At 43.8% G+C, this 60,948-nt stretch overlaps 1 protein-coding gene across 3 annotated transcripts; it reads left to right on the top strand.

Moving 5' to 3' along the window:
- The first annotated feature begins 304 nt into the window (after positions 1-304).
- Positions 305-58,568, top strand: LOC148022586 (zinc finger CCCH domain-containing protein 6-like). 3 transcript variants are annotated; one of them, XM_087695543.1, is made up of 6 exons: positions 307-1,920; positions 2,034-2,222; positions 34,402-34,620; positions 55,490-55,614; positions 55,706-55,812; positions 56,150-58,563. In XM_087695543.1, exons 2-6 carry the CDS (start codon positions 2,091-2,093, stop codon positions 57,139-57,141), a joined length of 1,575 nt encoding a protein of 524 aa, XP_087551669.1. In that variant the 5' UTR covers positions 307-1,920; positions 2,034-2,090; the 3' UTR covers positions 57,142-58,563. The 3 variants fall into 3 exon arrangements, with proteins under 3 accessions (XP_087551670.1, XP_087551669.1, XP_087551668.1); XM_087695542.1 differs by having other exon boundaries at positions 307-2,222; positions 56,150-58,562; XM_087695544.1 differs by lacking the exon at positions 34,402-34,620 and having other exon boundaries at positions 305-2,222; positions 56,150-58,568.
- The last annotated feature ends 2,380 nt before the right edge of the window (positions 58,569-60,948 follow it).

Below are 60,948 nucleotides of genomic sequence, written 5' to 3'. Positions count from 1 at the left end.
GGTCAGGCTTATTTCGAGCTTAGACATAATTGGAGGGAGGGTGTGTGAATGAATAATGCCAGGTGGAATTGGGGGGAAAAAGAAAGAACAAGGGAAATCTTAAAGGATGATGATAGATTCAAATCAAGGCTTGAAACCTTCAACTTGAAAGCAATGAGGTGAGAAAAATAGGCCATATTTTTCAAAAGCATTGATTGAAGGTCTTTTGGTATGGTTCCACAAGAAATGTAATAAAAGGTGCATTGCATTTATTCTTTGTTTGGATCTCTCTCCCCTACACAGTTTAGTCTTGAAAAGTTAGCAAACTCCCATGGAAAGGTGTGCCTCTTTATTACCATGGCCACAAGTATCTGTGTCATGGAAAATAGGCTTTTGAACAGAAAGAACACTATTGTGGCAGACGATCCACCCCGTCTTCTGATGATGCGAGTCATTTATGCACAGTTGCAAGCACCCGTTTTCTCTCTCTTCACCCTGTCATCCATCACTCATGAGCCCAATGTGTTTCTGCCCATCTGATTGTTTTCTTGTCTAAGGGCTGGAGCTCTCTTCTCTCTGCTCCTTTTCTGATTGGGGCATGTGCTGTAGTTTCTCTGTCCTACTAAAAGGCCTTAGACTCCCATGTTAACTGTCAATGTCTTACTTTGTTTCCACACAAACTGATGAATGGAGAGCGGGCTTTCAGGTCTCTGTGTCTCTGCATTTTGATAGTTCCCCTTTAGTACTGCAAGTGGCTGCTAGCAGGCCACTGTACTGCAAGGGCTACTGTTAGGTCACTGTGGTTGAAACTTTCAGATTCTGTCATGTGAGAATATGCATGTTCGAGTCTGTCAATTAGATAGGGTTTTCCTGTGTGTTTCATTCATTCATGGTGTTCTCCTATGTTCAGATCCACATTAGGTGCAGAAACCTTCCAAGCAGCAAGTGGGAGCTTGTGCTTTTGCCCTTTGAATGGTGTAGGCATTAGGCTGTGATAGAAATCTCTCTCTCTCTCTCTCTCTCTCTCTCTCTCTCTCTCTCTATCTCTGTCTGTCTGTTTCTGTCTTTACCTCACTGCCTTTTCCTGTCAAAACTTCCTTCTCAACTTGACCCCTCATGGGCAGCGGTCTCATTTTTCACGCCTTCTTTTCTTACTTGTTCCAATTCTATTAGGCAATCACTAGCTACACACACACACACACACACACACACACACACACACACACACAAAGACATGTCTCAGCCTTGTTTTCTTATTTATTTCTTGGCTTTTTCTCATTTTCTTGGCATTTAAAATTCCCTTTTTCCTCCCCCATTGGCGGCACCTCATCTACCATTCCGGCATGAGATGCTCTCGGCAGCCCTGCCAAAATTTTGAACATAGTGTCCTAGCTCGAACATTGTTAAACATGAAGGCGATCTACCATTGATTACCCTATTATGCGATTCCCAAAGTGTATCTATGCAAAAAGGCTTCTCAAGAGCAGAAGAAAAGCTCCATGACATGGAAAGTCTTCCAGTTAACGTAAAGTCCTTGCTCAGAAATGGATTCTGTGTCAGAAATCAAATGGCAGCTAACCCTAAGCTGACGATAACTGCCGTATCCAAGTCTTGACTCATAAGGATCAATACTGAAAGTCCTCGCTCAGAAATGTATTCTGTATCAGAAATCAAATGGCAGCTAAGGTTAATTGCCATATCCAAGTCTTGACTCATAAGGAATGGAAGGATCATTAGTACAATCACTTTGAATTGTTCATTAAAAAATAGTAAGATCACCAGTTACAACCAATCAGGAACGCTGGTTTGAATGAACGGATGATAATTATGCTCGATAGAAAGCTCCCTTATGTCATTCACAATCAACTAGCATTGAAGAATATGCCATCAACCTTGAAGCTAGCACCACAGTAACTGCCCTGCAGATTGCATCATTTCTAGGTAGGTGCTAATCATGCTTAAACGCTGAGAAAAGACACGATAGGTTCGATACATCCCACTAGCAGGATTCACTTGATACTGATACAGGAGTGGCACTACATAATCTGGTGTAGATCACATTGGCCTAGCTCTCAGATTAAAAGAGGATCTATTAGCAGTGAACTCAGAAGATGTCCGGCAGAGTTGCATCACCGTTTGCTGGTTCTGGCAATGTTGAGGTCATACATCAAAAATTGGTTGACAGTCGGAAGCGTCGTAGATCGAAAAAAGTTTCGTGGCCTACAGAGGACAAGCTCTGCCAGGTTGGTTTGTCTGAGTCTTTAAATCGTACAACCCCTGGTGTACTTGTTATTGTGTGCGGTGACATTTTCAGATTGGGCTTCGTTTCTCTTGGTTTTCTTTAGATGGCCTAACATGATAATGAACTTATTTTTGAGAGGCTAGGACAGTGTTGCAAATTACCCGCACATGAGTTCATGAACGCACTGCTTTCAATCCTTGAATGCATTATATGGATGTCTCTTTGGATTAAGTAAGCATGGACCTTTGCCCTGAGTTTGGTGATTTGAGTAAATTGTTTGTTGTCACGTGAATATTGCATTTGATACCTTGATGTCATAACCAGCTTGAACAGCATGGTATGAGCTCAGAGAAAGCACACTATTGGGAATTACACAGGTTTGCATATCTAGGTTTTAGCCATGCGAGGATGTCTTAAGGATGCTTGTCTTCTACTATGTTTGGGAAGATTTTTCCATGCCCTTCCAAGAGTTCCATTCATTCTTACTGTGTTTGAAAAGATTTTTCTCTGCCCTTCAAAGAATTCCATGGGCTTGGAAATTATGGTTGCATTAGGTGCTCTTTTGTGTATATTGTATTTTGTTGATAAGTTTTGTTGATAAGGTTTTGAATTCTATTTTGTTGATAAGTTTTGTTGTCATTCCTGAAGGCTAAGTAGAGTAATGCCTCTCTTCTAGGTGCTCTTTTGTGTATATTGTGCTGTTTGAGTACATGTTGTATATTTATATAGTATCTTCTTAAACAATTTTGGCATGTGAATCTTTTGAAGTCTTAATTCAATTTAGGACATATCTGACATGGTAGTTGTGCTTGATCAAAGATAATCAAATATACATTGAGAAAAGTTTTGTCCAATCATGAGTCTGTGTAAATAGGAAATTCTTGTTTTTAAAATATTTTCTTTCCAATGAAGAGAGAAAATCTATAAAAATAATACCCCTTGGAACAAAATTTCCCAAGGCAAAAGCAAGGTACAAAGTAGCCCTGTAAGGGACTTCCATATCAAAAACTGTATGACAAGGCGGGAAGTCTATTGCAAGGCTTGAATAAATAACCAATTATAGTGCCAAACCATGTGGGTCTGACAATGGAAAGAAGTGCTAAATTCCCATGTCCTGGGAAAAGCATCTCTGCTCCTCCTCATAATCTCTGAACTGACTCGTTTCCTCTCCCATCTCCCATGGAGATCAAACATAAGGGTAATTATCTCTATGTGCTTTGTTGCAAGCATAAAACCTTGGGTTCCTAGCAATGGCTAGGCAACTCCTGATTATCAGTCGAAGAATGGTCAGTTGTCTATGTAGAAGATTGTTCTCAACTAATATCCACCTCAACCAGACAATAATTAAGGCTGTTAAACAGGATATGGATATGATGAAGCATGAAAGACTGGTAATGGCTTCGTGCAGATGTTTGCTGCATTGCCCACTGTAGGACAGTAGAGCACATTGAATTCAGACTTCAAAATCTGCTCTTGAACATGGTGGTGTTTGACCACAATGTGCTTTGTGTGAGCATGAAACATCAGGTTCTTTGCGAGACGAAGAACTCTAGTTGTTGACCCAAAGTAAGGTGGGTCCCACCGAAGGGAAACCAATACCTACAAGCATGCAGGGGAGCCATTCACCTCATGACCAATAGAACACAATATCCGATACTTTGCCTTTTTCAATGAAAGAGGAACTGCAATGGATCCAATAGAGAAGATAAATCCGGTAATCAAACATCGAGAGTCCCAATCTAAGTCACTCCTTCCTATGAGAGTGGCCCCCTCTTGATACAAGGTCCCACAGGATTGGGTCACTTAAAGATACTACAAGATGTGGAGAGCGGCTCACTAGTGAGTCTAAAGTAGAGTCTTCATAAAGGAAGACAACAAGGCTATCATAAGAAATGTTAGAGCCAGTGTGGATGAGCCATATGAGAGACCCAATGAGGCATGGATAGCAGGTAACATCTAAAAGGGGAATCGCTTGTTAAACTAAGTTGGGACTTCGCGTCCATGGGGCAAGAAATAGGCTCACAAGAGGCCATGCCAAACTTTGTCGAAAGCTTGGAGATGTACTTGTGCTAAGAAATGAAGATGCCTTGAGGTACTTGATAGACACCAAGACCAAGAAAGAAGAAGAGTCTGGGGTTGGGTCATGTCAAACTCTTGAGGTACTTGATAGACATCAAGACCAAGAAAGAAGAAGAGTCTGAGGTTGCGGGTCATGTTAAACTCCTGATTCAATATCTCTCGTGTACACTCCACTTCCTCTGTATGGCTACATATAAAGATGAGGTCATTCACACAAAGGATCATGAGAACACAATCCTAACCCTCCAATTGAAAGTTGAAGTTGGGGTCATGATCCGAGTGCTGAAAGACATGCTCGAGAAAGAAGCGGTCTATTTGTTGATACCAAGCTTTAGGGGTACTTTAGGCCATAGAGAGCCTTATGCAAGTGATACAAATAATCCTTCTTGCCATGCACACTGAAAGCTGGAGGCTGTTTCACATAAATCTCCTTGATACATGGACCAATGATGATGATGGCTGCAAGTGCTAAGATGGTGCAAATGGTAGACATTTGGACAGTTTGATCAAAAGCTTCCAAGTAATCCAAGCCGGCCTTCTAAGAAAAACCCTTGGCAAACAAACCTTGCCTTATGCTTGCCCAAGGTGCCATTAGACATGTATTTGGCCTTGTAGACCCACTTCATACCAATAATCTTCCACCTAGGTGGAGGCAAAACTAACTCCCATGTCTCATTCCTCTTGATGGAATTGAGCTCATCTTGCATAGCATGATGCCATGTCTATTGTGCAAGAGCCCGCTTAGAGTGGTAGGCTCCTAGTTGAAAGTCATCAAGATCCTTGTCATAAGGGCATAGTTCACACATAGTGAATGCCCAGCTCTTTGTTGTAGTTGGGCTGATCGTCGACGAGGGCACTCAGGTGTTTTTGGGAAACAAGTAAATCCAAGTCTTGTATGAAGTGTTGAAACCACCATAGGATAACATGTGGCTGCTCATCCGGTGAGGGAGATTGAGAGGGCCTTGGTACTTGTGGTGCACTTGAATCAGAAAGTGGCTCTCCCCCATCATGGAGAGGAAGCTCCCCCTTTGGTTGTCAAGAAAAGTGACGGGATGGCATGCACTCATACCATATCAAAGAGAGTAGGCTTTGCGGGGAGATTGTATGACAAACATTGATAGAAAACTCGGAAGAAGAGTGAAGAATGATGGACACCGAATCATGCTGAATAAATCATATTGATACAAGGGAGCAAGACTCTAAGATGATTGCACTGTCCTGGTTGATCATACAGCAGCACTTGAAGGGAATCTACACAATGAAGGGAGCGAGACACAGTCTTCTGGGTGGTAGAGTATTGAGGTAAATGCTGAATGGTGAAGGATAGCTGTAGGGAAAGTGGAACTTAGTTTGCAAGGGCTGTTGGAGTGGAGGAAGAAGAAAATCAGCAATTACTATACTCCAGAGGGTGAAGAATAGTAGGGAATTCTACTTAAATGTTGTCCAATAATGAGAAAAGAGTAGCTCCTAAACATCCTCATAGCTACATGCTGGGTCTCTACTTGGGACCCATGCTACAGCCCCCCAAGTAGCCACCATGGTCTTTGTTGTGCCGTGAAATACTATCTTGAGGGCTCTCCTCCAAACTTCATGGGCTCTAGGGCAGTCCCATAGGCAATGTCTCTTTGTTTTCGCTGGATCACTGCATCTCGTGCATGCTACTAGGTCCCTGCCATATCTTGGCCATGTGCCAACTGCTAGGTTCCTGTGAGCTATAAGCCATGTGAAGAGAGATCCTCCTAGGTCTGAAGCTATCATGTAACCTCCTCAAAAAGTCACATAAGAACTCCTTTGTGATTCCCTCTTTATGCCAGTGGGGGATGCTATTGGCTGTGCTTTGATCTTGCTCATCTGTATTCTCCTTCCCAACCTTGTAGTATAGTCAAAGAAGAGCACATTGCAAGGTCTATCAAGGAATGGATCCCTCCACACCTACTCTCCTGGATCCCACTGTAATCTTCGTAGAGGTCTCCTTTGGTAAGCCCAATTTCTCGATCCATCAACCAAACATGTGGTTGGGTCTGGGTCAATGTGCCACTTCCGTGAGCTACTACTTTGATCTTCTGTTTGGAGCATCCAATGAATGATGCCTGGTCAAGTTCCTCTCGCTGGAGATGGCCATCCTCCTCAACCATAAAAGTAAATGTCTTGTCTCTGCTAGTTGCAAAGGCTGCTAGAAGAATGTCCCCTTTGGAGAAGAGGCTGATCCAAGTGTGAGAGGTGCCTATATCTGTCCGCCAATCTAGTGGAACTCCCTCCATCATAGTCTCAATCATAACTCTTAACTCCCCTGAATGCCATACAAATTTTGGCTTGTTACCCTCATGTATTCATCTTATATACTCTAATGCCATTGCTATTTTGGATCAAACACGTATTCTATCATTTGTAGTCCAAAATAATTAAGTTTAAGAAAAAAATCTGTACTAGTATCATACCATATTGTATCTTTCATACCTGACAACAATGGTTGTACCATAATGCAGTCACCTAGTGCCACACTTTGTGTATCATTGAACCATTCTCTATGCGCTTTCTTATTGCTTAAACTTTTGAATTGTTGTGAGTCTGAAGTCTTGGCATGTACATATCCCTCTAGATCCCTTGCCTCATTTCATCTTCTTTGTATCTACCTCATTATGGTTCCTTTGGGTTCTACTTTTGATGAAACTCATGCAGCCATTAATTACTTATCTTCAAGCGTTCTATTGGAGACTTGCTATGTTCAGATTCAAGTTTTGGTGAGGATGCTATCTCTAGGTGCTCTAGATGTTCAAGCTTTAGAGAGGGGTAACCTATGGAAGAAACAAAAGGTTAAGTGCTATCATTATGGCAATAAGAGACATCTCTAGAAGGGTTGCAAGACCTTAGTAGCATTGCAGAAGGAGTGGATAAAGCAAAAGGGTAACGACTCCATTGTTGAGTCATCATCCTCTACAAGTCTAGGTTTAGGCTCCAATCATGCAGCCTCGGCATTGGTTGCATGGGCCTCCTTTCCAGCTTGCTAGTACAGATGATGCAGGTCATCCCTCACGACTTTGCAATGCTAGAGAGGGAGTGAGAAGGTGGTGAGGTGGGATAGTTAGATCTCATCTATACATACATACAGGTGCAAAGAACCTAGAGAGGGACTTCCCTTATGTATATTTTAGCATTTTTTTTGGCATTTTTATGATCATTATTTTGATCATTTTCCTCATTTTCGACTAGCCAATGAGTAGACCTAATGCCATTTTGGACATTCTTTTTTGCTATATATATTGGCTCCCTCCTCCATAGCGAGTCAGTTATCACTTGGAGATTCTAGTGTAGGGCCTCTTGGAGAGAGGGAGCCGATGCCATTGCCCACTCAACTAGTGACTCATTGTTGTACATGATTGTCACATCTCTAAGTTCTCCTTTGTAGTATTCTTGTGTTTTCTCTTTCCTTTCTCTTCTGTCTCGTGTTCAACAATTTATTTTGACATTCTTTTATGCTTCCATCGCTACATCCACTAGGTGACTGCATTATGATGCTAGCTGACCTGTTTATTTGATCCCATTGTTTTATGCCTATATAATTTGTTTTTCGTAATAGGTAATTGTATTAATTACGAAAAAAGTACAAGATCACATGAGTACAAGATGTAGGATGGCTCTAGGCCATTGTGCATAACCTTACTTTGCAAGATATCAAATAACTAAAAGAGTACAAAAGTCATGGCAAAGAAGCAACAGAGATTGCTGCATGCCAAGGGACCAAGTCCTCCTTGGAAAGGTGATCAATATGCCAAATAAGGTCAAGCTGCCAATGTAGAAGACCTTTCAACTTAGCAAGGTGAGTTTGTACCCTAGATGCAGAATAAAAAACAAAGCATTTCGAGTTGTCCATTGTGCTAGCAACCCGAGAGACAAAGGAATAGGAGCAGAATCTTCATATGTGGTTGGGCTAGAGAGGGGTATTGGGTTGAGCAAAGATCCAATCAAAGGGGCATAATGATGTGCCAATCATATCTTGCCAAATAGTAAATAATAGAAACAACATTTTCTATGCCAAAGGATATAAAAGAAAACGGTGGCGAGAAGTTTCTATAGTGGTGAGGTAGAAAAAACAAGCACTATTTGGAATGTGGTGTTTTGCAAGTGCCGTGGTGAGAGGCAGCTCACCAACCATGACATTGTCAAAAGATGACGTACTAACGAGACAGTAGGGTTTGCGGGGAGGAAGAGAGAGTGAACTCGGCAAACATGGAGAAGAGAAGAAAAGAGAGAAGAAACTCTAATGAATGGAATGATGAAGTTTTGAATCATGTAGTGGATGTGATACAAGGGAGTGCCGTAGCCAAGGAAGATGATGAAGACAACCACACGAACAACGAACCACAATGTCCTCCCGAAGGGATGTGAGGGCAGTGGAGAGGTTGGAGAGAAGAGGTGACAGATTGAATGAATTAGCCATGAGGAATGAATGAGAGAGTGGCCTATAAATAGGCACAGTCAGTCTCGGATTGCACCCCTTTTCGGGGCTGCAAACCCTAAACGCAAAACGCAAATTGCTGAAGAATGAGGTGGAGATGCAATTCTACATGCTGAAGAATGCTCATGCAACAGGTGCCACTTGGAGAGTGTCCCTCATGGGAAAATTGTTCACTTGCCCAAGCGCCCTAGTATAAAGATGATGAAAACATGCAATGCATAGGAATGTCGGACTTTGTGTGGTATTGAGAACCATAAGGATATTCCCGTACTCGATCCCGGGAGGTGGCTCCATGCTGACCAAGTGACCAAGGCAAGAAGAGAAGAGGAGGAAGAAGATGTAGAGGATCCCTAAGGTCCAAGGTTTCCACCAGAAAGGGAACCGACAGTAAAGAACAGTAGGCAGAGTGAACTGAAGAACTCGAAAATCAACCTCATGTGAGAAGCCACTAGCTCTGTGCATCCATGCTGGAAGGAATACGAAGGCCTCGTCACCAAGTCGCGGCTCAACCTCCGAGGTCCTAATCTAGGTGGTATCTGAAGATCCTGGGTATCAGTAGAAGAGATGACTGGTTGAAGACAGCCACCCCAAGAAAGTAGAGGATGGGTGAAGAACTTCATGTGGAGTAGGTTTCCCCTCTTAGGTGGGAGGTGGAGGGCCCCCTGTTGAAGTTGAAGAAGTGGAAGCCCCCTTTGAGGGCAAAGTATGAAAATCCCCCTCTAAATCCCAGTCTTAGAGAGAAAGGGAATCCAACCACTCATGGCTCACGGATTGCAAAACATCTGATGACGAAGGAAGCGTCGCCGGTCGTGCCGAAGAAGGTATCTGGGGCGGCTCGGAAGAAGATGCCGGAAAGCACCCAGAAGTGGCCTCTCGAACTTGAGTGAAAGAGAGTGGGGAAGAAGGAGGCACAGGATGAGCCAAGGGTGGGGAACAGTTGCGGGCTCTCAAGAGAGTGGACTGTGGAGGAGATGTGGGTCGTGGAAGCCACTGTACCCGGAAGTGGGTTGGGGAAACCTCTGTGCAGTGGGGTGGTCTCCAGGAGGGCTTATCGCCTCGTAAGGTCTTAGAGCCTCCATGTGCTCGAAAGGACTTAATGTGCGTCGATTGTGGCTTATTGCTTGGAGCATAATACTCTGATAGCCAATGCAGAACGATCTCTGTGACCCAAAAAGGAGAGGTGGCACAAGGAGTGCCTGGTGGAAGACGCATATACTACGAAGGGGCTCGGAGCAAAGGTCGATGTTGATAGTCTTCGATGGGATGACTGTTCGTGCTGCAGTAGAAGCACTCAATAGTCTGGTCATCTGTTGGTAAAGAAGCCATGGGTATCAGTGTGCCTTGTTGAAGAAGGAAGAGGTCAGCCACGAACCACGAACTGCAATATTTGCCTCAAGGGGTGTGAGGACAGTGTGAAGCACGAAACCGCAATGTCCACTGCAAGGGGTGGAAGGGCAGTGGAAGGGCTGGTAGTGAGCTGCCAATGGGAGGAGGATGCATCCAGCAGTAAGAGGTTGCAACCAGTAGAAAAACGCAGGTGAGGAGAGAGAGAGATTGAAAACGCAGGAAAAATCACCAGTAGTAGTCAGTATCTTGAAATCGGCTCCAAACAGTGTGTGATAGGTTGGAAATAGGCACTAGACTATTGTAGACAGCAATGGCTAGCTTGGACCGTGATGTCCTCCGCATCCAGGGTGTGGGCAATAAGCTAAAATACCTGAAATCTGCAAAAACGAGATTGTTTTCTAAATGGAGAGTGGTCAGCAACAGTCGCTTTGTTGTAAAAGCTGCAAACTGCGGGTGGAAGATTGGAAATGGGCGCCACTTTGTAGATGACAGCAAGGGACAGCTGAGATTGCGATGTCCTTCGCGAAAGGGGTGTGGGCAGCAAGCTGAAAACACCTGAAACCTGCAGAAACGAGATTTTGATGCAGCGGAAGAAGAATAGAAGTGGATGCCGAACTTGCCACCGGTTTTTATCGTCACTGGAGTGGAGCATCTTTGCCACTGCTTGAGCAGATCCGGCTTTGATACCATGTCAAAAGATGATGTACTAGCGAGACAATAGGGTTTGCAGGGAGGAACACAGAGTAAACTTGGCAAACATGGAGAAGAGAGAAGAAACTCTGATGAATGGAATAATGAAGCTCTTAATCATGGAGTGAATGTGATATAAGGGAACAAAGGTGCCATAGCCAAGGAAGATGATGAAGATAGCCACGAACCACGAACCACAAACCACAATGTCCTCCTGAAGGGGTGTGAGGGTAGTGGAGAGGCTAGAGAGAAGAGGTGACGGACTGAATGAATCAGCCATGAGGAATGAATGAGAGAGTGGCCTATAATAAGCATAGTCAGGTCTAGGACGGTGCCCCTTTTTGGGGCTGCAAACCCTAAATGCAAAACATAGAAACATGAAAACGCAAATTGCGGGGAAGGGTTTCTCAACAGACATGCCAAAGGAATACTTTACTTTTGTACGGTGTCATATTGAACCAACCCTCCATGATAGTCATTTTTCACCAATTTGAGATTTGTGTACCCCCTCGACAATATTGGCCTTAATGACCAGCCAATGGTGGTCGTTAATCATAAAAAGCCTCTTGGCCGTGCGGAAAGACATCAACCCCCGGCGAGTCACTGGAGTGGCATTTGAAATTGAAGATAAGCCTAGTCATGCCATGCGATTAAATTTAGGGCGAGCCTCTTGCTTCCCATCCCATAGAATCAGCTTTGACATTGCCAGCAATTCCATCTGAAAAGAGTTAGCAGCCAAATGATCCTCCGCAGAGGGTGCCACTCAGCCTTTTGAAGAACCAACTTCCTTGAGCAGACGAGCTAGGTGAGTAGAAAGGAAGAGGATAAGGAACATGGGGCATCAACATTAAGAACTGACACCAAGAACCGCAAATGGTCATATTACCACAAACCATGGCTTGCTGTTTCAAAAATAACTATGCAACAAAGACCTAGGGGTGTTGATTGATGCATATGGCATGAAAGAGAACCACTAAAGAGCAACCATGTGAGTGTGTGCATCCAAAATAGCCCCACCACCCATACTTTTTGGAGTGCAAGCATGGCTCCGAGAGATCCACAAGATACTTGTATGTAAAGTGTATTTTTTCCGTAGCATAAGCGAGTGTGCCCAGTAAGAACCCTTAAGGTGGATGTAGTCCAAAGCAAAAGCGGCAAAAAATATGTGAGCATAGGGAGCATAATGGACTGTGCCACTTTAAGGCAAAAATGGAAAGGCCAAGTTTGGGATTTCCAGTACGGAAACTTCACCTCCAATTTTAGTGAAATCCATCGCAACAACTGCTTGTGCTGAACATCAACGTCCAATGGGTAATCCAAATGCTGCACGACATTCCCACCGGGGATCACCATTCCTTGCACCGGGGATCACCATTCCTTGCCATTGCAAAGACTATAGATCTGGTTCAATATAGTTGATGTGGGGGGTATGGCTGCATTAGTACGTAGACCAGCGGCTTGGCCAAAAAGTTTCCATACATCCAATGCCATATAGAGGTTCTCTCATTCCACTTTTGTTGGGTATCTCACACGCCTTACTTACGCCTACGCTCATATGGGAGTGTGCGGGTGATCACTAGGACACTGGGGCACTTTTTACTCTCGGTAGGAGAGGTTTTTTCCCCCAGATTATGTGTACTATTTTGTATGTGCTTGTGGTGCACACTTACGGGCACTTACTGTGTTCGGGTGTGAACAGCCCCTTATAACTCTAAGGTATAAGGGTTATCATTTGTACTTTCATTAGACACTCTATTCAGTACTATAGCATTGGGTGTCGTGCTCAACTCTGTCTCTCACTCTCACACTGTCTACTGCACTTCAGCTGCACCTCGATCCTCTCCCATCTGACAACTTTGAGAATTATGAATGTGTCATCTCCTAGCTATCTTTATGCGTATATACTCCTCAATCATCATCATCCACTTGTAGATGCCCAGTGCAGGTCTTGTTGGAGAGAGGGAGCTGGCACCCACGCCCACACAACTAGTGACTCACTATTGTATGCAACTATCTTGTGTTTGCTATATGGATTTCATTTGCCTAGCATATCTCTGAGTTCTTCCTTCTTAGTGCTCTTTTGTTTTCTTCTATTTTCTCTTTTCTCTTGTGTTGTGCAGCCTATTACAGTAGTCTTGTACGCTTCCATCGCTGCACCTACTTCTAACATGGTATTAGACGTCCATGTGTGGGGTCTAGGTACTGTTTTCTGCTGTGGATAGTTTGCCCTCACCCCTCCCGCTGATCAGCCTCCTATTGTCTGCTACAGCCTAGGCGACATGTCTCTACTCCAAACCAGCCTAATTTTCAGCACCAGTTGGCTGCATTTAGTCTCTGCTGCCTGCATTTTGATGTTTTGCATTATTTTCATGCTGACAACGGCATTTAATGCTTTGCTTGTGTGTGTTTTGACATCCAATTGCTGCGTTTTCAGCATTTAATGCTTGTGCAGGCCAGGCAACAATGTTTTCCGGCTTTTAATAGTGGTTGCTGACTGTACTCACCTTGATTTTCTCTAATTTTGCAGTCGTTTTTTGATCAGCTCCTCTTTCAACTATGTGTGAACCAAGATAACCATGAGAAAACTTTGCTTACATGGGACTTCGATGATGCCTGTATGTATTTTGCTCTTCATTGATGTATCTCTAAAGAGGTGATATACGGGCAGTCAACTCCTGCAAGATGGCCTCAACAGTATGGGAGCAACTTCAATTATTGTATAAGGCTCCCTCAACTATATGTGCAGTGACCCTCTGGTATCCAACAAATGAAGTTTAAGCCAAAGGATACTATCTAGTCATTTTAACTTCTTGTTACATAGGTATAGGATCAGTTTCGGCACATGCAATCCACACTTCCAGAGGCTCATCTAGTTGCGTTTGCACTCTATAAGCTCCCTCTAGAGTTTGATGAAGTAGCCAATGTTTTGTGGACCTAGACATCATCAATGTCAGTGACCTTTTCACATATGTCCTCAATGCTAATTGAGCATGACATGTCATTGAGATTATAGTGGAGGCTTCCAATCTCTATGGTGGCCAAGTAAGGCATTTGCAGCTTTAGAGAGGGGTGACAAGAAGAAGAAGTTAGAGGCCCAGTTTATCATTGTAGCAAGGAGGGACATTTGCGCAAGGATTATAAGGAGTTAGTGGCTTCGAGGAAGAAGAAGGAGAAAAAAAAGTAGGATATAGACTCTTTTGATGAGTCATCGTCCTCCTTTGACTTCAACTCAAATCTGTGGCTAAGGCCAAGGCTAAGGTGCGGAAGGGGTCATCTTCTTTGGAGAAGGGGAAGGGGCTGTTTACTACTCTTGCGTTCTAGTGCAGGTGATGCGATCATCCCTCATGACTCTCTAGTGCTAGAGAGGAAGAGAGAGGGTAGTGAGGTGGGGTAGGTGAGTCTTATCTATATAGGTTTATAGGTGCAAAGGATTCGGAGAGGGACTTCCCTTCTGCATTGACTAAATTCTGGTAGGTTTTAAATCTTGGAGCTGGGATTGACATCTAGACTCATGTAGAGAGCAGGATTGGTTCCTAGTTCGAGATCACGAGGGTCACTGGCAGTTTGGCCAACGGTGGGGAATCCATTGTCACGTATGCTCAAAGGTATTATTGATACATTGGTCATGTATGCGCTTGCGAGGCATTGTTGACAGACACCGAGAGCTAGTATAATTCTTTTCTATTTTTAGGTTTTGGTAATGATTGGCATCAACATCAGATTCTTCGAAGCACCTTGGTGGTGGCTTGATCACCCACCACTGCTCGGGTATCCATGATTCTATTATGGTATTCTTTGTTGTATGAACTACGATGAGTCATTATCATTGTATCTTTGTATTGTATCAAAGCACCCATGATTTGAGAAATAATGTTTGTAGATTAGTTAGCTCACGAGTGAGTTTGGGCATGTCTATTTGTGGGTTGGGCATTGTAGGATATTTTAGGTGTTTTTTGTGGTCATCATTATGATGATTTAGGGCATTTATTGATGGTTGACCTATTTATTTGATGGCATTTATTTATATCTATATATTTTGGTGCTCTCCTCAGTCATCATCATCCACTTGTAGATTGCCAATGCAGGTCCTATTGGAGAGAGGGAGCCAGTGCTAGTATCCACACAACTGGTGACTCACTGTTGTATATGCAATGTTGTTGGGTTTTACTCATGTCTACGCTTACACAAGAGTGTCTGTGATCTGCATGTAGGACACTGGGACACTTTTTACTCTTATAAGAGAGGCTTATTTCCCCCAGCCACATTATTTTTTATTTGTGTACTTATATTACACAGTTAGGTCACTTACTACACATTATAGACATCTATGTGTGAATGCACTTTAAGCCACTTACACAACCCTAAAGTCTAAGGGTCGTACTTTGTGTTAAACGCTTTTCAATCAATCAAGTGTCAAACAGTGACCACACACACACTCTCTCTCTACTATCTACACACTCTCCCAAGTTGACGTGCTGTCCATCTCCACCAACAAGTGGTATCAGAGCCTCGGCCACTCGACAATTGCCTCAACTCCTCTAGCACTTTGTTCGCCGGCTCCTCCAGCTGCATTGCCTATAGCCAGATTGCGCCGCCCGCCAGTTGCTAGCTCCACAGGTAGTTGTACCGCCTTGTGCTTGGTGACGCTAGCCAGCAGTGCTGCGTGCAGCCACCATAGGTCACCACCCTACCGATTGCCCTCTAGTTTGCCACTCGCCAGTTTGCCAGTCTCGCCTATAGTACCGCTTGCAGTTCGTCGCCTCCAACAGCTTCGTTTGCTTGCAGTAGCTACCCTCACCAATAGCAACTCCGCTTGCATGTGGGCAGCTCCGCCAGCCACGCAATAGCTCTGCCAATTATTCTAACAACTTTGATTGCCATGTTAATGTTCTTCTGGCTCGTTCTCAGTTGCCACAGACATTGGTATATGTATTGAAGTTTCAGTCAAATTGATTGAAATCTTACACATTGGACAATCAAATTTTGGGGCTTTTGTGCCTTTAGTGCTGCTGAGCACTCTTATTGCATCGGCTAGTGTGTTGCTTGTTGAAATTTGAAAAATTTAAGCTGTGACACGATTTAGTTGATTATAGCTTGGCATTTGCTGTAATCTCTAGAAATTTGCAAATTTCTAGGTTAGGCCAACTTTTGTTATCATTCTTGTGCATTTGGAAGAGTGACATTTATCATAGCAAATCAAGGACAAAGTGATGTCTTCACTTATGTATCAAAAGAGGATAGATTGGATGGTAACAACTATTCTTTGTAGTCCTTCATGATGAAGAATGTGCTTGTTGCAAAAAATCTTTGGGATTATGTCAGTGGGGAAGAAGTCTTGATGATATGGCTCTTGTAACTTCTCCACAAAGAGGTTGTGGTCAAAGGCAAGCTCTCGTTCTTCAGGTACTACCCCAAAGAATAGCTACATAGAAGTCTTGGAACACTAGGGATGCCCAAGCATTGTCATTTATTGCATTGGCAGTTTAGTGATCTATAATCCCTTATATTCGGTCTGCTACTACTTCACGAGTAGCATGGCTTGCACTTGAGCATACGTTTGTCGGAAAAAATGATACTCGCATTTCTTTTTTGAAGAACGAGCTTGAAAATGCGAAGATGGAAGAAGGTGATGCTATGCAAGATCACCTCAATAAAATTCAGGACGTGTGCGAGCAGTTTGTTGAATGTAGATGAATATTATTCTGATGCTCAGATGATCTCTACAACTTTGAACTCTTTGCGACCTTCTTATTTGGCCTTTCATACGGCATTGAATCTCACAATGTAGATTTCTACGCAACTACTTACTGTTACGAGGACGTGAAAATTTGATGCTTTGCTTATGTTTAATTGACATTTGATTAAAGGATTAATCAAATGTGCAATTAAAAGATGCACATGTGTTGCACATGTGAGGTGCAAGCTACTTTTTCGTAGTTGAAGGCCGAAGGACTCTGTGAAAAAGATGGGTGTCAAAGGCAAAAGTTGAAACAAGTTACACTTGTTAGATTCTAGGTGAATTTTGGTGTTAGTTTGCCCCTAGGACCATTAATTGGCCATTAAGTGTTAGTGGTGACACTAGGGACTAGGCATTAATTAATGGATTAATGCTTGTCCAAGGGTCAATTAATGCATGGGACCACTTTGGGTTGCAAATGGCCTAGCCAATTAATTTTTGGATGGGCAAGGTCAATTTTTTGGGCATGGATTAAGGGCTGAATTAATTTTCAGAATTAATTAATTTTGAAAATTAATTAAATGACTGGAAATTGCTGAAAATGGATTAAGAAAGTTGCCACTTGGCAAAACTTTCCCATGCAAGTGGAGGAAAGGCTAAATGGGGTTGAAGGGAGAGGGAAATCTCGTTTTTTCATTTTGGAGCTGTTGGAAAGAGGTGTTGGACTGTTGTTGCCAGCTTTTGGAGCCATTTCCCAGCCATTGGAGACCATTTTGGTGATGGAGATTGCATATTCTTGACCTTGGGAAGCTGGCAATTGCTGCTGATGCACTTTCTCCTGAAGATCATAGTCTCTGATGCTCCTATTGTTGTTGATGCATCCGTTTGGGGCTGGTACAGCAGGGCAGCTGCTGTTTTTGATCAATTCTTTGCGACAAATCTCAGAATTTTCTCTCTCTACAGCATTCTCTCATCTCTTTCAGCCTATGCTCAGCCATTCTTAGCAATTCTCAGCCATTTGGAGGAGATTTCACCCATTTTTGGTGGGCTGATCTGTAATTTCTGCAGTAAACCCTAATTTACAGCAGAAATTACGGTTTAGCAGCCACCTTGGGATCCGTGCCAGAGATTGAAGGCTCAAGAGAATGAAATAAGCAGCTGATAATTGGAGATTATCAAGGGAATTCAGGAGCCAGCCCATCCCAAATTGATTTGGGGCAGCATTTGGCCAACCAAGGGTCAAATTGGAAAAGAAGTCCTAGGTGAATCAAGGGGCAAATGACCCAAAAGGCTTGCTGGTCATTTATGACAGCAAGAGCAATTGGTTAGCAGGAGGAGATTGAAGAATCTCAAGTTGTACTCCTTCCAATTGAATGAAGCTAAAGAAATACCGCAAGGGGCGCTAGTTTTGGGGCCAACAGGGAGTTGACTGTCCAAAAATGTTATGGTAAAGTGTGTATTTCATTTTATGTGCATTTATTTATTGCTTAATTAAATCTTAAATTAGGTTATCACCACCCACTCCAAGAAGGGGAGCTGGTTTCACTTACTTTCTTTAGATGGTTAGCTAATTGTTGGAAGAAGAGCAAACAAGGAAGAATAGTGGGGTGGATGTTGTACCTTGTGAATAGGCTTTTATGGCAAGACAGAAGGGCAAGGCCAATTAGTCCAAGAATGCTCGGCAAAGTTTTGGAAGTTCAAGAACTTTACAAAACAACAAGAAGCAAGGGGCACATAAGCCAAGAAGAGCAAGTGCCATTACTGTAAAAAGCCAGGTCATTATATCACAGAATGCAAGAAATGCGTTGCCAAGGAGAAAAGGGATTTTGGGATGACAGTTACAGGTGCACCTTCTACTGCTATTGCTATAGAGTTAGCGTCGTTCGTCATTGACCGTGACTACTATTTTTATACTTGCAGTTATGATTCTTCTTGGGTAGATAGAGTATTCAGCTCTACAGAGGATGCTAGCACTTAGTTCTTTGATTGTGGTGCCTCTAAGCACATTATATCCTGGAGGGATTTGTTTCTCTGTGTTGTTGCAACTCTTGTTGGCACATTAGTGCAATGTGCCAATAGTGCATCTTATTCTGTTAGAGGTGTTGGAGAGATTGTCTTGAAAGCCATTGATGGCTCTACTCTCAGTTTGTAGGATGCATTATATGTGCCAGAGATAAAGAAGAATTTGCTGTTCATTTCTTCTTTAGCAAAATGTGGAATGCAAGTCAATTTTGATGATGATAAATGCATGGTCAAGGATAAGAAATTCTTGACTTTGATACTCACTGGCACATTATGTCATGGACTTTATGAGTTAGATGCTCATTCGGTTGATTAGTTAGCTTATTTGGCATCTACTATTACTCTTGCTATGTCACGAGCAGAGTTATGGTATGCTTATATGGGGCATGTGAACTATGGTAGTTTGATGCGTATGCAACGTACTTTGATGTTGGAAGGCTTATCTCTCTTGGAGAGACCTTATGGGCACATTTGTGAGGGATGCATTTTGGGAAAAATGCATCGGTTTTCTTTTCCTTGTGTTGTTGCTTTTAAAGCTATGGCCAGGTTGCAGATTGTGTAGATGAGAACTCACATGTATGCTCAGGAAATGAAATCGATATATCCAACACGAGACAGTCGCATACAACAATGAGTCACTGGCTGCGTGGGCACTGGCACTGGCTCCTCTCCAGCAAAAGATCCATAAGTAATGATGAGTGACTGAGTTAGAAGGCGCCTGAATATATAGGACAAAAATATGTCCTCAACATGATCAAGTTGGCCAGCATTTAATGCTGGTCGACAAGCAATAAATGCTCAATATGACCATAAAATGACACAATTAAAAATGCCTAAATATCCTAAATAATGTCCCCAACCTCTGCATGCACACACTTACACATGAGCTGACATATTTGCTAACACAAGGATGGAAGCATGAGAATCTGCCATGATAGACTGCACAAACAAAAGAGAGAAGAGAAACACTACAAAGAAAGAAAAATACTGCAAAACACTCGCTCCAGCTCCCTCTCTGCACCAGAATTTGCAAGTATGCTGAGTAAAACCCAACAAACCCCCCTAGAGTGTTAAGTAATTAGCATACAAGGATCTACCAAAGGAGATCAAATTTAAAGCATTATGAAATGCTTCAAATTTGTTGCAAGGGAGAGCTTTGGTAAAGATGTCTACCACATTGTTGTTGGTAGGATAGTAAACAAGGCCGATATCCCCTACATGTAGTCTCTCTGTGACAAAGTGGTAATGTATCTCAATGCGTTTCGTGCGTGCATGAAGCACTGGGTTCCATGCCACTACAATGGCACTTTGACTGTTTGTAAATAAAGTAGGCTCCATCACAGATACATCAAGATCAGCCAATAGATGTCTTGGCTATACACATTCAAATGTAGTAGTCAAAGCTACCTTGTATTTAGCTTCACAAGATGATGTGGCAACACTAGATTGTTTCTTGTTAAGCCAAGAAATGCTAGAAGAGCCAAGAAAGAAACAATTTCCACTTGTAGAGTGACAAGAATCAAAATCTCCATCCCAATTGGAATCACTATAAGCATGTAACTCCAATGGCCCCCCCCTGGCATAAAGCAATCCAAGAGTCCTAGTGCCCTGCAAGTAACGAAAAACACGCTTCACAGCTTGCTAATGTAACATGTGTGGGCTGTGCATATATCTGCTCAAGGCTGAAACTGCAAATTGAATATTTAACCTTGTGTTGTATAAATAAATGAGGCATCCAACTGTTGGACCATATGTATAAATATCAAACATATCACTGTCATCATGCAAAGACAACTCAAGTCCAATCTCCATCAGTGTGCTTACTGGCTTGCAGTCCTAGAAGCCAAATCTCTCAAGGAGTTTACCAATACATCTAGACTATGGCAATCCAATGCCTCTAGTATCATGAATAAACTCGATACCCAAATAGTAATGCAAAGGCCCAAAATCTGACATTTCAAAAGTTTGCTGCAAATTTCTCTTAAATGCTGAAATTTGACCACCATGTGTCCCTATGAGCAAAAGATCATCCACATAAAGACAAATGACCAGCAAGGATCCCCTCTCTTTGCATACATAAAGAATAGACTCTGATGGGTTGTTAATGAACCCTTGGCTGAGTAAGAAGGCATTAATTTTAGCATACCAAGCTCGTGGAGCTTGCTTCAAAACATACAAAGCCTTTTCCAGCTTGCATACCAAGTATTCGGATCCTTCAACTGCAAAACCCATGGGCTGCTGAGCATACACTTATTCCTGAAGTTCCCCATGTAAGAATGCAGTTTTAATGTCAAGCTAGTGCACAATCCAGCCATAATGGGCAGCTAATGCAACCTCTTGCACCTGATAGTGGTCATACGAGATGTAGGAGCAAATGCCTCCTCATAATCAATGCCTTTCTTCTGCGCATAGCCTTTTGCCAAAAGCCTGGCCTTGTACTTATCGATGGATCCATTCGCTTTTCGTTTCAGCTTATAGACCCATTTAGTACCAATGGCTTTCTTTCTAACAAGCAATGTGACTAAATTCCATGTTTAATTCTTCATGATAGAATCATATTTAGCTTGCATTGCTGCCATCCAATGCACACCTTGTTATGCATCCTCAAAAGAATTAGGCTCCTCATCATCAAGTGTATTTGTTGCCTTCAGATGTATGTGGATCCATGTAAACAAAGTTATTGGGTGGATGTTATTACTTCATCAACTTCATTGATGACTTTATATATTTTTGTTGGATTTATTAATTGCTGAAAAAGTTAGAAGTGTATGTTGCATTTTTGGCTTTTACTTGTCATGGCAGCAAACACACTTGTGGAAAAGAATACTGCACTTGTGGAAAATCAATCTGGCTAGGAACGAGGGGGGGAATATATATTTTCCTTGTTGAATAATTTTTTGAAGCAAAAAGGCATTGCACATCAATCTACTATTGCATATACTCGATAGCAGAAAGGAAGAATTGGTCACTCATGGAGATGGCCAGATGTATACTGAAAGCTAAAAAATTGCCACATGGATTTTGGAGCGAAAATATAATGCCTTTTGGGGTTTGGAGCAGCCATAAACCTTCAGTTGGTCACTTTTGTACTTTTGGGTGTCTTGCATATGCTCATATTCCCAAAGTATTGAGAAAAAAGTTGGACAATAAGGTTGTCAAGTGTATATTTGTGGGGTACAGTAGTGAAAGCAAAGGATACAGATTGTACGATTCTGTTTCCAAGAAAGTCTTTGTCAATAGAGATGTGATTTTTGATGAAAAGTCAGAATTATCTCTTTCTAGTTATGACACATATCAGGCTACAAACGATGTGTTTGAAAGGTTGTTACCTATTTCTTTTGATGTTATAGCTGGGGCTTCATTAAATGAACAAAATGTTTAGCCAGCTGCTTCATTAAATAATGCAGAAATTCAGCCTATGGCTGATCTGAATATTCAGCAAGCTATTGAACTTGAGGTTCATCAAGAGCATGTACATAATCAGGAGGCTAGACATATACCTAGATGGTACTTGCAAACTCTGTGTTTCAACGGTTTATCATAGCATTATTTTTACTCTTCCATTGCTACTCCACTTCTGACATGGTATCAGATTTTAGGTTCTATGCTCCTATTGTGTTTTCTTTGCTGATTTCGGGACTGTTTTGACCATCATTGATCAGGTGACTGCTGCTCCAACCGGGCGACTTGTTGTTCCTACGATTGTGTTGATGTTAGCATCCGTACAGCCTGCATCAGCCCCTTTATTGCTTGCATGGCAGTTCCAGCCTGCGTTTTGGTTTTTTTGCATCTCCTCTTGGTGGGTGATTGCATTATCAGGCCGTTTTTGTTGTTTCAGGCAGTTTCTAGCTGTTTTTTTGACTTCTCGCAGGAGTTTTCTTCTTGTTTTGGTCAGGTTTTGGTGAATATTGCATGTGAACTTTGCAGTCTGTGGTGCTTGTGGTTTGGTTGTGTTCCCTCTCCAAATACCTTCTTTTCTCTACTTCTTTTCTAAATCCTCTACAGATGGCTCCTTCGTGCACATCCACTGATGATACATTACATGGAGATTCCAGTGAGGCTTTTGCAGCTTCAAAGAGGGGTTCGAAGATGAAGTAGTCGAAGACCTAGTGTTACCATTGTGGGAAAAATGCTATTTACGGAAGGACTGCAAAGAGTTAGCTTCTTTTGGAAAGAAGAAAGAGAAGAAGACGCAACAGGATGTGGACTCCGATGATGAGTCATTCTTTGATTACATGGAGATTCTAGTGAGGCTTTTGCAGCTTCAAAGAGGGGTTCGAAGATGAAGAAGTCGAAGACCTAGTGTTACCATTGTGGGAAAAATGCTATTTACAGAAGGACTACAAAGAGTTAGCTTCTTCTAGAAAGAAGAAAGAGAAGAAGACGCAACAGGATGTGGACTCCGACGATGAGTCATTCTCTGTTTTCGACTCAAATCCTCCGACCAAGGTGAAGTCCCAAGGTGCGGAAGGGATCCTCTTCTTTGGATCGTGGGAAGGGCTTGGTGGCCCCTTCCTCAGCCACTTTCTAGTGGTGGTGATGAGGTCATTCCTCACGACTTTTCCAGAGAGGGAGTGCGAGAGGGTGGTGAGATGGGGCAGCCGTGCCTCATCTATATTTCTATACAGATGCACAGGATCTAGAGAGGGACTTCCCTGATGCATTGCTTGAAGTTTGGCAGGTTCAAATCTTGGAGCTAGGATTGACATCTAGGTTCATGATGAGCTGTTTCATTGACAGAGAGTGGGTTTGGTTCCTAGTCATGAGCTCACATGAGGGGACACTTTGGCAGTTTGGCCAAAGGCGGGGAATCCATGGTCACGTATGTTCCAGACACATTTTTGATAGGATGTTTATGTATGATACCGAGAGACATTGGGACAAACACAGGTGATAGAGATATGCTATTATCTTCTCTATTTTTAGGAGTTGGTATGATCGATATCGACATCAAGTTCTCTCCGAGGCACCTTGGTGGTGGTTTGATCACCCACTGCGTGGGTATCCATGGTTTTACTTGGTGGTTCTATGTTGTATGGTTTACGATTCATTCTCATTGTACCATTGTATTGTATCAAATCACCCATGATGTGAGAGAGGGTGTTAGTAGATATGTCAACTCATGTGTGCGTCTGTGCATGTAGAGGGTGGGGACATTATTTAGGATATTTAGGCATTTTTATTTGTGTCATTTTATGGTCATATTGAGCATTTATTACTGGCGGACCAGCATTAAATGCTGGCCGACTTGATCATGTTGAGGACATATTTTTGTTCTATATATGCAGGCTCCTCCTCACTTAGTCACTCATCATCACTTGTGGATCTTTTGTTAGGGAGAGGAGCCAGTGTCGGTGCCCATGCAACGAGTTTTTTCTGTTGTATGCGACTGACTAATGTTGGATATATTGATTCCATTTCCCAAGCATACATCTGAGTTCTTATCTGTATTGTGTTCTTTAGTGTTCTTTCTTTTCCTTTCTCTTTTGTCTTGTGTTTCAGCAGTTTATTATAGCATATGTTTATGCTTCCATTGCTGCTCCACTTTTGACACATTGCACCCTATTTTGACAAGACTAAGGTGCACAAGTAGGAAATGGACATAGAGAAAGACATGGAAAGACATGATTGCTACATTAGGGGTGAGTCTCTTTCATATCTCAAAGAACTCAGCATCCAGACACTTTTCTTGGGAAGAAAGTGATTTTTGGATAGTTTTATCACAAGAAACCACTCTAATTGTGAGAGAAACAATGTTGTGGCTCAAGAGGACAGCTGAATGTGAGTTGGACTGATTGCTTTGTGAAATTGATGCTATCCTTTTTAGAGTTTAGCAAGCTGAATTCTCCAAATGGACCTATGGTGGATTCAAAGTCGGTTTGAGTCCAATTATGATGGTAGCAAGGTCAATGAGCATTGGTAGAACAAGTTTGTGTGAGAAACCATTGAATAATTTTCAAATTGTATCCCAATTTGGAGAATCCTGAAATACCAAAAATGCCAACAAGTGTCATTGTGTTGAGCAGAAGCATTCTGGCTTCATTTGTGAACATTTTAAAGTTGTCGAATTTACTGTTTTGCTGTAGTCTGTTTGTGCACAATTAGGGTTTACTGCCTTTTGGGTTCCTGAAGGCCAATTTCATGGTTCCATTATGGCTTGCTAACCTGGACTTTTCTACAAAAGCCTGTATTGTTGTGTGAAGGTTTTCAAGTGGTTATGTTTTTGAACAGCTTGCTCTGTATATGCTCTGCTTTTATGTTTGTGTGTACATAGTGTGTGGGCACTTCTGGGGCACTGTACAACTGTCTCCTATGGTTCACCATCATCAACAACGGTTATTTACTAAGGGATCTCATCATGACCACATCTCTGCCCTCCTCTAATATTGGGTACGATTGAATAGAAGAAGACATGCATATGCTGAAGGGGTTGTGTAATGGCTTGTTTGGTCTTGTGATCTTACTTTGATTAACACCCACAAGGGAGTCATACACTGGTCGTCTGCAATAGTTTGGTGTTTGTGTAGGCCTTTTGGGCCAGATTATCTCTAGCTCAGTTTATGAACTTTGTGGCTGTTACAGTTGTGTGATGGCTGTTATTAAGCCATGAAATCAGCAGTGCACATGCATTGTCTTGTGACTCATGCTCCTTGTTTAGCCAAAGTCACCATGGCTAATAGGAATTAGCCTGCTTACATGTTTGTTTCGAAAAATTAACACATTTCAGATTTTGGGTCCTCCTTTCGTGGTTTTTTTGAATTTTTTCCTTGATATTTTTTAATTTTTCTAACCAGTTAATAGGTGGTTGCAATCATCACTCTTAGACATAAACACCATTCACTGCTCTTACAAGTAGAATTTGTCTTTTAATGTTTTCACGCATTGTTTTTTTGTAGCACACCTATCATGTTACAACATTTTTCTTGTGAACTCTAGAAGATAATATCTTTAGCCAACACCTTGAAAAAGAGTCGGAGTCTTATCTCAGTGGCCAAAGTTTTTTTCAGAAAAAATGCTCCTAAATGGCAGTTCCAACAGTAAAAAATTGGGTTTCATTTCAATAGTTAAAAGGTGGGTTTTTGTAATTTGGATGCTTGTATAATCTATCACAAAAAGATTTGGTCACACTCTTATCTTTTTCAATAAAATTTGACTAAATAAAGTATACTATTGGACCTCAGTCAGTTAGTTCTCAGTTTTATAGTCACTAGACTCTTGTACTAAAGGAAATGTGAGATGGAGAGAGGATCGAAGCTCAGCTCAAAGTATAGTAGACAGTGTGAGAGTGAAGCACATATGATAAGTGCCCGTAAGTGTGTAATAGAAGCACATACGAAATAAGACAGTAAGTCTGGGGGAAAAACCTCTCGTGCCGAGAGTAAAAAGTGCTCCAGTGTTCTATTAATCACTGACACTCCTGTGTGAGCGTAGGCGTGAATGGAAACCCAACAAACCCCCCTAGAGTGAAGAGTGATCAAAAGTACAAGGATCATCCACCACCAAAGGAGATCAAATTTAAAGCATTGTGAAATGCTTCAAATTTGTCACAAGGAAGAGCTTTGGTGAAGATGTCTACCACATTACTGGTGGTAGGACAATAGACAAGGCTGATATCACCTGCATGTAGCCTCTCTCCGACAAAGTGATAATGTATCTCAATGTGTTTCGTGTGTGCATGAAACACTGGGTTCCGTACCATTGCAACAGCACTTTGACTGTCAATGAACAAAGTAATAGGCTCCGTAACAGATACATCGAGATCAGCGAGCAAGCATCTAATCCATACGCATTCAACGCATTCAACTGTGGTAGTGAAAGCTGCCTTGTATTCAGCTTCACATGACGATGTGGCAACAACGGATTGTTTCTTGCTAAGCCAAGATATACAAGATGAGCCAAGAAAGAAACAATTGCCACTAGTGGAGTGATGTGAATCATAATCACTAGCTCAATTAGAATCATTGTAAGCATGTAACTGCAGTGGTTCCCCCTTGGCATAAAGCAATCCAAGAGATCTAGTACCCTGCAAGTAACGAAAGACACGCTTAAGAGCTTGCTAATGTGACGTGTGGCTGATGCATATATCTGCTCAAGGCTGAAACTGCAACTTGTATGTCTGGCCTAGTGTTGCATAGGTAAATAAGACATCCAACTGCTGGAGCATATGTGTGTATATCAAACAAATCACTGTCATCATGTAATGACAACTTTAGTCCATGTTCCATTGGTGTACAGATTGGCTTGCAATCTTGGAAGCCAAACTTCTCAAGAAGTTTACCAATGTATCTTGACTATGATAAACCAATACCTCTAGCATCATGTATGAAGTGAATGCCCAAGTAATAATGCAAAGACCCCAAGTCTGACATTCCAAAATTTTGCTGCAAATTTTGTTTGAATGCTGAAATCTGATCAGCATGTGTCCCTGTAAGCAAAAGATCATCAATATATAGACAAATGATCAGCATGGATCCCCCCTCTTTACGTACGTAAAGGGTAGACTCAAATGAGCTGTTTATAAACCCTTAGCTGAGCAAAAATGCATCAATCTTTGCATACCAAGCTCTAGGAGCTTGTTTCAAACCATATAAAGCCTTTTTCAGCTTGCAAACCAAGTGTTCGGATCCCTCAACTGCAAAACCAATGGGTTGCTGTACATATACTTCCTTACGAAGTTCCCTATGTAAAAATGCAGTTTTAATATCCAACTGATGCACAGTCCATCCATAATGGGCAGCTAAAGCAACCATAGACTTGATGGTCGTCATTCGAGATGTAGGAGCAAATGTGTCTTCATAGTCAATACCTTTCTTCTGTGCATAGCCTTTAGCTACAAGCCTTGCCTTATATTTGTCAATGGATCCATCTGCATTTTGTTTCAGCTTGTAGACCCATTTTGTTCCAATAGCTTTCTTTCCAAAGGGCAAAGACACTAAATCCCATGTTTGATTCTTAGTGATAGAATCCAATTCAGCTTGCATTGCTGCCATTCAATGCACACTTTGTTGTGCATCCTCAAAACATTCAGGCTCCTCATCATCAACTGTGCTTGCTGTCATAACAAACTTCATGGTATGTGGAGTATCATGCATACGAGCTTGCCTTCTAGTACGACTAGCCATGGGTGCATCCAGATGACTATCTTTCATAGTCTGTAAATACCATCTAGGCATTCGTATTTGTCTCTTGACTGTGCATAAGCTCTTACTGAATTTTAGTTTCAGCACTTTGTTGAATATTCAGATCAACCAAAGGCCGATTTTCTGCATTTTCCAATGGACCAGCTGGCTGAACATTAAGTTCACTTGCTGAAACTCCAGCTGAATTACCAAATGTAATGGGCAGCAGCCCTTCAAATACATCACGGGCAGCCTGATATGTGTCTTAACCAGCAAGGGATAATTCTAATTTTTCATGAAAGAGTACATCCCTATTGACAAACACCTTTTTAGAGACAGGATCATAGAGTATGTAGCCTTTGCTCACATCCCTATTGACAAACACCTTTTTAGAGATAGGATCATAGAGTATATAGCCTTTGCTCTTACTACTATATCCCACAAAAATGCATTTGACAGCCTTGTTATTCAATTTTTCCTGAGTACTTGGGGAATGTGTGCATATGCAAGACACCCAAAGATACGAAAGTATCCAACAGAAGGTTTCCGGTTGTTCCAAGCCTCAAAAGGTGTAATTTTTCTTTAATGCTTTGGTGGGGCATTTGCTTAAAACATGGCAAGCACACATAATGGCTTTCATCCAAAAATTGCGTGGCAGGCTCTTTGCTTTCAGCATACATCTGGCCATCTCCGTGAGTGACCGATTCTTTCTCTTTGCAACCCCATTCTGCTGTGGAGTATAAGCAGTAGTGAACTGATGAACAATGCCCTTTTGCTTTAAAAAAGAATTCAGCATAGAGGACATATATTCCCCCCCTCGGTTAGAATGGAGAGTCTTTATTTTACAGCCAGATTAATTTTCAACAAGTGCAACAAAATCCAAGAATGCATCATACACTTCTGACTTTGTTACCAAAGAATAGAACCAGCAGAATCGAGAAAAGTCATCAATAAAAGTTACAAAATAGTAACATCCTCCCAATGACTTTGTTTGCATAGGCCCGTATACATCTAAATGCACTAACTGTAACTTGGCTGTGGCTCTGAAAGCAACATTACGGGGAAACAAAAACTGATGCATTTTTCCCAAAATACATCCTTTGCACAAGTGCTCAGGACGTCTCTCCAGAAGAGGTAATCCATCTAGCATCTGTGTATGTTGTAAGAGCATCGAGCTACCAAAGTTTACATATCCCATGCAAGCATGCCATAACTCTGGTTGTATCATAGCAGGAGTAAGAGTGGATGCCAAGTACGTTGATTGACTGATCAATTGAAAGAGCATCCAACTCATATAACCCTTGACATAAAGTGCTAGTCAAGACCAAAGTCATGTGTTCTTTGTCTCTCACCATGCATTTGTCATCATCAAATGTGACTTGCAATCCACAATGTGCCAAAGAAGAAATAGAGAGCGGATTCTTTTTTATACCGGGCACAAACAAAGCATCTTATAAGCGGAGAATAGAGCCATCAATGGTTGTGAGCACAATCTTCCCAATACCTCTAACAGGGTATGATGCATTGTTGGCACATTGTATTGACTTGCCAATTGGAGTTGCACCAACAGAAGCAAATAAATCTCTGCGAGATGTGATGTGTCTAGAAGCACCCCTGTCAAAAAACCAAGTGCATGTATCCTCAGTAGAGCTAAATGCTCGATCAACCCAAGAAGTGTCATAATTGCATGTGTAAAAGCAATAGTCCCTGTTTGCAACAAAGGACCCGGACTCAGTAGCAGTAGAAGGAGCATCAGAAACAAACATTCTTGACTCTTTCGTCTTCTCCTTGGCGATGCGCTTTCTACACTTAGTGATGTAGTGGCCTAGCTTCTTGCAATAATGCCATTTGCCCTTTTTGGCTTGTGTGTCCCCTTGTTTTTTACTTCCCTGTGAGGTGCCTGAAGTCCCAGAGCTTTGCGGAGTATTCTTTACTTGGCTGCCTTTGCTCTTCTATGTAGCCATAAAAGCCTGCTCAGAGGCTATGACATCCACACCACTATTTCTTCTTCTTTGCTCCTCCTCTAGAAGCAAATTGACTAACGGAAGAAAGGAAATAGACTGTGGGGCTATCCTCATTGTGAGGTTTAGGGCAGTGTGGAAAGCCAAGTACGAAGGAGGTAATGAGTTAAATGTAGTAGAGATACCAGTTGTGCATCTGAATAGTACTCATCATCAACATTTATAAGTTACTCACGCAAGTTTTGAATTTTGTTCAAATGATCTTGCATAGAATCATCCTCATCCATCTTCGATGTCTCTAGCTCTTTCTTTAAGAAAGAGATGTGAGTCTCATTCTTATCAGCAAACATCTGCTCCAAAGTTAGCCAAGCTTCTCGTGAAGAAGTTGTAGAACGAATATGAGGGATGATGGACCGCTAAATTGTCAATGCAATCAGCGATAAAGCTTGTGCATCCCGTGTCTCCCATGATTTTTGAGCTGCTGATCTTTGGGGAAGTGGTTGAAGTGGAGCAGGTTGAACATGCTAAGATACTTGTTGTCCACGTCCTCTTGGAGGAGGAGTAGCTGGAGCCACAACTCCTGGTCTAACTTATTCGCCACTAACATAGTCCCAAAGATTTTTCGCAACAAGTACATTCTTCATCATGAAGGACCAAAGTGAGTGATTGTTAGTGTCCTCCTTGGATACATAGGTAAAGACATCACCTCCTTGATTTACCATGATAATCAATGTCAAAAGAAGCAAAAGAGTAATGTCCAAGTTGGACCAATGTGAAAATCTCAAAATTTCTAGAAATTACAGCAAATAGCTTGTTGCAATTAGTACACTGAGGTACACTCTATCAAAACTATCTGTAATGCACACAGTCCAAGGTGCATTCGGTGTTCAGCAACACTATATGAGCAAAAACCCCAAAATTTCTTGCTCCAAGATTGTCCAAAATGGTCTAATACTGACTAAGACGGCAATACATGTGCCAATGTCTTCAAAAAACTCCAAAGCCCCAAAATTTTTGATAAATTTGCCCAGAAATTTGCATCAGTTATGTCCCAGACACATACTCAAGGTTCTGTGTCTGTCCGGGCAGAAGCTCCTTTTTCCAGAGATGAATTTGGAATAACAAAGTAATTTGAAGAAAAAAATTACCTTGGCCACAGGATATAGGGGCAGCTGTAGTCGTGTGCAGTTGGCATGGTGGCACAGACGCTGTTGAGGTGTGGCGGGGATAGGTAACATGGGCAGGCGCAGGTACAGGTACAGTTGTAGGCGGCGCTTCCAGGCAAGCTGGCGGGTACACACGGCGCTGCAGGTGGACGTGGCACAAGGTGTGGGTGGCGCAATTAGAAGAGGTACAGACGGAGCTGGAAGAGCTGAAGGCAGCACACCTAGGAGCAAGGCCAAGTGCAAGCGGCGCACAGCAGGTGCAGTACTGGCGGAAGGCTGTGGCAGCTAGTGCTGGTGTTGGTGGTGGAGGATGACCTTCTGTTGGGCAGTGGTGGCTGTTGCAGGAAGTGGGTAGGACTGACGTCCTTCGACCAAACAGAGCTAGATTGAGTGGGAACTCTTGGATGTTGGGCAGAGCTGATCTGTGCAGAGCCTCAGCTTTGATACCAATGTGAGATGGAGAGGATCGAAGCTCAGCTCAAGGTGCAGTAGACAGTGTGAGAGTGAAGCATGACACCCAATGCAATAGATTGAAAAGAGTGTAATCTGAAAGTACAAGGTACAACCCTTAAACTTTAGGGTTGTAGGGGGTGTTCACACCCGAACATAATAAGTGCCCATAAGTGTATGACGTAGGCACATACAAAATAAGACTAAGTCTGGGGGGAAAAACCTCTCGTACCGAGAGTAAAAAGTGCCCCAGTGTCTTACTAATCACCGACACTCCTCTGTGAGTGTAGGTGTGAGTGGAAACCCAATAGGAAAAACGGATTTTCAGCATTCAACAGACTATATGTCAGCCTTTTTCCTCCAGTATCTCTTTCAGCCTTCCTCCTCTCAGCTGGGTATAACCAGCCTTCCTTCCGTGGATGGGTGGTAAATCCCTGATTACAACTTAATTACAGCAGCAAACAATTAGTGCAAATTTGAAAATACAAATTTACCTATTGATCTTGGACAATGAACGCTCGATTGGCCCCAAAATTGGCGCCCCTTTCGGTATTTCTTTAGCTTTATTAAAGAAGAAGTTGATTTACAATGGGATTCTCCCAATCCCTTTTGGTATTCCAACTTCCCTTGTTGTTCAGAATCACCAGCAAGTCTTTAATCTGACCTGCCCCTTTATTCAAGCAATCAATTGGCCTTTACCCGCTTTGATGGAGATGGAAAATGCCCCAAATTCAATTATTTGCTGGTCTCTTCACTTGAAGAGGCTAAAAACAACTTCAACCCTGTTGAATCCAAGTCTTGGAGCTTCCAATTTTTGGCACACTTCCCGAGGCAGCTACTAAACCCTAATTTTTGTTGCAAATTAGGGTTTACAGTAGAGTAATCTGAAATTTCTCAGCCTTCAGGGGTCCAAATGCTGAGATCTACAGAGCAAGGTTAAGAAATGGTTGGGAGATGAGAGGGAAAGCTGTAGAGAGAGAAAATTCAAAGTTTTGTCGCGAAGGATGACTGAAAATCAGTCAATTGCAGCTGCTGCCCTGCCACAACAGCTTGTAGATGCAAAGAACTGAAGAAAAATTAGCCATTTTTTGCTGCTGCTCTGTCTCAACAGCTTGTAGATGCTGTCTCCTGCTGTTGATTGGTCTTCTCCTGCCCTTGGCAGCCTCAAAAGATCCTCCAATGGCTGCAAATCAGACCAGCAGTCTCCCCTCCCTCTCTCTTGTAGGCTGAATTTATAAAAATGCCTCTCTAACCTCTAAAGACGTTTTTCAGTCTTGTGTGGGCATTTTTGACAAGTGGCGGCATTTCCAAATGGTTTTTCTAGCATTTTCCATAATTAAATATTTATTTTCAGCTTTTAAATACTGAAAATTAATCTAATAATTATTTCGGTGCCTTGAAAAATAATTTGACTAGCCAATAATTAAATTGGCTAGGCAACTTCCATTTCCGAGTGTCTTTGCGTCATCTTTGACCCATCAAATTGGCGTTAGGTACCATTTAACGCCACTTCTCTAGTGTCACCAACTGACACTTTGGCCAAATGGATGACCTAGGCCAACAACTGGCACGAGATACCACCAAGTACGTGTGCGGCATAACTTATAGCAACTTTTGCCTTTGACATCCCGTGATTTCTTCGGGTCCCGGGCTCGTAAATTTACTTTAACCCCAGTTGCACCTCACACGTGCAACATTTACTTAAAAATTAATGCACATGTTAAGTGTCAAGTGAGGTTTCAAAAATACATGTCTTTATGACACTGGATCAAATCTTCATGTGTTCATATGTACAACATGTATTTCATGGAGTTAATCTGCATTCAGCAGTCTCTACCACATGGACTGTGGGTCGAGCCAGTCTTCAGCAAAAATAAATGTTGTCTCTGGCATTGTCCTACCCTGCTCTTTCTTCTAGACTCCAGTGGCTGGCCATTGCTTAGTAGGAGCACTTCAATTTCCAGCAGTTTCAGGTGACACGCTTTCCAAAACTGGTGCAATTTCTGCAGCAACAGATTACATTTCACCTCAGCCTGCCTGCATCAGTCCTAAGACAGCTGGGTTTTAGGACTAATGCAGTTCAAATTTGCACCTTAGACAATTGATAAGTTCAGCTCCACACACTTCAGACACCCAGTAAGATGCAATTGATAAGGTGAGGTAGCCTCAGGTGAATTCTAACTCCTGGCCTGCTCAGTTTGCACCTTAGACAATTGATAAGTCCAACTCGATACAATTTAGACACCTACCACCCCAGGCCCGCCCAAAAGAACCCCAAAAAAAAGTCAACCCTCTTTAAACAGAGCAGGTGGCTTGCATTGTGTCTTCTTTCTAGAAAGATTCACAAGGAGTCTTGTTGAGCTACCAAAAACAGGGGCAAAATCCTGGACTCTTGGCCAATAAACTTGTCTCTTATAGCCGTAAAAAGGCAAAACCCTAATTAATTTTGGCTGTGTACAGCTAAAAAGCCAATCCTTTCTTGTTGCTGGTCAGCATTTGAATGCGATTCCCATGCCAGGTTTTTCTTTGGCAGAGTGGAGTGAGGGACATTGTCACAAGTGGCAGTTGATGATGCTAGTATCATTACTTGGTCCATCTGCAGTGTGATGCTGTCATGCCATAGATTTGCAGGACATATCTGCTTCAGAGATTCTCTCTCTAGGATTTGGACAAAGATTGCTCAGTGTCCACACACTCTGCAGGACATGGGAAAGACTACAGGTGACTCTGAGCACATGAGGAGAAGGATATATGCTTCTTCACTCTTGGGACTCTGGCAACTTCTTCCATTATGTTGAAGCAGTTTCTGCTTTACTTGAGCTGCTTCACAATTCAACATGCTTCTTACACAAGCTTTGTGCTACCTGGCTGTTTGCAGACAATGCTGAGAAATATCTAATGACGTTGGCAATGATCCTCATCCTTTGATCACAAAGGCTGCACAATATGATTCTCACTGTTATTCTATGTAATCTGTTGGATATATGATTAGATAAAAAATCTTGTCTTCAATGCACTGCCAGTTTCTAGCAACTCTTGTCTAGTTTTGAAATACTACATTAGAGAGTTTTTATTTGAAGAGAGTCTCTAAAATTTCCTGTTCTAATCAAAGAAAAATTTCATTGGTGATTGAAGTTTGCCATGCAGCTTGGCTTGCATCAAGCCATCATGTTCTCATGATTTTTTCATCATGGTGCTGCTGGACTTTGTCAGGTTCGTTTGTTTGCAGCAGAAGATGCACCATCTTTTTCAGGAGCAATGCTTCAAGATCTTCTGCAGGAAAAAAGAACTGGGTTCATGCATGTGGTGGCTCCTATCTCTGCAGATGATTTACCTCCTGGGTTTGAGAGTGTCCCTGCAAAGCGTGCTAGACTTGCTGATGAAACTATTGCAGCAATGGTTGCACAGACAGTTTGGAGGCCTCCCGACAGGGTAAGTATGCATTGATTTACTGCTCATGTTAGAGGTCAATAGTTGAAGGCAATAAGAAACAACTCTTAATGATTTGTAAGTGAAAAGAAAGCACATGTTCTATTCAATTATAGCTTGACCAATAGAAGAGAAAGTGGAGTGCCAGCTCCAATTTGAGGACCCTAGATGGATTCTCATAAAATAAACATTGTATTTGTAATGAGGATGCTCAAAATACCCCAAATAGCAAAATAAAAGATTAGGGTTTCTGCTGCTGACATGGCAGTGCCACGTGGCCCTGCCAGGTGAACTTGCTCATAGGGCATTGCATGTGGTATAGATCAACTCGTCTTGATGAGGAGATCGACCTTCCCTTCTGGCCTTACGCCAAATTCCAAGTGGAGGAGTGAGAATGTTAAGGATCTTTGTCATCCATGCAAATTATGACACTTTGCACTGCATAAGTTGCATGGCAACACTTTTCACCCACTTTACATGTGCATGGGGCAGTTTCACCCATCCATGCAAATTATGACACTTGGCACTGCATGTGCATGGGGCAATTTTCAACCACTTTACATGCATAAAAAGACTGAAGGATGTTTTGCCCTCTTTTTCCTATAAAAAGGACACTTTGGGCGCCTCTCTACATATTTTTTGGAGCTCTTCTTGAGTAAGCCACTTCTTGCAACAAAAGGGAAGCTGTTGCTGCTGTTTTGAAGCCATTTCTGCAGGTTTACAGCAGATTATTAACCTTAATTTACCCTTAAGTTGGCAATTAAAGAGCCTGTGAGAGGGGGTGAAGATCGAAGCTCTCAGCTGAGAGTACAAAGTTGAGAGTAGGGAGTGAGAGAGTGAAGACACAGCATGACTCCCAATGCAATTAGCAAGAGTGTAATAAAAGTACAAAGTACAACCCTTAAAACTTAGGGATGTTAATGTTCGTTCACACTCGGAAGGTGTAAAACACTCGGAAGGTGTAAAACACGATAAGTGATTGAACTATGTGACATGAGTACATAAAATAGAAGATAATGTAACTAGGGGAAAAAACCTCTCATAAGGAGTGTAAAAAGTGCCCCAGTGTTCTACTGCGGATCAGTGACACTCCTTTGTGAGTGTAGGCGTGAGTTAAATCCAACAAACCCTCCTGGAGTGAATAGTGATCAGCATACAAGGATCATCCACCAAAGGAGATCAAATTTAAAGCATTGCGAAATGCTTCAAATTTGTTGCGAGGAAGAGCTTTGGTGAAGATGTTTGCCACATTACTGGTGGTAGGACAGTAGACAAGGCTGATATCTTCTATATGTACCCTCCCTCTGATAGTGGATCTCTATGTGTTTTGTGTGTGCATGAAACATGTAATGGCACTTTGACTATTAGTAAACAAAGGAGTAGGTTCCATGACTAATACATCAAGATTTTCCAACAAACGTCTTAGCCATATACATTCAACTGTGGTAGTGAAAGTTGCCTTGTATTCAACTTCACAAGACAATGTGGCAACAATGGATTGTTTCTTGCTAAGCCAAGAGATGCAAGATAGGCCAAGAAAGAAACAATTTTCACTTATAGAGTGACATGAATCAAAATCACCAGCCCGATTTGAATCACTGTAAGCATGTAATTGCAGTGGTTCCCCCTTGGCATAAAGCAGTCCAAGAGTTCTAGTACCTTGCAAGTAACGAAAAACACGCTTTACAACTTGCTAATGTGACATGCATGGGTTGTGCATATATCTGCTTAGGTTTGAAACTGCAAATTGAAAATTTGGCCTTGTTTTGCATAAATAAATGAGACATCCAACTGTTAGAGCATATGTATGGATATCAAACAAATCATTGTTATCATGCAAAGACAGCTTGAGTCCAGTCTCCATCGGTGTACTAATTGTCTTGCAATCCTGTAAGCCAAATCTCTCAAGGAGTCTATCGATATATTTGAACTGTGACTGTCGAATGCCTCCAGCATTATGAATGAACTGAATGCCCAAATAGTAATGCAAAGGCCTTAAATCTAACATTTTAAAAATTTGTTGCAAATTTTTCTTGAATGCTGAAATCTGATCAGTATGTGTCCCTATGAGCAGAAGATCATCTCATAAAGACATATGACCAGCAAGAATCCCCTCTGTTTGCATACGTAAAGAGTAGACTTTGATGTGTTGTTAGTGAACAAGAGGCTGAGTAAAAAGGCATCAATTTTTGCATACCAAGTTCGTGGAGCTTGCTTTAAACCATACAATGCCTTTTCAACTTGCATACCAAGTGTTCAAATCCCTCAACTGCAAAACCAATGGCTGTTGTACATACACTTCTTCTCCCCATGTAAAAATGCAGTTTTAATATCAAGCTGGTGCACACAACCATGATGGGCAGCCAAAGCAACCATACACTGAATGGTAGTCATACGGGATGTAGAAGCAAATGTCTTCTCATAATCTATGCTCTTCTTTTGCGCGTAGCCTTTTGCCACAAGCTTGGCTTTATACTTATCAATGGATCCATTTGCTTTTCTTTTAAGCTTATAGACCCACTTTGTACCAATGGCTTTCTTTTCAACAGGCAATGTTACTAAATCCCATGTTTGATTCTTTATGATAGAATCAAGTTCAGCTTCCACTGCTGCCACACAATGCACACTTTGTTGTGTATCCTCAAAACAATCAAGCTCCTCATCATCAAGTGTGTGTGCTACCATAACAAGCTCCATAGTATTAGCATGATCATGTAGACATTCCTATCTTCTAGTATGACCAGCAATAGGAGCATCCAAATGACTATCTTTCATAGTCTGCAAGTATCATCTAGGCATTTATCTAGCTTCCTAACTATGTACAAGCTCCTGCTGAACCTCGAATTCAGCATCTTGCTGAATATTCAGATCACCCATAGGTTGAATTTCTACATTGCTCAGTGGATCAGCTGGCTGAACATTGTGTTCATTTACCGAAGATCGAGTTGTATCACCAAAAGAAATGGGTAGCAGCCCTTCAAATCCATCAATTGCAGCTTGATACGTATCAAAACCAGCAAGGGATAAATTCGATTTCTCATAAAAAATCACATCCTACTGACAAAGACTTTCTTGGAAACAGTATCATATAGTCTATATCCTTTGCCTTCATTGCTGTACCCCACAAAAATGCATTTAACAACCTTGTTGTCAAACTTCTTTCTTAGTACTTTGGGAATATGAGCAAATGCAAGACACCCAAAAGTACAAAAGTGGCCAACTGAAGGTTTCCGATTGTTCCAAGCCTCAAAAGGTGAGACATTTTTTAATGCCTTGGTAGGGCACGTGTTCAAAACATGACAAACACACATAATTGCTTCCATCCAAAAGCCATGTGGCAAATTCTTAGCTTTCAACATACATTTGGTCATTTCCATGAGTGACCAATTCTTCCTTTTTGCAAACCCATTCTGTTGTGGAGTATATGCAGTAGTATACTGATGGACAATGCCTTTTTGCTTCAAAAAATTACTTAGCAAGGAAGACATGTATTTCTCCCCTTGGTCCAAATGGAGAGTCTTTATCTTGCAGCTGGATTGATTTTCAACAAGTGCAACAAAAGCTAAAAATACATGATACATGTTTGACGTTTTCACCAATGAGTAGACCCAACAAAAATGAGTAAGGTCATCAATGAAGGTGGCGAAATAATAACATCCACCTAATGACTTTGTTTGCATAGATCCACATATATCTGAATGCACAATTTGTAGTTTGGCTATTGTCTTAAAAGCAACATCACAAGGAAACAAAAATTGATGCATTTTTCCCAAAATGCATCTCTCACAAATATGCTCATGAGGTCTCTCCAAGAGAGGTAAGCCATCTAGCATTTGAGTATATTGCACAAGCATCAAACTGCCATAGTTGACATGCCCATTTTTAATGGGTTAGCGGAGGAAGATGCGGAACATCATATTAATGAATTCCAAAAGTTAATGTCTAATTGTCGAGTTAGGACACTTGATGATGTTCTTTAATATGACTTTGAAAGGATGAGTTGTAGTATGGTATTACGGCCTAGAAGGTAGAACCATAACTACTATTGACTTCTTTTTTGCAGCCTTTCGAAGAGAGTTTGCAAGCATGCTATAACTGTGCCCGTGACATAGTAGGAGTAAGAGTAGATGCTAAATAGACTGGCTAATCAATTGAATAGACATCTAACCCGTAGAGTTCATGACATAATGTGCCAGTTAAAACCAAAGTCAAGAATTCTTTATCCCTAACCATAAATTTGACATGCATACCACACTTTGCTAAAGAAGAAATGGATAACAAATTCTTCTTTAAGAAATGGACAACAAATTATTCTTTATCCTTGGCACATATAATGCATCCTATAAACGGAGAGTAATTATGACATGCATACCACACTTTGCTAAAGAAGAAATTGACAATAAATTCTTCTTTAAGAAATGAACAACAAATTATTCTTTATCCTTGGCACATATAATGCATCCTGTAAATGGAGAGTAGAGCCGTTAGTGGCTTTCAAGACAATCTCCCCAATACCTCTAACAGTGTAAGATACATTGTTGGCACATTGCACAGACTTGCCAATGGGAGTTGCAATAGCAGATGTAATATATAGCCCCCCCCTTGTAATTAAAAAGAAAATTTTTAAATTCCTTTTCCCTCCCCCTTGGCGTCGCCGACAGGTGGCGAGGGAGGGGGGAAAGATGAAGTCAACGGAGAGGAGAAAGAGGATGACGACGGCAATGATGGGGAAAAGAGGAGAAATATGGCGCGAGGATGAGTCGACAAGGAGATGACACAGACGAGCGGTGGAGACGTCGAAGAGGGAGAACGCGGCGAGGATGATGACGTAGGCGAGAAGGGAGGCCACATCTACCCGTCCCGCGGCCACTTGGAGGGGCCAAAGAGCCATGCCGTCATGCAAACGGCACCATCTTCACTTCCCTCCCCTTTTCGCTAGAGAGAGAGGGAGAAGAAGAGGAGAAGAAGAAGAAGAGAAGAAAAAGAGAAGAGAAGAGGAGAAGAAGAAGAAGAGGGAGAGAGAGAGAGGAAAAGAAGAGAAGGAAGAGAGGGAGAGAAGAAGAAGAGAAGAAGAAGAAGAAGAAGAGGGAGAGAAAGAGAAGAAGAGAAAGGGAGAGAGAAAAGAATAAGAGAAGAAGGAGAGAGAGAGAGAGAGAGAGAGAGAGAGAGAGAGAGAGAGAGAGAGAGAGAGAAGGAGAGAGCATTTCCATGGCCATGTGGCCCGTGTACGTGGACTAGCGTTATGGCAAATCTCCTCTATGATGTCAGTGGACTTGGTTCTTCCGGATATTGCTGCTCCCTGGCTGGCGATTGTTTGCTCTACTCCAGTTGTTCCTTCTGTGTGATCTATTACTATTGTTCATGTAATAGGTTGTTTTGTGAACCTGCAGGCCTCATGTAAATATTAGTTATAGAGAGAGTGAGAGAGACAGAGTATACTGACTTGATGGTCTGATGTAATAGAATGTAAGAGATACAGAGAGAATGTTGACCAGATGGTTTGATATAAATTTTTTTACTACTTAATTCAATTATCTTCACGAAAAAAAGGAGAGAACCTTCTAGAAGGTTCCTCCCTCTTCCCCTCCTTAGAGGAGGGTAGCCATATGTGTTTCCTCTTCTTTCCTCTCCGAGTTTTATTGCCATCTCCAAGATCGCACCGCGGATTAACCCGAGAGGGCATTGCTCGATTCACGGGCTGAAGGTCAAGTGGTGAAAAGACCAACCACGGAAAGTGTGCCTCACTCCTAGGTTGCTTGGGGTCAGTGGAGCTTTGGATATCCTTTGCCTAGTCCGGAATGGAGGTGAAGATTGTCGTGAACCCAACGTTTGGAGGCGCTGGAAGGTCCTATTTTAGATAATGGATGGAAATTATGGTGCCATGTGATTTGGACCAGGTACTTCTGTTGGATAGAAGGGATACATAATTCTCCTGTATGGGCAGGAGACAAAGACTAACTTGAAGATAAGTTAAGGAACTTTTGTGTCAAAAGGATTACTTGTTTTGTTTTCGTATCTGTGCTGTAAATTATACGAACCCTGTTCTCTAAAAGGCCTAATTAAGGAAGCTGATTTTGAATATTTTACATAAATGTGATAGGACCTAATTAAAAAACTAAACCTATTAAGAGAAGCGGGTGGGCAGAACCCCGACGGGTCTGTCCTATGACAGGGTGGTCCCAAAGAACTGGGAGGCTTCTCACAAGGTTTTATCGTCATTTGACCTCTAGGTAATGTTAAGTTAGAACTCGATTCATGCCGTTTTAGGGAACCGGAATGGGACTATGCCCTATGGGTAGAGAGGTTGAGCAGCATATCCCTTTTGTTTCTCATTCTCTTTGAACTAAGTGCGGTATGGATTTGCTTTGGACTGGGTATCTCTGCGTAAAGTAGGATGTTTAGGACCTGACGCTAGAATGCTGCCAGGAGACCTTGGTCCCCAATAACTGAGATCTCAGGTCGATCCTAGTGGGTTTAGTCGTGAATGTTCCGTTGCGAGGTGGACTCGGGAGACCCTAGGCGACAAATTCCGGAACATTCCATGGGAGTGCCGGGCGGCGACGCTTAGATTCGTTTCTCGATGAATTGCTAAAACGTGCCTGGACAGCCGATAGGTGAGCACGTTACAACAGAGGAAAATAAATCTCTACGAGATGTAATGTGCTTAGAAACACCACTGTCAAAGAACCAAGTGCTAGCATCCTCAATAGAGCTAAATGCTCTATCAGCCCAAGAAGAGTCATAACTGCAAGTGTAAAAATAGTAGTCACGGTTGACAACAAAAGATGTGGACTTTGTAGCAGTAGAAGGTGCATCAGAAACAGACATCCTTGACTTCTTCTCCTTGGCAATGTGCTTCTTACATTTTGTGATGTAATGACCCGACTTCTTACAATAGTGGCACTTGCCCTCCTCGGCTTGCGTGCCCCCTGTTTCTTGTTGCTCTGTGAAGTACTTGAATTTCTAGAACTTTGTGGAGCATTTCTAGACTGGCTGCCCTTGCCTTCTCTCTCGCCATAAAAGCTTGTTTAGAGGTTGTAATATCCACCCCACTGTTCTTTCTTGTTTGCTCTTCTTCCAGGAGCAAACTAACCAACTGAAGAAAGGTAAGTAGCCGTGGAGAAATTCTCATGGTGAGATTTAAGGCTGTGTGGAAGGCCAAATAAGAGGGTGGCAAAGAATTGATAGTAGTAGAGATCAACTATGCATTAGAATAATACTCATCTACATTCATTAACTACTCATGCAAGTCCCGAATTTGGTTAAGATGATCTTGCATGGCATCACCTTCATCCATCTTCACATTCTTAAGCTTTTTTTGAAGAAAGAGCTGCGTGTCTTATTTTTTTCCAACAAACATTTGCTCAAGTGTAAGCCATGCTTTGCGTGAAGAAGCTACAGACCGTATGTGTGGGATTATAGACTACTGAATTGCCAATGCAATCGGTGACAATGCTTGAGTATCCCATGTGTCCCAAGCCTTTTGTACTGCTGATCTTTGGAGAAGTGGCTGAGCTGGAGCGGGGCCTTTGACCACGTCCTCCTGTGGGAGGCGTTGTAGGAGCCGCAACTCTAGGGCAGACTTCCTCACCACTAACATAATCCCAAAGATTTTTTGCTTGGATACATATGTGAATACATCATTTTGTCCTTGGTTGGCCATGGTAAATGTCACTGTTTCAAAGAACACAAAAGCAAGGGCTAAGCTGGAACAACCTAGAAATCTGGCAACCTAGAAATCTGGAAATTTCCAGAAACTATAGCATGCACCACACTGTAATTATCAAATCTGTGTCACACTTGATCAAAACTGTCCAGTGTACATGTTGTTCAACGCACAAACAATGCTTAGCGACACAACCAATGCAAAAGCCCCGAATTTCTGTTGTCCAAAATGCACAATTTTAGTCTATTTCAGACTAAACCTATAGTACATGTGCCAATGTTTGCTCAATACCCAAAAAATTTTTTGGTCCACTTCTCAAGAAATCTCTACAATAAGTGTGCCTAGGTCACATCCAAGAGCAAAAATGGACTGCTCGGGCAAAAGCCCTCTGCTGTGATTTGGATTTTTTTAATATAAAAATGAATAAAGGCCTTCTTTACCTCTAATGTTGGCTGTGACAGCTCTCAGGCTTGGAGGAGCTGGTGGAGGGATAGTCAGAAGCGAGCAGCTGGAGCGGATGAGCTGGTTGTTTAGATGGCAATGCTCAGGTGGTGGGGACTGGGCAAAGGTGGAGTTGACAGGTCCTAGCGTAGAGAGCTGGTACTGGCGCAGGGGGCGATTGGAGGCACTGCAGGTGGAGTTGACCAGGAGGTGGGGGAGTTGTAGTTGGCATCTGGTGACCAGGACGGTTGCTATAGGTGGTGCTGGACGGCTCCAGCAACTGGTGTCAGTTGGTGGACCAGGCGGCTCGTGGCACAGGACTGGAGGCAGCACTAGTGGCGGAAGCAGCAATGGCTGGTGGTGTTGCAGGTCTGAAGGGCCAACAGCTGACTGGTGGGGTGATACCGGCTTGGTGACAAGTGAAGCTGGAGCTGACCCATAGCTCTGATACCAAATGTGAGAGGGGGTGAAGATCTTAGTGGTCTGAACAGCCAGCAGCTGACTGGCGGGGTGATGCCAGCTTGGTGGTGACAAGTGAAGCTGGAGTTGACCCACAACTCTGATACCAAACGTGAGAGGGGGTGAAGATTGAAGCTCTCAGCTGAGAGTACACAGTTGACCGTAGGGAGTGAGATAGAGAAGACACAGCACTATATGCACTTAGGCTCATCAAGTGCCTTTTTTTGCTAAGGCAGCAATCATCAGTGGCAATATCCAAGGATGGTTCTTGAGAAGAATACCTAGTGGTGCAAATCTACAACGCAACAGGCTCACTGATTTCATTTCATGAGATGGGTAGGCTTTGGCATATGTGGTGTAGCTTCATCTTTGATTGAGCTTATTGCATTCACGGTCCGTCATATTGGGGTTGCATCTGAATAACTTCACCCACTGTTCATGCATGATTTTTCATGGCTTTCCGTGGCTGTTAAGGACGGGGTCTCACAAAGTTTGATTCTCCTTTGGTAGTTGAGCAGCTTTCAAAAGTTAGTACCTAGGTTTTCGGCTTTTCATATGTTCTACATGATATTTATATGTTGGCCAAAAGGCCTATTGCACATCTTGTTATTTTGTAGTAAAACCACTCAGTTTTATCTTCAATCAGCAATTTCTCTCACATGGGAGTGATAGTGCACCTCTATATGCTTTTTCCCTGCCAGGTAGACTGGATTATGGGCCAACATAATAGTTTGAATTATATCATAGTAAAAGGCAACCAAGACCATGTTGGGTTTTTGACACATGCCTAGGCTCACATAGGAGTGTCGGTGATCCGCAGTGGGATACTAGGGCACTTTTTACTCTCCGTAAGAGAGTTTTTTTCCCCCAGTTTCATTATTCTCTATTTGTGTGTTTATGTTACATAGTTTGGTCACTTACTGCACTTTTGGGTGGGAACGCACCTTAAGGCACTTACACAATCCTAAGGTCTAAGGGTTGTACTTTGTACTTGTCTTACACATTAGTGAATGAATCGTGTGTTGAGCTGTGTCTACACTCTCACTATCTCTCTATTGTTCACATTGTATACCGACCTTGGAGCTGCCATCTCCATCTTCAACATTTGGTATCAGAGCTCGAGGTTCGTTAGGCCAGCCTTTGTCACTGCAACACTCTCGTTAGCTTGGTTAGGCTTGCCTAGTCCAGCTCCTTGTCAGCTCTCTAGGAGCTGCTGCCTATGGCCAACTAGCGCTTGTCCAGTCTAGTCTGCCAATAGGCTCACCAGCCCTGTGCCTGTGCTTGTAGCGCCGCCCTGTTCTTCCTCCATGCACTGCTTGTCTGACCATAACCATCTTGGGCAGTTCCACTTGTATCTCTAGAAATCACAGCTCGAGCTAGGCTCATTCTTTGCCTGCTCTCGGCTGTCACAGGTATATTTTATCATTTTATTCAAAAAATCAGAGCTACAACAAAGGGTTTTTGTAGGAGAAAGGTGCATTTCTGCTTCAGCAAGTGCTTTTGGGCACAAATCACAAAAAATTATTGGAATTTGGGTCAAAAATTTGGGGCTTTTGCATGTTTAGCGGACATTGGCACATGTATTGAAGGCTCTATCAGAAATTAACTGAAATTTTGCACATTGGATAATAGTGATCAAGTGTGACACAATTTTGTTAATCATAGCTTGGTGTTTGCTGTAATTTTTGGAATTTTGCAGATTTCTAGGTTAATCCAACTTTGGTTATTGCTCTTGTGCCTTTTGGAAGAGTAACATTTATCATGGCCAATCAAGGACAGAGTGATGTATTCACTTATGTATCTAAAGAGGATAGATTGGATAGCAATAACTATTCTCTATGGTCCTTCATGATGAAGAATGTGCTCATTGCTAAAAATCTTTGGGAGTATGTTAGTGGTGAAGAAGTCCATCCTGGAGTTGTGGCTCCTACAACTTCTCCCCAAGGAGGATGTGGTCAGAGGCTAGCTCTAGCTCGGCCACTACCCCAAAGAACAGTTGTAGAAAAGGCTTGGGACACTCCGGATGCCCAAGCATTGTGACTTATTGCATTGGTAGCTCAGGAGTCCATAATCCCGTATATATGGTCTGCTACTTCTTCAGGAGTAACATGGCTTACACTTGAGCAAATGTTTGCTGAAAAAAATGAGCCACATATTTTTTTCTTGAAAAATGAGCTTGAAAATGTGAAGATGGATGAAGGTGATGCTATGAAGGATCATCTTAATAAAATTCAAGACTTGCATGAGTAGTTGATAAATGTGGATGAGTATTATTCTGATGCATAGATGATCTCTACTACTTTGAATTCCTTGCCACCTTCTTATTTGGTCTTTCATATGGCATTGAATCTTACAATGAGACTTTCTCGGCAGCCACCTACCTTTCTTCAGTTGGTTAGTTTGTTGTTGGAAGAAGAGTGGGGTGGATGTTGTAGCCTCAGAAGAGGCTTTTATAGCAAGACAGAAGAGCAAGGGTAATCAAAGTCTAGAAATGCTCCGCAGAGTTCTGGAAGTTTAGACACTTCATAGAATAACAAGAAGCAGGAGGGCACGCAAGCCAAGAAGGGTAAGTGTCGTTATTGTAAAAAGCTAAGTCACTATATCATAGAATGCAAGAAACGCATTGTCAAGGAGAAAAGGGAGTTTGGGATATCTGTTTCTGATGCACCTTCTACTACTATTGCTACAGAGACCGTGTCGTTCGTTGTTGATCGTGACTACTGCTTTTACATTTGCAATTATGATTCTTCTTGGGTAGATAGAGTATTCAACTCTGCAGAGAATGCTAGCACTTGGTTCTTTGATAGTGGTGTTTCTAAGCAATTACATCTTGTAGGGGTTTGTTTATCTTTGTTGTTGTAGCTCTTGTTGGCAAGTTTGTACAATGTGCCAACAATGCATCTTATCCTATTAGAGTTGTTGGAGAGATTGTCTTGAAATCCATTCATGGCTTTACTCTCCGTTTGCAAGATGCATTATATGTGCCAGGAATGTGCATTTCTAAAGAGGTCCTTCTAGCGGTTACCTCCTATAAGATAGCTTCAGACATGTGGGAGAAATTACAAATGCTATACGAGGCTTCATTGACCATGCGAGCTATGATCCCCTACGGTCAACTATAGACTACAAAGTTTGAGCCTAATGATGCAATCTAGTCTTTTTTGCTTTGGGTTACACAAGTATGTGATTAGCTTCGAAACATGTTATGTGCCCTTCCAAAGGCTCATCTTATGGAATTGTGCTCTATGAGCTGCCTCCGGAGTTTGGAGTAGCCAATGCTTTACGACTCATACATTGTCAATCCCCCTTAGCTTTACTCATATGTTCTCCATGTTGCTTAAGCATGAGGCATCTTTATGGCTATAGAGGAGGCTTTTATCTTGATATGGTGGTCAACAAGAGGCTTTTGCAACTCTAGAGAGGGGTGATAGAGAAAAGATGATAGACTCAAGTTATTAATGTGGTAAGAAGTGATATCTTTGTAAGGCATGCCAGGAACTAGTGACGTTATGGAAGAAGGCAAAGAAAAAGAAGCAATAGGATATGGACTCTTTCAACGAGTCATCATCCTCATTTGATGCCAATTCAGACCCTTCGGCAAAGGCGAAGATCACCATGGCTTGGATAGGCTCCTCTTCTATAGAAAAAGGTTAAGGATACACTAGCCATCTTTGTTACCTTCTAGTGTTTGGTGATACAAGTCATTCCTCACAACTTCCTAGTGCCATAGAGGGTGGTGGAGATGGGCCAATTGAGTCTCCCCCATACATTCCGTACAGGTGCAAAGGACCCGTAGAGGGGTTTTTCTTTATGCATCAATCGAAGTCTGGCAGATTGAAATCTTGGAGTTGGGATTGACATCTAGGTGCATGTAGACGTATTTATTACAGAGAGTAGGTTTAGCTCCTAGTTAGAGGTCACATGCAGGGACATTTTGGTGGTTTGGCCAAAGGTAAGGAATCCATGGTCACATATGCTACTACAGATGCATTGTTGATAGGCGTAGAGAGCTGCTATGATTCTGTTTTGTTTTTAGGAGTTGGTATGATTGACATCGACATTAGGTTCTCTCCAAAGCACCTTGGTAGTGGCTTATGCACCCAGTACTTGGCTATCCATGGTGCTATTTGAGTGTCATTGTTGTATGTACTATGATGAGTCATTATCATTATATATTGTATTTTATTAGATCGCCCATTGATTCGCCTGCCTCCTCGCCATCGTGCTGCCCCCCTCCCCCGCTTGGTACCTCCCCCTCGCTCTGGCACCTCCCCCCCGGCCCTGATCACCTTTCACGCCTTGGTACCGGCCACATGCCCCCCCCGCCCCCCGCCCCCCGTCCCCCGCTCTGATACCTCTCCCGCATTCTCTCCTGTCTCCTCCACCCTGCGGCCACCTGCCTACAAGCCTCCCACGCATCGCCCATTGATTCGCCTGCCTCCTCGCCATCGTGCTGCCCCCCTCCCCTGCTTGGTACCTCCCCCTCACTCTGGCATCTCCCCCCTGGTCCTGATCACCTTTCATGCCTTGGTATCGGCCACACGCCTGCTGCCGCCACGCCCCCGCCCCCGCCCCCGCCCCCGCCCCCGCCCCCGCCCCCGCATCCCCCCCCCCCCCCCCCCCCCCCCCCCCTCATACCTCTCCCGCATTCTCTCTCGTCTCCTCCACCCTGTGGCCACTTGTCTACAAGCCTCCCACGCCGTCATCCGTGGCGCTTGACGCCTCTATCAGCATCAGAAAACAGAATCCCCCTCCTGGTTGCTCTCTCCATTTGCAGCAACTCCTCCCCCTCTGATAGTACAATAGTGTGTTTGATAGGTTCTCAGTAGGGAAGCGAAATGGAAACCTCTGGTCAGACGCCGGTGCATTCTACGAGTGCCCCCCCAGTCAAACACCTTGCGTGTTGTCCTCTCTGAGGAACAACTCTTGGCCGTCCGCGCCACAGAGCTGGAGCTTAAAGAAACAATGATTTTTGGTCAGGTAGTAGGACACTCTCCTGCTAGGGCCCAGCTTCTGGATTGGCTCCACTCCACACTACGCATTGGCACAACGCAGATCATGGAGGTTGTCCTCATGGGCCGTGGGATCTTCATGGTTCGTCTCATCTTTGCGGACGCAGCTCGGGAGTTAGTGGAGAGCTCGCCCTATGCCTCCATGAAGGGGGTCATTCACATGGTTCCTTGGTACAATGGCTTCATAGTGAAGTCATTTGGGCTCCATAACAAGTTTCTTAGACACCCAGTCACTTTACTTTTTCCCAGACTGGTGGTAGAGTACCACTAGTTAGTGGAGGACTTTGGTTGGCTCTTCGGTACAGTTCTTCCTGCCTCCTTCGAGAATGCTGTGACAGCTGTAGGAGTCCCCAAGGTACGAGTGGCCGTGAAAGACACAAAGAGTATACCCAAGTTCCTGGAGATAGAGGTAGGAGGTCACTCCTTTAGGCAGTGGGTCACTGTGACCGGGCAACCAAGGCAGTGCCTGCGTTGCCATGACTTTGGGCAAGCCTCGACAGCAGGGAGTAGGAGGGCGAGCGACGCCCCCTCGGCAAAGCACTTCGCAGCCCTCCCCTGTCTGCCCCACCCGGCAGGATTGTAGCCCCCCACATTCACCACCCGTGCCACAGACTACCTCACCTGAGAGCCCACACCCACCTTCCCTTCACCTCCCATGTCTCCCCAACTGACAAGGGCTCATGCCCCCCCCCACACCCGCCACGTACCTCCGACCATCCTACCATCCCTCGATCTTCTTCCCCCCTATCACCTCCCTTGTCAAGCAAAACCCCCCCCTCCCCCCTCGATCCGCCCCCAGTTCTGGTGATCCCCCCTAGAACCACCCCCCCCCCCCCCCCCCCCCCCCCCCCCCCCCCCCCCCCCCGCCCCGGTTCTGGTGATCCCTTCCAGAACCACCTCCCCTCCTCCCATAGGAGGTGATGAGCCACACATGCCTACATCCTCCTCGCACCAGCAGTTCTCCCTCTCCCACATAGCCACCAGCTCATTTGTCCCTGCCGCCCGTTACACTTTCCCGAGACAGGCACATCTTTTGCCGCAGGAGTCCTTCCGCAGTGGCCCATGGTCCTACTTGAGAGTTGCGGAGCGTGGAGAGTTCCCACTACCTCTAGAGGTGGGGATCTTCATGGTTCGCAAGTCGAGGAGGGGCAAGGTCCATCTACTAGCACCATCGGATGGACCAAACCACTCCTTTTTCTTTGAGTTCTCTCACTCAGGGGTTTGGACGACGACACAGATAGAGGAGGAGTTGAAGAGTCAGGTGGAGGACCACATCTCCCAGTGGATGGGAGATGGACTAGCACTGTTCGCGCAATAGTGGCCTGGTTGCGTGATGGACATTAACTGGTGGGCTGGTGCTGAGGTTTTGGCACTTGAGCATCATCTTTCGAGCCCCTTCACAGTGGAGAGCTCCGCAGGATGTGATCGAGTGGCCCCTGGCATAGGTAGCTCGTTTGTACTAGTGTAAAGAGTCACGACTCTCAGCATGGTTGATAGATGCGTTGATAGTACCACCTGGAGCATCTATCACCCCTATGGTCCGGCACCATGGGGGATTAAAGTTCACCATCCAGACCTGCAGCAAAGCGCACTTGCATGCCTCATAGTTTCTCCTTCTCATCAGCAGCTTCCACATAGAATAGATGCCTATTCGGTCAGTCACAGGTTTTCCCATGAGCTTACACCTTGCATCATGGAATGTGAACCGTCTCCACTACAGTAGGACACGTGGTTCTAGAAAGTTGATTGTTCGGCAGGAGCTGCAGTCTGCCCTTGCCGGATGGATCGACATCCTACTTCTATAGGAGCACAAGCTCACGCCCACCCAGGCCTAGCAGGCAGGAAAGGTATTCTCGGGCAGCTCTCTCACTTATTGGGAGCACGCCATAGGTGCCTACGGCAGGAGTGGAGGCGTATGCACCTCTATCGGCCCGAGTCTCACTGCCTGTGTACGAGACCACGGGACGATAGTGGTAGGGAGGGTTCTATGGATCAGACTGGACATTGGGGACTCGTGCCTGGGAGTCCTCAATGTCTATGCCCTACGGAGGTTAGGACACGCAACAGGTTCTGGGTGGAGATCGCGGATGGACTCCCAGAGGTGGACTCCTGGATTGTTGGAGGAGACTTCAACAACCTGGAGGTGTTGGAGGACCAACAGGGCAGAGGCAGAAACTACCAGGGCATGGTTGGGGAGGAGAACAGGCATGGGAGGTATTTCTACTAGCAGTAGGTGCACGCGATGCCTTGAGAGACCCTACCTTCCATAGGAGGGAGAGGTCGCTGGACTTCTCTTGGGGATACAAGCGGCTAGGTGGAGTCTTGCTGGAGCGGTTGGGCAGGTTTTATGTGGGAGAGTGGGGAGGCTCTCGTGGAGGCCAGATTGTGCAGTTGGCAAGCACCACATTGTCCGATCATTGCCCGGTTCTCTTGACACTAGATCCCCCAGCGTCTGCCCTAGACCCACTATCCTGTCGGATCCCTGACTCGATCTATAGGAGGGAGAAGGCGACGAGATAGATAGAGCAGCTTTGGACTAGGGGGCAAGAGGGACCGGATTGCAGAGGAGGTTGTAGAGGTTCTAGTTGAATTGAGTAGAATCTGCCAAGAGGCAGCCATACAAGCCAGGCAGCAGAGTTGGAAGGAGAGAGCACTCCGGTGGGACCTTGCAGCCACACAGAGATTACTATAGGAGGCACCAGGGGATCCCACCCTCCACACATAGGAGGTGCAAGCACGAGTAGCCATTGCGGGCCTAGAGGACAAGCGCTCAGAGTTCTCTTTCCGCACCTCAGTAGCTTTCTGGGCGCAAAAGGGGGATACGATGTGCAGGGAGTTTTTCCAGGTGCACCAACCTCGCACCTTAGGAGAGCAGATACGCAGCCTTCGAGATTAGTATGGGAGGACTCGTTCTAGCCCAGACGAGGTGATGGAGATTGCCACTGACTACTACGGTTGCCTTTTCTAGCAGGAGACAGCCTCAGCAAGAGGACAGCAATGTAGGCAACAAGACTGGGATCACATCCCGTTCCTCGTCACAAAGGAGATGGGACGCTCCCTCCTAGCCCCCTTCATAGAGAAGGAACTAGAGGAGGCTTTCCATTCACAGGATGTGAAAAAATGCCTAGGAGAGGATGGCCTCTCTAGGGCCTTCTTTACTACCTACTGGGAAGTGGTGAAGGACCCCCTATTGATGGCCTTCCAGGAGATTTTCACTTCAAGACAGATGCTAAGGAGCGTTTCGGCAGGCCTTATCAGTCGTCTTCCCAAAGGGGGAGATTGATTGGAGCTGTCCTAGTGGAGATCGATCACCTTATTGTTAGTGGCCTATAAGGCATTGACAAAGATGATTGGTAGGCGACTACGCCCCATGCTACCAGACATCATCCATGACACATAGACAGACTTTGTCCAGGATAGGAGTATCTTGGACAATGTATTTACCTTCTTTGAGGCGATAGAGTGGGCTCAGCACAGTGGGTAGAGACTAGCCGTACTTCTCTTGGATTTCGAGAAAGCTTATAACAGGGTGGATTGGGATTTCCTAGAGGGCACCATGGCGAGGTTGGGTTTCCCCTAGGCTTGGATTCACGGGGTCTCCGCACTTTATAGATCGACCACCAGCAGGGTTCTCATAGGTGGTAGGCGCGGGGACGAGTTTCGGCTAGAGAGATCGTTCCGGCAGGGCTGTCCCCTGGCCCCGTACCTGTTCCTACTCTTTGCAGAGGCGATGTCTCACTTCCTCAGGTCCCGTGTGAGCGGATCACACGGCCTCTGACTTCTAGTGAGAGAGGAGACTGAGTTGCTAGACTCAGAGTATGCATACGGTACAACATTCTACATAGAGGATGATGATTTGATGTTGGAGAGAGTGAGGCTAGCTCTTGAGGTGTTCTGTTCAGTAGCGGGAGCGAAAATCAACTGGTGAAAGTCGGTTGATTTTCTCACAGACCTGGACTCTAGCAAAGGATGGGGTTTCCACCTTGGATTTAGATGGGTGAGCAGAGGGCAGACCGTTCGGTACCTAGGATTCCAGGTGGGACTCGACATCACTCGCGCCCAGCAGTTTTCTTCCAGCCCTCGATTCTATTCGGAGGAAGCTGACCTACTGGAGCATGACTCGCCTCTCACTAGCTGGCCGAGCCCTGGTGGTTAACCAGGTCCTTCTAGCGACGGCCTGGTACATCGCCTTGTGTTGGTGCTTCTCCTCGTCTTGTGTAGTGCAGCTTCGCCGCCTAGTGCGGAACTTCCTTTGGTCCGCGTCTGACGGATCAAGGGATTCCCGGGCCAAGGTGGTGTGGGCGACCATCATATGGCATCGGTTAGCAGGAGGGCTCGAGATCATAGACCCAAAGTTTCAGAGTATGGCCCTCTTGGGCAAGCTAGTTGTCCGCGGCCTCACACCGGGAGGGCAGACTTGGAAGGTCCTGTTGCAGAAGGGTCTTCAGGATTGTAGATCGAGGCTTGGCGGTGAGTGGAGGCCATCCCTGAGATAGATCTTCACATCAGCCAAGATCACCCCCCCTAGATCACCTTTCCTATGTAGCTTACTCCGCGTGTGGTAGGGCCTCCGTAAGGCCCTAATCCAGAGCCCCCCAGGCTGCCAGGAGGAGATAGACCATCAGTCGGTGATCTGGAACCCCCAGGTCAAAGATTGGGAAGGGGCACAGATTGGTGAGTGGGTTGGTTGGGAGACCGGCCCGGCTCGTACCATCAGGACATGGCGGGAGGTGTACAGGATGGCGGACGAGGAGGTGGTGCAACGAGTATCAGGCTGCCAGAGAGGAGTGGAGTTGAGGCGAAGGGAGATAGATGCAGCAATACCTTAGGAGTGGCTTGTTCCCCCGATATGAGTGCCGATAGAGCCCAGGGAGATATGGGCCGCCAGGTTCTCACCAGTAGGAAACCCCCTACAGGTGGCAGGTAGAGTGGGCGGCACCTCGCAGAGGACTTTCTTCATCGTTCAAGAGGGGGGGGCGTTTGGCCCTTAATAGAGGGCAGCAAGATGAGGGGATAGTTGCCCTTTCGTGGAGGAGGATTCGGGTGGTGGGCCTTCAGGGGAAGACATGGCAAGTGGACCCCTATGTTTTCTGGAAGGAGGTCAGGGAGTGGTGCCTTTGGATTTGGGAGGGTAGACCACTTGATGAGCTGGAGTGGGATCCAGGAGAGTGGCTATGGCCGGCCATTGCAGTCGCTAAGAAGCCACCAAGGTTCTTGGAGTACATTGCTAGGATTGGCAGACACGTACTGATGTAGGAGGACATGGATTGGGCACCGTCACGTAGCAGGCACTGGGCGGAGCATAGTATCATGGAGCCATTCCAATAGACTTTCTGGCACCGCCTATGGGATAGCTGGAGGCCAAGGAGGGTATCGTATTTCTTATGGCTGGTGGCACATGGAGGCTTGGCAGTGGAAAGTTGGCTTGCCAAGATGCAGAAGGAGGGAGGTTGTAAGCGCTGCACATAGCAGCCTTTGGAAACCCCAAAGCACTGCCTTTGGTCATGTGAGGAGGCGCAGCTCGTGTGGAGAGGAGCATGCCGCATCCTTCGCCGTATAGCACCCAGCCTTGGATATATCTCATGGGGAGCTTTCTGTTGGTAGACAGTCAGCCAGGGCCGTCACCTTCTGTATGAGACCAGGATGCAGGACATGATATTCATCATGGAGGCAGGGTCATGCGCAAAAATAGGCAGCAAGAAAAGCAAAAAACCTGATTAGGTTGGCTAATAAAAGAACTGACCGACTGCTGCTGAATTGACTGACAGCAAAACAACTAATAAAACAATAATAAAAATGCAGTGGAAAACTACCTGCCATGTGGCTCAAACTGTTTGCCCAGTCCAACATGTCCGTCCTGCTTGGAAACATGCGCAATCTGCTGGCGACTGCTATAACTACTGCCTGACCTGCTTCTGATCATGGTACAACTGCATAATCTTCCCTAACCTTCCCTATACGTTCCTGTGCCCATCTTGGAGGTGACCAAATCTTTAATACCTAGCTATTCCAAGATAGGATGTGCTAAAGGGTGCACACTACTCGTAGTTCATCTTGAGCTTTAGAGTAGCTGCCTAAACTTTTGGGGCACTTGCCCAATCACAACATTAACAAAGGATGGTGAGAGTAGTATTCCAATCCAAACCTAGGAAGAGGAGGGTAACCAGTAGCAGGGTACGTGATGGTGCAAATGGAACTCAATCACATTGAAGCTGTCGTGTGAAGGAACAATATAAACTACTCTATTGCCTAGTGCCATCATGGAGTTGCCAATCAGCTCCTTGCAAACCTCGATCACAGTGAGCCGAACATAAAGATCCTCTTGTAGTCTTTGCAATGTGTGAGGTGCCAATGAGGAGTGTGGACTGCAGCCAATCTTGAAGCTTAGCGCAAAAGAGAGAGTGATTCATGATCTTATACTAAGTACTCTCACAATACTTTGTTTCTTGTACTAACCGAAGCTGTTCGTCTAACAGAACAATATATACAGTAGAAGAGTTGAGAGCAACAGTGGTGGCATAGGCATCAGACCATTGATTTCCATTGGGCATGCATGAGGTGTTACATTGAGCCATGAAACTAGCTCTAAGAGAGCAATGCCCAAGGTAGAAGACTTGGGGGCAGTGGACCAGTTGTTTCCATTGTGTGTGTGTGAGGTGTGACTTGAACGAAAGAAATTATGTATTGAGTGCTTGGAGCAGACCGCTGAGAAGGGAGGGTCTGAGGGAGCAGTGAAGGAGAGGTGGTCGAAAAGAGGACAGGAAGGAAGACACTACAATTAAAAGTGGGGATAAGGGGGAAAGAGGAGGAATCATGAAAGGCAGTGAAAGGAAGGGTGGGGGGGATGCCCAGGTGGTGGTGAGTGGGAGATGAGAGGAGAAGGGACTTGGATGGGCAGAAGAGCTGAGGAGGAGGGGCAATGGAGGTGGAGGTGGAGAGAGTGGAGGTGGCAAAGATAGGCCACACACTGCTGTTCAAAACAGCAGGCATCATGGGCCTGTGGTGCAGGGACCAGGCTTTTCTTTTGGGAGGGCTGTCAGGTGGGGGGCAGGAAAGGGAGCAAGTGGACTGTGTAAGAGGTAGAGGTATCCATACAATGTCAGGGGGAGGGTTCAACAGTTAGTCACCATTCTTCCATTTCCTTGTATGCTCGACTGGTGTCATTCTTGTACAATGATGGACATTACAAATGAACATAAAAAGCCTGACTTCCCATACAGATTGTAAAATTCACTGCAGTTTTTGCTCATATCAACAGCTTCACTAATTTACTGATGAGGTGAGTTTTATACAGTTTTCAGGTGACCCCTCATCGTTGGTTGCTGTGGGAGATTTAAGCTCTGAAGTGAGTCTACAACAGCAACGAGAAGTCAGGGTGCTAGAAGCTGTTTATCCTCGTTCTTCCGCAATCCCACCAAGGTCTGTTATGAATCAAGGTTGTGATTTTGAATATCACTTAGAATGCTTTTGAGTAGATCAACAAGAATTGCAGTTTTTTGTGGTTTTACAGTCCTGCAGAGCCACAAGAAGTTCAGGCAGGATCTGACGGTTCTGAACTTCCTCAGACACCTTTAATACCATTAGAAGATGAGGATGAAGGAGATGAGGATGATGAAGGTCAAGTCCAATCCCTTTGACTCATAAGTGTGTAACATGTCCGTCATGTCCTCATTGTAAAGATGTTGATGTAGTAACCATCTGAGTTCTTTTTTTGGGATAAAACAATGCATTTTGAAGTATTTTGAGAGAGGTTTGTTAACACCCCATAGATAACACCATACCTTTTTATTCATCCATATTTAATATGTGAACGTGTACTCACAAATGCTGGACTACCTATGCCATGTTGCTTGCTTTTTCTTGAGTTATGCTTCATTTTCCAGTCCTCCTCCTTTAGCTGAATTCAGCCGATTAACTTTTAAATTCAGCATTTCAACACTGGGCTATTTTGCAGGAGCTCCTGGATTTTCAGAAGAGTGTGTCAACCAGATATCAAAGAACCATCAGGCTGAGACTGGAAAAAAATCAATATCCGCCACAGGCGAACCCAACATAGAAAGAACTACTGCATTTTTCAAAAATGCAGATCTAGATGTTGCTGCAGCAGCAGCTGCAGCATACGCAGTTGTAAAAGCCAAAGAAACTGGGAAGTTCATAGAACCTGACTTTCTCATGGAGATTCTGAGAAATCCCAGATTACTTGAAACTTTGGCAACTTTCTATCCGAGTTCGAAGAACCATTCTTTTGATCTCTCACGCAATGATGTAGCTTATGGTAGATCTTGCGAACCATCTTTGATGCAGTCTTATACAGGTTCCAGCACTTCTTCAAGTCCCCATGTTTTCCCTGAAAGGGTGAGACTGCCCTTGCCTTCAGAAGGGCAGGCTGTACCACCTTCACATGGACAGGTTGTAGCACAAGCTTGGGACCCTGCTAGAGCTCTTCCACAAGGAAGGAATCCCATGACCTCGGGACCCTTTGACCAATTAAGTGGAATGACAGGATTGCCAGGACAAACTAAAGCAATTTATATTCAAGGGAGATGTTACCCTGTCCGTCGCGACGCTGTTAAAGAACCCCATCCACAGCATCCTTTCATGGGGGGCATACATGAAGTGCAAGCAAGACAACATGCATCGATGTGCTTGGATGAGGCAGAATGGTATAGATCATCCAGTTTTGGATCAAGAGGACAGCTGTGGACAACCAGTACTCAGAGTAGCTTGTCTGCATCTGCTCAACCCTTTAGGAACATGCCAGGTGCTGGCCCAAAGATTAGAAAGCCATGCCTGTATTTCAATACAGCACGAGGCTGCCGTAATGGAGCAAAGTGCTATTACATGCATGATACACCTGAAAACCCTTGCTTCGAGGAAACAAAGCCTGATATTTTCCAGCTTCAGCATGCACGGACTGCTACACTGGAGACTGAATACAGACAGTAGATACAAGTAACAACTAAGTGGACTCAAGCTTGCTTCCTACTTCAGGTTGAGGTCAGTTAAGTGGCAGTGCCAGGACATTTTATGTAGACAGTGCATGCACAAAAGGCATCAATTGCTCAGTTTATTATTGAGGAAGTCAATGCATACCTGCCCAGTGCTGTAATGGGGTCATTTGTGACATTGCAGTCATCCGCAAGGTTGGTTGGCCTCGCAACACACTTGTTTTACAAGTGGTCCTGCTTGCTAACGTCTGTGGGATACTGGGCATGCCAAAAGCAGGGATAGCGCTATGGAGGAGAGTGCCGTATTATTCCCCATCATCTGATGTGCCCATTGATGGTTATGGAAAACCTACAACTTTACAAACCCATTTGGTCTCTCCACCTCTGCAGAGACTTGTCATGGAAAACAAAGTGAGGATCTTATATCTGGAGCTTAGCAATGAGCATCCTAGTTCTCAGAACAGGAATATTGACAAGGCCTTTGAATAGAGCATTGTGGTTGTCTATCAGGAGAGGTTTTTTAGTGCTGATGTCTGTTCAATTGTTGAATTATTTGACCAGTTTAGACTGAATGTAGTAAGCTTTGCTCCATATTTTTAGAAACATGCTCATGCTGGAGCCAGCAATGTGTTTATAAGCATCTTGTGTTTAAACTTATCAAACTGATGCAGATATTGGGCACACCCCTATTCACGACCGATGCCAAGTTTGAGTTGATTAGAGCATCAAGCTTGTGAATGACCTGGTGATTGCTGGCGACATGGATCATTAACCATCTGCATCTTGTTCTACAAAAGGGATGTACTTTAGTTTGGGGGTGAAAGTAGGAGTGAGAGCTGCAAACATGGCTTTAGAGTTGGTAAATTTCCCAGTTACAGATTCTTCAACTTGAAATATTTCCTTGGATATGGTCTAGAATGAGTGTTCTTAACATCATGTAAGCAAACAACGTTACTTCAATGCTGCTGTCTGCACAATTTGCAAAGGTTTGGTGGTTATGACATTGTTGATATTCAACGTCCAAGACATTCTTCAAGTGTTGGGGATGCAATATGTGAATGTATCAAATTGCAAGCGCTATGACCTTTAGTGGTCTAAACTATATTTTGATCTTCCCAAATCCCCATGCACAATTACATTTGAATCAAAACTTATTATAGCCATGCAACTACAAAGAAGAGGAACACATGAAGAACACAAACATATGGAAGTGATATCAGTATGCAATCACTTCTACAATCCACTAGAGTTACAAGTCATAAGAAGGCCAAAGATTTCACCTGCTAGTCTCAATGTCTTAAGGACAATTGCTCCAATAATATTTTGAATTGAAGTGTGGCTTTTCGATGGTTAACAGTAGCATGGCCAGGAAAGGTGACTTCCAAACGTTGGATTCAGCGACAACATACCCTTTGATGTCACCAAGGACTAGCGAAGGCATATCCCTCAAATGAGAGGCAGAATTGGCTGGGTTGGCTTCTTTGATACTGTAGTATACTAGCCAGTAGAAGCTAAACATCCTCCTCTTGATAAATTGCTTGGAGACATGAAGTAATTATTGCTGCTCAGATTCATTCAGTACAAGCATTCTCTCATTCGGTGAATGTCTTTGCCTAGCTTCTAGGATAGGATAGCCAAAATGTCCAGGAAGAATGTTGGATTGCACATCTGAGCTTTCAGTTGCGGGTCCCTATGATTCAAAAGCCAATCCTTAAATTGGGGAAATCGAGTGGTAAACATTGAAAACATTTGAAGGATATGTTGCATTTTTGAAATGCAAAGTCATACCTAACCACATGATAGTGCCATCATGATTGAACTAACATGGAGGCTGACAGAAACTCTAGTAGTGTCATCAAAAATGAAAGTTTAAAAAAAGGTAGAAGCTAACAAAAAATGAGCCCCAAGATTTTTTCTTCTCCAAGAAGAAAAAGAAAGTTGTGAGATTATAAGATAACATTGATAACAATTGATTCTACTCTCACAGAGTCTCTTCCAAGAAATTTCCTTTTTCTTATTGAAGGGGAAGAGATGAGAATGTGATTTGGAAAGTTTCTCTAGTTGTGAACTACAAACAGGATGTTGATTTTGCTGAGAATTAGTGCCAGCTCCATATATGGGCACCCTTTTTGTATGTGTGTTCTTATTATGTAGAGGCGCCTAATTTGCCACATGGCATGTCCCAGTCGGGCCAGGCTAGCTTAGGGCAGGACCACATTTGGGTCCTTAATTCATAGATGGCTAGCATTCATGATATTGCCTATTCATAGGCATCTCAGCTGTATATACTGCACTACATTTGGTAATTTCTAGCACTAGGGGTTCACAGCCTTTAGCATGTTGCCATTCTCTTGTGTTCTCTCTTTTTCTTGTTCATGCTTGCTTTCACAAGAAGCTCCACACAATTTCTCACTATAATCATCGCGTTGTGAAATACAACAGCGTTATGAGCTTCTGCGAACAGGGAACAGCAAGGGAAAATAACCCCTTTTCCCACATGGGGAGAGTGTCGATAGTTCTTGTGCTTGCTCTGTTGTTTCCATGCTGTGTTTTGGTAATAGCTATATCCATGGGAGCATGACAGTCGAGACTTGAGTTTTCTCGCTACAGAAAGCCTCACACCTAATCGTGCTTCACTGCTGCCATAATGGTCGGTGCTGTCTTTTTTTTAAAATTCTTTTGGGAGAAAACATTAAGTTGGATTAAGATAAGAGGGTAATATACAAGGAGAGGTTCAGCCAAGGTTGGCTGAAGAGTAGAGCCACTTTGATCTGAGCGGAGAGGTGACCATGAGTGTGACTGAGTTTAAGAGTCTGAGGATGTGAGGTAGCTTCTCCTCATCAAAATATAACTTACAAGGGGAGGGGTTGTGGTCTCTGGATGACACATAAGGTGGACTGATTGACACTAGGACACGGGCAGGTGGCAAGGAGGCAAAAGAGAGAGCATGACTGTTGTGGGCCGATGCACGCTAAGTTCCCCGGGCCATAGATGGACGGGCCTCCATGATGGCTTCCTTTCAGGAAAGGAGTACATGAGCAGCTTCCCTTTCTTTAGCAAGCATTGTGATTTTCCTATCTTTCTTCCCCATTGGAGTGTTGTCTCTCTACAGCATCTTCTTAGCTTCTTTGTAGATTGTCGTCTTCATGTCAAGACACCTGCCACAAAACAAGGAAGATAAAAGTAAATTTAGGTTTAGTACGCTTTCTTTTAAAAACAAAGTCATTCTTGGAGGTCCATATGGCCCATAAATATGCTCCTCTTATCATCGTCCAAATACCTGGGGGGAGGTGGTTAGCCTCCCCTAGTAGTATCTCTTTCCACGAGAGAGAGGAAGGGTGAAGGGGAAAGATGATTCTATGTAGTTCTTGTAGGCAAGCATTGTGATTTTCCTATCCTTCTTCCCCATTGGAGTGTTGTCTCTCTACAACAACTTCTTAGCTTCTTCTTTGTAGATTGTCGTCTTCATGTCAGACACTTGCCACAAAACAAGGAAGATAAAAGTAAATTTAGGTTTAGTACTCTTTCTTTTAAAAACAAAGTCGTTCTTGGAGGTCCATATGGCCCATAAATATGCTCCTCTTATCATCGTCCAAATAATGGGGGGAGGTGGTTAGCCTCCCCTAGGAGTATCTCTTTCCACGAGAGAGAGGAAGGGTGAAGGGAAAAGATGATTCTATGTAGTTCTTGTAGGCACTCTTGATTAGCTGGACAGAAGATAAATAGGTGGGGAATGGACTTTGACCGGTGACCACACCTGGGGCATAGTCCATTCCCCTTGCCAATAAGGGCTGCCTTCTCATTA

This window comes from Lygodium microphyllum, chromosome 16 (genome assembly GCF_053477565.2).
Source record: "Lygodium microphyllum isolate KBCC chromosome 16, Lygodium_microphyllum_v1.1.10, whole genome shotgun sequence".
Taxonomy (NCBI): Eukaryota; Viridiplantae; Streptophyta; class Polypodiopsida; order Schizaeales; family Lygodiaceae; genus Lygodium; species Lygodium microphyllum.
This window is presented reverse-complemented; position numbering and strand designations above follow the sequence as displayed.

What these genes read in the sequence shown, in the direction of transcription:
- LOC148022586 (XM_087695543.1), top strand. Translation starts at nt 2,091, where the DNA reads ATGTCCGGCAGAGTTGCATCACCGTTTGCTGGTTCTGGCAATGTTGAG. An exon ending in TTTGGAGGCCTCCCGACAGG is followed by an intron (nt 34,621 to 55,489) that starts GTAAGTATGCAT and finishes AGTTTTATACAG; the next exon opens with TTTTCAGGTGACCCCTCATC. An exon ending in AGGAGATGAGGATGATGAAG is followed by an intron (nt 55,813 to 56,149) that starts GTCAAGTCCAAT and finishes GCTATTTTGCAG; the next exon opens with GAGCTCCTGGATTTTCAGAA.